Genomic DNA, 72,089 nt, shown 5'->3' on the forward strand with positions numbered 1-72,089 from the left:
AGGAACGGAGTGGAGTGGAGTGGAGTAGAGAGGAGTGGACTATAGTGGATACGAGTGGAATGGAATGTAATGGAATGGAAGGGAATGGGATGGAATGGAATCTAATGGAATGCAGAGGGAGTGGAGTGGAGAGGGATGGAATGGAATGGAATGGAAAGGAGTGGGGTGGAATGGAGTGGAGTGGGGTGGAGTGGAGTGGAGTGGGGTGGAGTGGAGTGCAGTGGAGTGAAATGGAGTGTAATGGAATGGTATTTAATGTTATGGCATGGAGTGGAGTAGAGTGGAATGGAGTTTAATGGATTGGGATTGAATGAAATGGAATGGCGTGGAGTGGAGTGGAGTGCAGTGGAGTGGAATGGAGTGGAATGGAATGGAATAAAATGGAATGGAATGGAATAAAATGGAATGGAATGGACTGGAATTGAATGGTGAAATGAAATGTGAGCTGAAATTGTGCCCCTGAATTCCAACCTGTGTTACAGTGTGAGATCCTGTTGAAATAAAGGAATGGAACAGAATGGAGTGGAATGGTATGGAATGGAAAGGAATGGAGTGAATTGTAGTGGAGCGGAGAGGAGTGGAGTGGAGTGGAATGGAGTGTAATGGAATGGGATGGGATGGAATGTAATGGAGTAGAGTGGAGTGGAGTAGAAAGGAATGGGGTGGATTGCATTGGAGTGGAGTGTATAGTAGTGGAGTGGAATAGAATGTAGCAGAGTAGAGTGGAGAGGTGTGGAATGGAGTGGGAATGAATAGAATTGAAAGGAATGGATTGGAATGGAATGGTGAAATGAAATATGAGTGGAGATTGTGGCACTGCGATCCAGGCTGGGTGACAGTGTTAGAACATGTTGAAAGAAAGGAATGGAATAGAATGGTGTGGAATGGAATGGAAAGGGATGGAATGGAATGGATTGGAGTAGAGTGGAGTGGTGTGGAGTGAAGTGGAGTGGAGCGGGGTGGAATGGAGTGGAATAGAGTGGAATGGAATGGGATGTAATAGAATGGAATGGAGTGGAGTGGAGTGGAGTGGAATGGAGTGGAATGGAGTGGAGTGGAGTGGAGTGGAATGGAATGGAGTGGAATAGAGAAAGTACTTTGTGATGTGTGCTTTCATCTCCCAGAGTAGATCCTTTCTTTTGATGGAGTAGTTTTGAAATACTCTTTTTGTAGCATCTGCAAGTGGACATTTGGAGCACTTTGAGGCCTATTGTGGATGATGAAATATGTTCACATAAAAACTAGACAGAAGCATTCAGAGAAACTTCTTTGTGATATGTGCATTTATCTCACAGAGTTGAACATTTCTTTTCGTTGAGCACTTTTGAAACATTCTTTTTTTAGAATCTGCAAGTGGACATTTGGAGCACTTTGTGGCCTATGGTAGAAAAATAATTATCTTCACATAAAATCTAGACAGAAGCAATCTGAGAAACTTCTTTGTGATGTGTGTATTCATCTCACAGAGTTAAACCTTTCTTTTGATTGAGCAGTTTTGAAACACTCTGTTTGTAGAATCTGCAAGTGCACATTTGCAGAGCTTTGAAGCCTATGGTGGAAAAGGAAATATCTTCACATAAAAACTAGACTAAGCCATTCTGAGAAACTTCTTTGTGATGTGTGCATTCATCTCCCGGAATTGAAACTTTCTTTTGATGGAGCAGCTTTGAAGTACTCTTTTTGTCGAATCTGCAAGTGGACATTTGGAACGCTTTGAGGCCTATGGTGGAAAATGTAATATCTTCACCTAAAAACTAGACAGAGGAATTATGGGAAACTTCTTTGTGATGTGTGAATTTATCTAACAAAGTTGAACTTTCCTTTGATTGAGCAGTTTTGAAACACTCTTTTTTTAGAATCTGCAAGTGGACATTTGGAACGCTTTGTGGCCTACGGTAGAAAAGGAAATATCTTCTCATAAAATCTAGACAGAAGCAATCTGAGAAACCTCTTTGTGATGTGTGCATTCATCTCACAGAATTAAACCTTTATGTTGATTGAGCAGTTCTGAAACTCTCTTTTTGTAGAATCTGCAAATGGACATTTTGAGTGCTATGAGGTCTATGATGGGAAAGGAAATATTTTCACATAAAAACTAGACAGAAGAATTCTGAGAAAATTCTTTGTGATATGTGCATTCATCTCACAGAGTTCAACCTTTCTTTTGATTGAGCAGTTTGGAAACACTCTTTTTGTAGAATCTGCAAGTGGACATTTGGAGTGCTTTGAGGCCTATGGTGGAAAAGGAAATACCTTCACATAAAATCTAGATAGAAGCAATCTGAGAAACTTCTTTGTGATGTGTGCATTCATGTCACCGTTGTACCATTCTTTTGAATGAGCAGTTTTGAAACTCTCTTTTTTGTGGAATCTGCTATTGGACATTTGGAGTGCTTTGAGGCCTAAGCTGGAAAAGGAAATATCTTCACATAAAAACTGTACAGAAGAAGTCTGAAAAATTTCTTTGTGGTGTGTGCGTTCATCTGTCTGAGGGACTAACATTCAGACACTTGTAGAAATGTGATGGAATCCTATGTGAGGGACAAACTTCCAGAACCCAGCTTCAGTGTTCTGGAATCCTTTGTGATGGACGAACATTCAGACCCTGGTAGCAGTGTTCTGTGATCCTAACTGAGTGACAAACTCTTAGTTCCCATCAGCAGTGTCATAGAATCATTTGTGAGGGACAAACATAAAGACCCTCGAAGCAGTGTTCTGGAATCCTAGGTGAGGGACAAGCACTGAGAACCCAGTAGCAGAGTTCTGGAATCCTATGTGAGGGACAAACACTAAAAACCCAGTAGCAGTGTTCTGGAATCCTATGTGAGAGACAAACCCTCGGATCCAAGCCACAGTGTTCTAAAATCCTTTGTGAGGGACACTCAGAACCCAGCAGCAGTTTTCTAGAATCCTTTGAGAGAGACAAATATTAAGAACCTGGTAGCAGTGTTCTGGAATCATATGAGAAGGACAAACACTCTGAACCCAGTAGCAGTGTTTTGGAAAACCATCTGAGGGACAAACACTCAGAACCCTGCAGCACTGCTCTGGAATCCTCTGTGAGAGACATACACTCACAACCCAGCAGCACTGTTCTAGAATCCTTTGTGGAGGACAAATATTCATACCCTCATAGCAGTGTTCTGGAATCCTATGTGAGTGACAAACCCACAGAACCCAGGAGCAGTGTTCTGGAATCCTATGTGAGGGACAAACACTCAGAACCCAGCAGCAGTATTCTGGAATCCTCTGTGAGGGACAAACACTCAGAACCCAGCAGCAGTGTTCTAGAATCCTTTGTGAGGGGCAAAGACTCAGAACCCAGCAGCAGAGTTCTAGAATATTTTGTGAGGGACAAACATTAACAACCTCATAGCATTGTTCTGGAATCGCATGTGAGGGACAAACACGCTGAACACAACAGCAGTGTTTTGGAATCACATGTGAGGTACAAACACTCAGGACCCAGCAGCAGTGTTCTGGAATCCTTTGTGAGGGAGAAACGTTAAGAATCACGTAGCACCGTTCTGGAATCGTAGGTGAGGGACAAACACTCTGAACCCAGCAGCAGTGTTTTGGAATCGCACGTGAGGGACAAACACTAAGAAACCAGCAGCAGTGTTTTAGAATCCTTTGTGACAGACAAACATTCACAATGTCGTAGCAGTGTTCTGGTATCCCATGTGAGTGACAAACACTAAGAACCCAGCATCAGTGCACAAGAATCCTATGTGAGGGACAAACACTCAGACCCAGCAACAGGGTTGTGGAATCCTATGTGAGGGACAAACACTGAAAGCACAGCAGCAGTATTCTGGAATCCTATGTTAGGGACAAACATTCAGAACCCAGCAGCATTGTTCTGGAATCCTATGTGAGGAACAAATACTCAGAACCCAGTAGCAGTGATCCAAAATCCTATGTGAGAGACAAACACTCAGAACCCGGAAGCTGTGTTCCAGAATCCTATATGAGGGACAATCAGAACCCAGTAGCAGTGATCCAAAATCCTATGTGAGGGGCAAACACTCAGTACCCAGCAGGAGTGTTCTAGAATACTTTGTGAGGGACAAACATTAAGAACCTCATAGCAGTGTTCTGGAATCATATGTGAGGGACAAACACTCTGAACTCAGCAGCAGTGTTTTGGAATCCCATGTGAGGGACAAACACTAAGAAACTAGCAGCAGTGTTCTAGAATCCTTTGTGACAGAGAAACATTTACAACGTCTTAGCAGTATTCTGGTATCCTATGTGACAAACACTAAGAACCCAGCATCAGTGTATTAGAATCCTACGTGAGGGGCAAACACTCACACCCAGAAACAGGGTTCTGGAATTGTATGTGAAGAACAAACACTCAAAACCCAGCAGCAGTGTTCTGGAATCCTTTGGGAGTGACAGACACTCAGAACCCAGACAGTTTATTATGGAATCCTATCTGAGGACAAACATTCAGACACTCATAGAAGTGTTCTAGAATCCTATGTGAGGGAAAAACACACAGAAACAATCAGCGGTGCTCTGGAATCCTTCGTGAGGGACAAACCAACATCACCCAGCAGCAGAGTTGTGGAATCCTATGTGAGGGACAATCAGTTAGAACCCAGCAGCAGTGCTCTGGAATCCTTTGTGAGGGATAAACTTTCAGAACCTTGTAGCAGTGTACTTGAATCCTAAGTGAGGGACAAACACTCAGCACCCAGCAGCAGTGTTCTGCAATCGTTTGAGAGGGACAAACATTCAGAAACTCTTAGAAGTGTTCTGGAATCCTCTGAGAGGGACAAACACTCAGAATCCAGCAGCAGGGTTCTGCAATCCTTTGTAATGGAGAAACATTCAGACTCTCGTAGCCTTGTTCTGAAATCCTATGTTAGGGACAAATACTCAGAATCCAGCCACGGTGTTCTGGAATTGTCTCTGAGGGACAAACACTCAGACACCCATAGAAGTGTTCTGTAATGCTTTGTGAGGGACAAACACTCAGAACCCAGCAGCAGGGTTCTGGAATCCTTTGTGAGGTACAAATATTTAGAACCTCGTAGCAGTGTTCCCGAATCCTATGTGAGGGACAAACTCTATGAACCCAGCAGCAGTGGTCTGGAAACCCATCTGAGGGACAAACACTCAGAACCGAGCAGCAGTGTTCTGGAATCCTATGTGAGAAACAAACACTCACAACCCAGCAGCACTCTTCTAGAATCCTTTGTGAGGGACAAACATTCAGACCCTCTTAGCAGTGTTCTGGAATCCTAGGTGAGTGACAAACACTCAGAACCCAGGAGTAGTGTCCAAGAATCCTTTGTGAAGGACAAACATTCAGATCCTAGAAGCAGTGCTTTGGAATCCTATGTGAGGGACAAAAACTCAGAACCTAGCAGCAGTGTTCTGGAATCCTCTGTGAAGGAAAAACCCTCAGAATCCAGCAACAGTGTTCTGGAAACCTATCTGAGGGACAAACACTCAGAACCCAGCAGCAGTATTCTGGAATTCTCTGTGAGGGACAAATACTCAGAACCCAGCAGTAATGTTCTGGAATCCTATGTGAGGGACAAACACTCAGAACCCAGCAGCAGTATTCTAGAATCCTTTGTGAGGGACAAAGACTCACAACCCAGCAGCTGTGTTCTATAATATTTTGTGAGGGACAAACTTTAAGAACCTCGTAGCATTGTTCTGGAATCATATGTGAGGGATAAACTCGCTGAACACAGCAGCGGAGTTTTGGAATCACATGTGAGGTACAAACACTCAGAACCCAGCAGCAGTGTTCTGGAATCCTATGTGAGGGACAAGCACTCAGAACCCAGAAACAGTGTTGTAGAATCCTTTCTGACGGACAAACTTTCAGACCGTCATAGCAGTGTTCTCATATCCTATGCGAGGGACAAACACTCAGAAACCAGCAACGAGGTTCTGGAAGCCTATGTGAGGGACAAACTCTCAGAACCCAGCAGCAGTGTTCTGGAATCCTTTGTAAGGGCCAAACATTAAGAAACTCATAGCAGTGTTCTGGAATGCTATGTGGGGGACAAACACTCAGAACCCTGCAGCAGTGTTCTGGAATCCTTTGTAATGGAGAAACACTCAGACCCTCGTAGCAGTGATCTGAAATCCTGTGTGAGTGGCAAACACTCAGAATCCAGCAGCAGTGATCTGTAATCCTCTGTGAGGGAAAAACACCCAGACCCAGGAGTAGTGTTTTGGAATTTTATGTGAGGGACAAACTCTCAGAACCCAGCCACTGTGTTCTGGAAACCTATGTGAGGGACAAACATTCAGATACTCATAGAAGTGTTGTGTAATCTTTTGTGAGGGACAGACAGTCAGAACCTAGCTGCAGTCTTCTGGAATCCCTTGTGAGGGACAAACTCTATGAACCCAGCCACAGTGGTCAGGAATCCCATGTGAGGGAAAAACACTCAGGATCCAGCAGCAGTGTTCTGGAATCCTCTGTGAGGGACAAACACTCCGACCCAGGAGTAGTGTTCTGGAATCCTATGTGAGGAACAAACACTCAGAACCCATCTTCTGTGTTCTGGAATCCTACGTGAGGGACAAACATCATCACTTGTAGAAGTCTCTTGGAATCGTATGTGAGGGACAAACACTCAGAATCTAGCCACTGTGTTCTGGAATCCTATCTGAGAGACAAACATTCAGGCACTCCTAGAAGTGTTCTATTATCCTTTGTGAGGGACAAACACTCAGAACCCAGCAGTAGTGTTCTGGAATCCTTTGGTAGGGAGAAACATTCAGAACCTCGCAGCATTGTTATGGAATCCTATGTGAGGGACAAACACTCAGAACCCAGCAGCAGTGTTCTGGAATCCTTTGTAATGCAGAAACATACAGACCCATGAAGAAGTGTTCTTAAAGCCTATGTGGGGGACAAACTCTCAGAATCCAACAATTAGCTGATCACAATTAAAATTAAAAATGTTTATTATTGCTGATAAACAATCATGACTCTCCTGTTCTGAAATGTGCAAGTAATTCTTGTAATTTTAATACAAATTTGCATATTATTACTAATTGATTTAATCTCATTGGATTTGGTTCATGGATCCAATTTATTAAAATATTGATAATGGGATAATGATTTGTCTCCCCATTTCATTTACACTAAAAGCCACAATTCTTACAGCGGTCTGCAAGCCCATCATGATCTGCACCATGTTAACCACCAAAATTCTTTCATATCTTCACCCTTGATCTTCCCAGTGGTCCTGGCCACCTCACTGTCCTCTGGACATGACAACATGCTGCTGTCTTATGACCAAGACTCTAGTTAATTCCTTGGCTTGGAAAGATAGCCCTCCATATATCCATTGATCAGCTCATTCAGCTTCCTCAAGTCTTTACTGAAACCTCACATTCTCAATGAGATCTATTCAGTATTTCAAACTGCCTCCCAGTTGCAACACTCCAAAACCCCTTACTCTTCTGTGTATTTTTGAAAGGGTTTATTGAGATATAATTTACATAGTGTAGAGTGCACACATTAATGTGTACAAGTCAATGGCTTTTAGTATATGCACAGATAAGTGGAGCCATCATCACAATGAATTTTAGAGCATTTTCATCACTTCAAAAGGAAACCCCACCTTCTTTAGCTGTTAACCTCCTATGCACCCATCCCCTACTCAATCCTAAGCAACACAAATCTGTTTTCTGTCTCTGTAGATTTTCCTATTCTATTTTCATCTAAATAGAATCATACAATGGGTGGCCTTTTGTGCCTGGCTTCTTTCAGTTGGCATAATGCTATCAAGGTTCATGTACGTATTGGTACTTTATTTCTTTTTATAACTGTAAAACATTCAATTTCATGGATATAACATTTTGTTTATCCAATAATATTTTTATTGACATTTGAGTTGTGTTCAGCCTTTGGCTATTTTAAATACTGCTGCTGAAAATGCTTGTGTACAATTTGTGTTTGAACACCTCTTTCCAATAATCTGGGTGTATACCTAGGAATACATTTCTAGGTCATTTGACAATTCTATGTTTAATATATTTAGAAACCATCAAACTATTTTCCAAAGTGGCCAGTTCTAGCCATAGAGTATCTAACTGTGGTTTTGATTTGTAGTTGCCTGATGAGTGATGCTGTTGAGTATCTTTTTATGGACTTATTGACCCTTTGTGTATCTTCTTGGGAAAGATATCTATTCCTATCATTTATCATTTTTAAGTTGGGATATTTGTTACTGAGTTAAAACAATTTGTCTACATTCAAGATACATATATATGCAGACATATAGATATGTGTTTTTCAAATATCTTCTCACAATTTTTGAGCTGCCTTTTGGCTTGCTTGGTTGTGCTTTGAAACACCAATGTCTTTAATTTTTAAGAAATTTTAAATATCTAATTTTTATTTTGTTGCTCATGTTTTTGGTGTTACAGCTATTTCTTTGCTAGATCCAAAATCCTGAAGATTTTCCCATATGCTTTGTTTTAGCTCTTGCATGTATGTCTTTAATTCATTTGAGTTAATATTTTTGTATGCTTTGGGGTAAGGGTTCGATTTCATTACTTTGCAAGTGACGATCCACGTGCACATTGTTGACCCAGTTTGTTCAAAGACTGTCTTTTCCTCATTGAATTGCACATGGCACCACAGTAAGAATCCATTGACTATAGATACATAGTTTTATATATAGACTCTCAATTCTCTTCCATCAATCTAGATATTTTTCCTTCATCAGTATTGTGTTGTCTTGATTATTGATGCTTTGCAGTAAGGTTTGGAGAACGGGGGTGTGAATTATCCTAATATGTTTTGTTTTTTCAAGATTATTTTGGCTATTTCGAGTCCTTTACAGTTCCATGTGTATTTTAGAATCAGCTTGTTAGTTTCTAGACAGAAGTCTGTTGGGATACTTGCAGGGATTTCATCGAATCTGTAGTTCAAATTGTAAAGTACTACAATATTAAATCTTCCAATTCGTGGCTGTAAGATGTTTGCTAATTATTTAGATCTTCTTTAAACAATAATTTTTAATTTTCAGAGTAAAATATTTTATCACATTTTCCAAGTTAATGATTATTTCTTTTTTTGATGCTATTGTAAATTGAAGTGTTTTCTTAATTTAATTTTGGGGTTTTCATTGTAGATGTGTGCAATTGATTTTTGTATATTTATCTTGTATGTTGTAATATTGCTGAAAAAATTTACTAGTTTTATCATTCAGTGGATTCCTTAAAATTTTCCGTATACAAGAATGTTATTTGCAATTAAAGTTTTATTTCTTCCTGTTCAATATGGGTGACTCTTTATTTCTTTACTTGCCAATTTGCTCTGCATAAAATCTTTAGTACAATGCTGACTAGAAGAGGTAAAAGTAAATATCCTATTCTTATCTCTGACCACAGCGGGAGAGTATCATTTCTTTCACCATTAAGTTGAATGTTTGCTGTTGGCTCTTCACAGGTGCCATGTATCTGGTGTAGAAAGTTCTCTATTCCTGGTTCATTGAGTTTTTATTTTTATTTTTAATCATTAAAGCATTTGGATTTTGTTAAATGTCTCTTCTGAATCTATCGAGATGATCATGCAATTCTTGTTTCTTATTCTATGGATAAGATGTATTATCTTAATGCATTTTGGGCTGTTAAACCAACCTGGGATTACTAGTATAAATTTCACTTTGTCATAGTGTATAATTCTTTTATATGTTGCTAGATTTGATTTGTTAGTGTTTTTTAAGGAATTTTGCTTTTATACTTATAGTAGTTTTATTTTTCTATGCTCTTTGGACTAATTTTTGTATCAAGGAAACACTGGCCCCACAGAATAAATTGGGAAGTGAATATTTCTCTTTCTGAAAAAAGCTAGTCCAGAATTAATATCAATTATTCAATACTAAAAATTTTATTAATATTATAAATTATTAATTCCTCTAATTTTTATTTTCTTCCTTCTCCTTGCTTTAGGTTTAGTTTGCTATTTTTTCCAGTGCCTTAATGTGGAAGGTCATCTTATCTCACCCTTTCATTTGTCTTTTCACTTTCTAAATAGTGTCTTTTTAGCATCAGGTGAGCTCCCCATGTTGGTAGTACTCCATGTTTATTGCTGTACAACAATGACAGGTAATATGTCCTGAAGACAATGGAAACTTAACATTCAAAATCCTCCTAGATTCCACCTTATATGATATGTCTCTTCCTTTGAATGGCCCTAATTTCTACCCTTTCTCTATTATAAACTATGAGTACAATAGCATTCAATGAGTTCTGTGAGTCTTCTAGTAAATTCTTGAAACTGAGGGTGTTCTGGGGAAACCCCTGAACTAGCAGTTGGTGTCAGAAGTGGGAATAGTCTTATATGGCCTCTTCCTTTGAACTTTGCAGCTGGACCAAAACTCTGCACAATTTGGGCCAGAAGTCTCGTGTTGACTTTGCAGCCTAAAGTACCTTGTAGTTTGTCTAACCCTCAATAAATTTGCTTTCATCAAATATTGTATTTGTTACCCCGAAATTACCATCAAGTTTTTTTTCTCCAAATAACATTGGGAGAAAGAGCCAGCTGAATCTGTAACTCAGCAGAAACAAGTGATCCATATAGCATATAAGTGGCCATTTCATTTTGCCTCCTTCCACCAAATCTTAGCAACCTCAACCATTGCCATGAGCCACTGTAGGCCTACCGGCTACAAACAAACAAGTACCTTTTAAAAACACTTCACACTCCCATTTGATAAATTTCCTAGCAAAGAGATGTCTACTTTAACTCTATGCAAGTGGCTCATATTCACGAAGTCTGGAGATATTATTCATGTAGTGTGAGAAAATCATCCCAGCGATGCCAGCACATTCTCCTTCCCATGATCTGCTTAGTTTGCAAATATATTCAGGCCATGGGTGAGAGATTTGTACTTCACAGTACAACAATTTTATGGAGGGCATTGAAACTTAGATTGAGCATTTTAGTACAGTCACCCATCACTGAATGATAGGGATACGTTCTAAGAGATGCATCCATAGGCAATTTCATCATTTTGCAAACATCGGAGAGTATATTACAAACACCTAGATTGTACAGCCTACCACAACTAGGTGATATGGTATATCCTCTCTCTCTTAGGCTACAAACCTGTGTACTACATTACTGTACTGAATACTGCAGGCAATAAGAACACAGCGGTAAGAGTTTATGTATCTCAACATACTTAAACAGAGAAAAGTATGTAAAAATATGTATTATAATCCCAAGGGACCACTTTTGTATATGTAATCCATCTTTGACTGAAATGTTTTTATGCATGACATGACTCTGACAAAAATAAAATAATAAATTGTAAAAAATGTACACATGTATCAAACATATTAATATTATAAAAATAAAAATATTTATTCAGTGTAAGAATTTGTAATGATCACAAAATGTTCACAGCTTATATTTTAGTAGAGTTTCAAATGCCTATTTAATTACTTTTTATTTCTTTGTGTATTTTAGACATGTATATAATAAATATATTTCAAGTTCAACTATATATCAATCCTACTGGCTCTTAAAAATATTAGTTAAAATCAATCAGCAAATTAATGTATATAAATACACACATGTGTATCAGTGAGTGTGTGCGTGTGTGTGTAAATGTAATTGTACGTGTGTGTAAATGTAATTGGATGCATCCTAATATTTACCCTTACCTACAAGATTTCCAAGATTCATTTATTATCTTTAGATGATGTGCATTTAAAGATTCACCAAATAAAACTGTGATCGTGGAAAATATCAAGATGTTATTAAATTCATCTTGTGCACATAATGGTTTCTTTCAATTTATGTATCTTGTGAAACTTGCCGTAACGCTCACGCACAAAATAATTGTCTAAATAAAGAAAAATTTTCTCAGTCGTTAATTCTTAATAATTATTTCTCCCCAATAATTAATGGGAATTAATGCTTAATTTTTAATTACAGAATAACGTCCCTCAGAGTTCTGAATCTTTTGCATGTGGTATACATTTCACTAACTAGAACAACTTCGGAAATATTGGCATTAATTAATGTCCCTCAGCAATTATTGATTTCAAAGAAATTAAATACCATTCATATTCTGAATCACAAGGGTACTTTGGCATCTAATTTAATCAAGCTCTTTGTATCATCATTTACACTGTAATTACTCAACAAACATTTCTCTATGTGAGAAAGATTGAGCAGGTCATTGTGCTTCTTTAAGATGCAACTTTTGCTTAATCTAGAGATAGGTAATGCTCCCTATAAGGGACAAAGAGAAAAATGAATGAGCAATACTGATGTGACAGGCATGGAAAAAGACAGTACGTTTATAAAACGAATAGGGCCACAGATGACGATAATGGGGATCAAATCTTGAGATACTGACTCAGTTTATAACCGCACTGTATAATAGAGCAAATCATTTGTTAAATTTTTTACAAATGGAATTTAATTTAATTAAGATGAATACAGTGTTTTAAACAAGGCAGGTCATCTTAAATTAAAATAGTGGAATAAAGTGATAAAACCAATGTAAAAATCATAAACATTTTATAAAGAAATTTTGTCATGTAATTTAATATTTTTGTTTATTTAAAATCACCCAAATCAAAATAATTATATCTTAATTAAAAAATAATCATCAGAAGTTAACTAATTTTTACTTTCTAATACTAGGTGTAAAAATTTTTCTTAACTATATTTTTAATCATATACGCTTATATATAAAATAGACATAGGATATATAGTTACATGTTTACAATATTATATTGTAATTGTTTCAATGGATGTGGATTTTCAATAGAATTAATAAATACTTTCAAAAATTTTCAATTTCAATGATATATATATTTGATTTTTCTTTGACAAAGCATACATACATTGATAGGTAATAATATGAAAATCTTCTAAAGACATTACAGGAACATGAAAATGTAATTAAATACTCACTAATTTGTAATGTTTTATGTAAGTGGAACACACTTAACTGAAAATTGCTTTTATATAATACTCAAGCGAGACTAAAAACATATTAATTAGCGGAGTAAGTCTTCAAATTGATAATCTGAACTATGTAAGAGGAGAAACTTCAGGCACTAAAATATTTGAAATGCTACAAAATATTTATATAAACTATTATTTAACAATTTCTGTTTGTAGAGTGCTATACAGTCATCAATATAAAGGGCATCTCAAGTCTTTCTGTAGCTTTGACCACATTTACCTCCTAATTTTAATTATTAATATCTTGGAGCAGTGCATACAACTAGATTCCGATATTCCTTTTTAATAAGAAAAATATGTCCTTTGAGACAGCATTAAAGGAAGAGCACCTTGTATAAATTCAGTGCCAAGAGACAAGATAGTCTTGATTCTGAAATCTTGTTCTTTTATACAGAAATGTAATTAATAATAAGAAGAAAAGCAGGACATAGATGTGGAGTCTATTTTAATCAAAAATTGTCTATAGATTTTGATGATAAAATTTAAAAATCTAGTTAGTAACAAAAAACTATGTTGTGGGAACACATTTGGTCAATAAAACACCCCTAACCAAATGCTGACAAGAAAAAAAGTTAGGTACAACCTTTCTTCTCTGCAGATGGCCTGAGATGGGTTAATTTGAAAGAATGCTTCCAAACCTGAGGTTACCCCTGATAACAGCATAGTCCACTGCTGTCTCCTACATTCAGTTTCTCAGTTTGTGCTCTTTTAATTTTGGTGGGAGGGAAGCCAGTCCTTTAAACCGATCTTCAGCATGATGGCAGAGCCAAGGAGTGTGGACAGGTGGCACGGTGTCTGACTTTGTTCCAGCAGCCACTTGGGCTTTCTCTGGGTCTCCTCTGCCCTAGGGATAGCACCACTATTGAAAACATGTCTTTGTGACATTCTCTATGCCAGGAGCTCCCAGCGCATTTTTCTTGAAACTGATGAAATGAATAAAAATCAACCAAGAGGTGTGCTGTTTGTTTCTGTTTCCTCCTTTCTGCAGCCCTTCTTGATCATCTAATCTTTTTAAATACATTGTCGATCACCAAAAGGAGCATAAGGGGTATATTGATTTGTAGCAGATGTATTAATAGCCCAGCCCCTATTCCTTACCTGTAGCTGCTGGGAAGAAAACCATTCTTAACTCTACAAGGTCTCATCTCCAGAATTTGCACCTGTTTCTAGCTGAGGACTTTCTCTAGCAGCACGGGAGCTTGTTACTGGGCATGAAGTGGGAAGAAAAGGTGAGGGTAACTAAGAAGAATCTCCTTGGATTCAGTGATGTCATTCTGAGGCATGTTCCACAAAACTTCCCATAGAATTAAGCGCAGATATCTAACACAGGAACTTGCCTCTTAACACATGTGCTGTTGGCTTTTCTATCTTTCCTGTTTTATTTTGTTCTCTCTTCCTTGTCTCACTTTCGCTGTGTCCTCACTCCTGCTTTAAGAATACCCAAACACATTCATTTATTTTATTAAACGCTCAGAACACAGTTGATAGTTGAACTCGTAATCTGTGATAATCAGCTTGGATGCTATACTGACAGTAAGATGGTGAACTCACAATGTCTAATTAAGATAAAATTTTAAAAAATATATTGATTCATGTCTAAAGATTTAAAAAACCTTAGCGGCAATGTCACAATTTCTTCTTTTTAGTTCACATGGTTTCTTAAATGCCTACAATTATTTTAAAGGAAGCCTTGTGTCTAGGAAATATTGAGACATATGGAATAAATTACTAACCCATTTCTCCTTGAAATCTGTTAGATGCTTCATGATTTTTCACATATATTTCTGAATTGAAAAGCTAGTTGTGAATTATTTTTATAAGCCTATCCTTATGTAATACTTTGTTTTTAACAGTGAATTGAAAGTTTAAAGATTAAATTATTCTATCCAGAGAATGAAAAGCAATTATTTCACAAGGAGAACATGTATATGTTGACACGACATTTTAAAATCTAGATTTTAAAATAGGTCCCATATATTTTTGAGTCAATTAGAATATGTTTGTATCAGTCTGTCTACAGTTTTACACCTGTCAAAATGTACTTGAACTACAACAAGTACCTTGAACAATTTTGAAATTTATTATTCCTCTGAAACTGATTAAAAGAATTATGGTAGAGTGAAATTCTCAATGGCATAATTTGGGAGAGGAACAATTCCTTGCAGATCAACCTCTGCCAAGACAGTTTCTAATGACATTGAGACTTTTTGATTTACAAAATTTGTTATATAAAAAACACTAAGATGATGACATATATAATACACAGACTTTAATTAAAATTGTAATAAAATTAAATGTCTAAATAAATTAGAAGGGTACATGGTACATCTAATTGTATGTTTATATATTTTATTTGTGCCTTTTATTCCTAGGGTTGCTTTTGCTTTAGTTTGTAAAACGTTGTTATTTTTATGATAATGTAGTATATACTAAATAAAGAAAAATCAGGAAAAAGAAAATGAAGAAGAAAACATTAGCTATTGTCAACCAAATAAGAATTGTGCAATCTCTAAGCACATGAACCATGTATTATTTGTACAGCATGTACAATGTTTATGCTTCACAGGGTGAGGTAGAGACTGCAAAACATTTAACCTGGGACAAATAAGAAACTAAGGAAATTTCCACAATATATTAATATTATAGAAAATGTTGAACTTAACAGTTAAGATAAAAGTAGTGAAAAATGATAGTATTTAAGGAGGTCTAGAAAATTTAATCTATATCTGTAATGTGTGAGAAGTATTAGAATAATGCTTGTATTTCTGGATTGGCATCGATTTCTATTGAGACTGGAAACATAATAGAAGTGAGGGAAAAGGAATTTAAATTATGGATACTTGAGTTTTGTACCTAGGAGTTCGAGAAATATATTTTGTTACTATCAAAGCAGTTGGCACAAGAGTGTACAAAATTCCCTAATTGTGTCTATGTGGAGAAGACATAGACAAACAGAGAACAGCAAAACAGAAATAGCAAAAAAGCACAAATAAATTTTACCTGTATTTTTACATAAAAGCCAATTAGAGTAGGAAAACATGAAACTTGTGTTTTATCAAAATTGTTCTCTTTCTTATAATATAGTTGATTATATTACTGGAAAAAAATTGAAACATTGGTATTTTCACAAAAAAAAAAGTAAAATATAAGGTCAAAACCATGGGAATGCAGGGAGCAGACAAGATATACCTAAACACCGAAACTAATTTTGCCCTACGGACATGTACCAAAATGAATGAGTGCGGATTCCTACAGTTATACATTACATAGGACAGTAAAGAAACACACAGTTTTTCCCAAGATAGGGCATCACACAGGAGCTCCTCCCTAAAGCTAGGACCAAAATTTATATCCTCCGTATAAAGAAGAATCAGAGGTAAACTGGTGCCATTTCACATTCTCTTGAAATGGCAAATAAAAATGACTTGAGATTGGACAGATTTAAAGAAACTCAATCATTGATGATTTACAGCAACTAATTTAAAAATTGTTTAAATGTGCAGTCCAAACATACCTCCAAACACCTTTAGGCCAAGAATTAACATAATGTGGTCCCAGAATGGTGGTGCCTTTAGTAGACTCACAAAAAAATTCAAATTCTCTTTGGCAAATTTTCTTCTTACTAATCCTCAAAAGTGCACAAAAATAATTTTCAAAGAAAAATGAATATTTGTCATTCAAAGGCATCTAAGTACAGAAGGAAATGATATTCCACCATTTGAAAGGAAAGCAGAAAAAGAGTACAAACAGATCCACAAAGGTTCATTAGTGGAAATATCACTGTTAGATTATAAAGCATATTTGCTTTAAAAAAATTTAAAAAAGAATATTTTTAGGAGACTAAAAAATTGATGTAGCAAATTTGAAAAGTTGTTTGTATAAAAATATATTATTTTAAATTAAAAACTCAAAAATGAACTCATCAGATTAGACATGGCCATGGTGAGAGTTAATAAATATTTCAGAATGCATTACAGATCATTTAAAAATATGCAAAATGTGGACAGAATCATTAAGAGACATGGAAGATACAGTGAGAAAGTGTAGCATGTGTTTAGTGAGTGTTCTCATAGAAGAAGGGAACTGGGAAGGGACAATATGTGATGGCATTTTGGCTGAAAGTTCTCTAGACTTTTGTAAGACACTAATCCGCATATTCAAAAATTCAATGCATGCTAAGCAAGTTACAGTGGAGATAAACCTACACCTACGTATCTCCTGGAGAAACAGTAAACAATCAGGAAGGGAAAAATATTTCAATTAGCCCTAGAAAAATCAAATTACCTTTAATTAATCATATTGAAATCTGAAAGAATGAAAGGTAAAATAATATTATTTCTTAAGAATAATAATGCCATTCTGAAATTCTCAACCAAGAAAAATATTCATCAACCTATGGCTAAATAACATATTTAGAGACAAAAAACAAAACGCCACCAGCAGAATTCCACTAAAGAAACTAAAAAGAAATTCTGAAAACATGCTTCAGAAAGGTTGAAGTTCTGAAATGAAAGAATGAACAAAGAGCAAAATATATTGTAAACATACAGGTAGATCTGAATAAAAAATTAGGTGTTGAAACAAAAAAGATATTTAAAATTAGATAAGCACTGCAATATGTATGTTAGGGAGCAAATTATTAGGGCTGAAGTATTCAAAGACCCCTTAATTGTCTGACAAGAGCAGAAAGGTGAGCATGACTTTGCAACTTTTTTTTTTTTTTTTTTTTTTTGAGAAGGAATCTCACTCACCCTTTCGCCCATGCTGGAGTGCAGTGGCGCCATCTCGGCTCACTGCAACCTCTACCTCCCAGGTTCAAGCAATTCTTCTGCCTCAGCCTCCTGAGTAGCGGGGATTACAGCCGTGTGCCACCATGCCTGGCTTATTTTTATCCTGTTAATATATATCTTAATAATATATATCTTCTGGCTTCTTTGCATGTCAGAGTTTTTTTTGGAGGGGGTATTTTGATGTTATGCTGTTGAATATCTAGATTTTACTGGCTACCTTTGAACAATGTTGTGGCATGCAGTTCAGTAACTTCAGGATGAGTACTTTTCTGTTGTTGTCTTAAGTCTTCTCTTTAAACTTTGTTGAGTTAGTCTAGAGCCACCTGTAATTTGGAGCTAAATTAGCAGTGTCACTGGGGCATGAACATCCAGTGGTCTTTACTGAATATCCTGGGTGTACAGAGGGGATTCCCTTCTCTGGCTGGTCAGAGCTAACATGTCTTCCTGTCATGTGATGCCAGGGAAGTGTTCTTCTTCCAACGCCCTGGTAGAGTCCTTTGCTGAGCTCCTTAGAATTTCATCCTATGTACATTTGGCTTAGGGACTTGGGAGAAAACTTATGCTGATTCTTGGTTCCTTTTTCTGTAAACGTTCTCTTCTACTACACATTCCAGCTGCTTAACCTTTTTTGATTTTTATCTGGTTCCTTAATGCAATGACAATGTCTGCTCTCTCTGGGATTCCTCTCTACTGCTGTCACGGAGAACCTGGGAATAAAGCAGGACTCATTCTTGCTCCTTCTCTTCTCTTGCGGAGCATAGTCCTGTGCTGCCTGATGTTCAGTACTTCAAAAAAATGTTTCATATATTTTGTTCAGTTTACTATTCTTTAACTCTAAAAGAGTAACTCCAGTCCCAGTTACAGCATCATGTTCTGTAACCCTACTCCTTGTTGCTTCATTCTGCCATTGTCTGGTATGATCGCCCCTTTCCCTTCTGTAATCAGGCCAAGAGCATAATATAATACTAATTATAACTGCACAGCTTGCTTCTGTTGTGTAAAAAAGTCACTGAGACTTAACTGTGTCCAACTTTTTAAATGTGAATATAAATACAGCTAAAGCTATATTTTGGTTAATATTTGCATTACATGCTTTTCCATTATTTACTTTCAACATATGTGAAATATAAATATAAATTATAAAAACTTTAAGAGAGTCCATTTAAAAAATCTGGTCTGATTATGTTTTAGCTGGTTTATTACAACGTGCATTCTTGACTTCAGGGTCTAATATAATTGGTACATTTGTCTATTTGCAAAAAAAATACTTGACGATATTTTAAAATTAATTTATCCAACTCACAACTTATATGCTTCTGCTGTTGTATGGAAGATACATTTTAAACTTTATGAGATAGCATTCTGTTACATAGTCGATATCCAAATAAATTTCTCTCCGTGTTTATTTCTTTCATTAAAAAAAATCGTTCTTCTAACTGCAAACTTTCATCAGGGATCATGGCTCTTCTACCTGAAGAGTAATCTTTAGTATTTCCTTTCCTGTGGGTCTGCTTGGGAGAAATTCTTTATTGTATCTTGGCTTGTGATGGATGTGTCCACCAAGTAGACAGTTCTAGGTGAGCACTTATTTTATTTCAGGACTTGAAAGATATAAATACCTCACTTGTTGGCTTTCATTGATTCATTTGAGAAGGTTGTTATCAGTCAACTCTTTCTCCTTGTAGTGAGCTCAATTATTTTATCAAGTGCTCTTTACATTTTTCTTTTACTTTTCAGAAATTGTCCCATTATGTTTCTAGGTGTGTCCTCTGTGTGTGTTTTCATTGGTTTGCAAAGCCTCCTGAATCTGTGGTTTAATATTATTGGCAATTTTGATAAAACCTCTAACAATGCCACTTAAAATGCTGTTCAGACCAGCTGTTTTCTCCTTCTTAGATTTCAACGTGTTCGATTATTACTGTATCCTTTATATTTTTTAAATGACCTTTCTCCACTTTTTTTAGTTGGCTAATCTGTATTAGTGTATATTTTGTTTTTTTAATTTATTTTATTATTATACTTTAAGTTTTAGGATACATGTGCACAATGTGCAGGTTTGTAACATAAGTATTCATGTGCCATGTTGGTGTGCTGCACCCATTAACTCGCCATTTAGCATTAGGTGTATCTCCTAATGCTATCCCTCCCCTCTCCCCCCCATCCCACAACAGTCCCCAAAGTGTGATGTTCCCTTTCCTGTGTCCATGTGTCCTCATTGTTCAATTCCCACCTATGAGTGAGAACATGGGGTGTTTGGTTTTTTTGTCCTTGCGATAGTTTACTGAGAATTATGGTTTCCAGTTTCATCCGTGTCCCTACAAAGGACGTGAATTCATCATTTTTTATGGCTGCATCATATTCCATGGTGTATATGTGCCACATTTTCTTAATCCAGTCTATCGTTGTTGGACATTTGGGTTGGTTCCAAGTCTTTGCTATTGTGAATAGTGCCACAATAAACATACGTGTGCATGTGTCTTTATAGCAGATGATTTATAGTCCTTTGGGTATATACCCAGTAATGGGATGGCTGGGTCAAATGGTATTTCCAGTTCTAGATCCCTGAGGAATCACCACACTGACTTCCACAATGGTTGAACTAGTTTACAGTCCCACCAACAGTGTAAAAGTGTTCCAATTTCTCCACATCCTCTCCAGAGCCTGTTGTTTCCTGACTTTTTAATGATCTCCGTTGTAACTGGTGTGAGATGGTATCTCATTGTGGTTTTGATTTGCATTTCTCTGATGGCCAGTGATGATGAGCATTTTTTCATGTGTTTTCTGGCTGCATAAATGTCTTCTTTTGAGAAGTGTCTGTTCACGTCGTTCGCCCACTTTTTGATAGGGTTGTTTGTTTTTTTCTTGTAAATTTGTTTGAGTTCATTGTAGATTCTGGATATTAGCCCTTTGTCAGATGAGTAGTTTGTGAAAATTTTCTCCCATTTTGTTGGTTGCCTGTTCACTCTGATGGTAGTTTATTTTGCTGTGCAGAAGCTCTTTAGTTTAATTAGATCCCATTTGTCAATTGTGGCTTTTGTTGCCATTGCTTTTGCTATTTTAAACATGAACTCCTTGACCCCACCTATGTCCTGAATGGTATTGCCTAGGTTATCCTCAAGGGTTTTTATGGTTTTAGGTCTAACATTTAAGTCTTTAATCCATCTTGAATTAATTTTTGTATAAGGTGTAAGGAAGGGATCCAGTTTCAGCTTTCTACATATGGCTAGCCTGTTTTCCCAGCACTATTTATTAAATAGGGAATCCTTTCCCCATTACTTGTTTTTGTCAGGTTTGTCAAAGATCAGATAGTTGTAGTTATGCGGCATTATTTCTGAGGGCTCTGTTCTGTTCCATTGATCTATGTCTCTGTTGTGGTACCAGTACCATGCTGTTTTGGTTACTGTAGTCTTGTAGTATAGTTTGAAGTCAGGTAGCGTGATGCCTCCAGCTTTGTTCTTTTTGCTTAGGATTGACTTGGCAAGGCGGGCTCCTTTTTGGTTCCATATGAACTTTAAAGTAGTTTTTTCCAATTCTGTGAAGAAAGTCATTGGTAGCTTGATGGGGATGGCATTGAATCTATAAATTACCTCGGGCAGTATGGCCATTTTCACAATATTGATTTTTCCAACCCATGAGCATGGAATGTTCTTCCATTTGTTTGTATCCTCTTTTATTTCATTGAGCAGTGGTTTGTAGTTCTCCTTGAAGATGTCCTTCACGTCCCTTGTAAGTTGGATTCCTATGTATTTTATTCTCTTTGAGGCAACTGTGAATGGGAGTTCACTCATGATTTGGCACTCTGTTTGTCTGTTATTGCTGTACAAGAATGCCTGTGATTTTTGTACATTGATTTTGTATCCTGAGACTTTGCTGAAGTTGCTTATCAGCTTAAGGAGATTTTGGTCTGGGACAATGGGGTTTTCTAGATATACAATCATGTCATCTGCAAACAGGCACAATTTGACTTCCTCTTTTCCTAATTGAATACCCTTTCTTTCCTTCTCCTGCCTGATTGCCCGGGCCAGAACTTCCAACACTATGTTGAATAGGAGCGGTGAAAGAGGGCATCCCTGTCTTGTGCCAGTTTTCAAAGGGAATGTTTCCAGTTTTTGCCCATTCAGTATGATATTGGCTGTGGGTTTGCCATAGATAACTCTTATTATTTTGAGACACATCCCATCAATACCTAATTTGTTGAGAGTTTTTAGCATGAACGTTGTTGAATTTTGTCAAAGACCTTTTCTGCATCTATTGAGATAATCATGTGGTTTTTTTCTTTGGTTCTGTTTATATGCTGGATTACATTTATTGATTTGTGTATGTTGTATCAGCCTTGCATCCCAGGGATGAAACCCACTTGATCGTGGTGGATAAGCTTTTTGATGTGCTGCTGGATTCAGTTTGCTAGTATTTTATTGAGGATTTTCGCATCAATGTTCATCAAGGATATTGGTCTAAAATTCTCTTTTTTGGTTGTGTCTCTGCCAGGCTTTGGTATCAGGATGATGCTGGCCTCATAAAATGAGTTAGGGAGGATTCCCTCTTTTTCTATTGATTGGAACGTTTCAGAAGGAATGGTACCAGTTCCTCCTTGTACCTCTGGTAGAATTCGTCTGTGAATCCATCTGGTCCTGGACTCTTTGGTTCATAAGCCATTGATTATTCCCACAACTTCAGAGTCTGTTATTGGTCTATTCAGAGATTCAACTTCTTCTTGGTGTAGTCTTGGGAGGGTTTATATGTCGAGGAATTTATCCATTTCTTCTAGGTTTTTTAGTTTATTTGCATAGAGGTGTTTGTAGTGTTCTCTGATGGTAGATTGTATTTCTGTGAGATCACTGGTGATATCCCCTTTATCACTTTTTATTACGTCTATTTGATTCTTCTCTCTTTTCTTCATTAGTCTTGCTAGCGGTCTATCAATTTTGTTGATCTTTTCCAAAAACCAGCTCCTGGATTCATGAATTTTTTGAAGGGATTTTTGTGTCTCTATTTCCTTCATTTCTGCTCTGAATTTAGTTATTTCTTGCCTTCTGCTAGCTTTTGAATGTGTTTGCTCTTGCTTCTCTAGTTCTTTTAATTGTGATGTTAGGGTGTCAATTTTGGATCTTTCCTGCTTTATCTTGTGGGCATTTATTGCTATAAATTTCCCTCTACACACTGCTTTGAATGTGTCCCAGAGATTCTGGTATGTTGTGTCTTTGTTTTCATTGGTTTCAAAGAACGTCTTTATTTCTGCCTTCATTTCGTTATGTACCCAGTAGTCATTCAGGAGCAGGTTGTTCAGTTTCCATGTAATTGAGTGGTTTTGAGTGAGTTTCTTAATCCTGAGTTCTAATTTGATTGCACTGTGTTCTGAGAGACCGTTTGTTATAATTTCTGTTTTTCTCCATTGGCTGAGGAGTGCTTTACTTCCAAATATGTGGTCAATTTTGGAATAGGTGTGGTGCTGGAAAGAATGTATATTCTGTTGATTTGGGGTGGAGAGTTCTCTGTATGTCTATTAGGTCTGCTGGTGCAGAGCCGCGTTCAATTCCTGGATATCCTTGTTAACGTTCTGTCTCCATGACCTGCCTAATTTTGACAGTGGGGTGTTAAAGTCTACCATTATTATTGTGTGGGAGTCTAAGTCTCTTTGTAGGTCTCTAAAGACTTGCTTTATGAATCTAGGTGCTCCTGTATTGGGTGCATATATATTTAAGATAGTTAGCTCTTCTTGTTCAACTGATCCCGTTACTATTATGTAATGGCCTTCTTTGTCTCTTTTCATCTTTGTTGGTTTAAAGTCTATTTTATCAGAGACTAGGATTGCAACCCCTGCCTTTTTTTGTTTTCCATTTGCTTGGTAGATCTTCCTCCATCCCTTTATTTGGAGCCTATGTGTTTCTCTGCACGTGAGATGGGTTTCCGGAATACAGCACACTGATGGGTCTTCATTCTTTATCCAATTTGCCAGTCTGTGTCTTTTAATTGGAGCATTTAACCCATTTACATTTAAGGTTAATATTATTATGTGTGAATTTTGATCCTGTCATTATGATGTTAGCTGGTTATTTTGCTTGTTAGTTGATGCGGTTTTTTCCTAGCCTCGACGGTCTTTACAATTTGGCATGTTTTTGCAGTGGTTGGTACTGGTTGTTCCTTTCCATGTTGAGTGCTTCCTTCAGGAGCTCTTTTAGGGCAGGCCTGGTGGTGATAAAATCTCTCAGCCTTTGCTTGTCTGTAAAGTATTTTATTTCTCCTTCACTTATGAAGTTTAGTTTGGCTGGATATGAAATTCTAGATTGAAAATTCTTTTCTTTAAGAACGTCGAATATTGGCCCCCACTCTCTTCTGGCTTGTAGAGTTTCTGCCGAGAGATCAGCTGTTAGTCTGATGGGTTTCCCTTTGTGGGTAACCCGACCTTTCTCTCTGACTGCCTTTAACATTTTTTCCTTCATTTCAACTTTGGTGAATCTGACAATTACGTGTCTTGCAGTTACTCTTCTGGAGGAGTATCTTTGTGGTGTTCTCTGTATTTCCTGAATCTGAATGTTGGCCTGCCTTGCTAGATTGGGGAAGTTCTCCTGGATAATATCCTGCAGAGTGTTTTCCAACTTGGTTCCATTCTCCCCGTCACTGTCAGGTACACCAATTAGATGTAGTTTTGGTCTTTTCACATAGTCCCATATTTCTTGGAGGCTTTGTTGATTCCTTTTTGTTCTTTTTTCTGTAAACTTCTCTTCTCGCTTCCTTTCATTCATTTGATCTTCCATCACTGATACCCTTTCTTCTAGTTGATCAAATCGGCTACTGAGGCTTGTGCCTTCTTCACGTAGATCTCGTGCTGTGGTTTTCAGCTCCATCAGGTCCTTTAGGGATTTCTCTGCATTGGTTATTCTAGTTAGCCATTCATTTAATATTTTTTCAAGGTTTTTAAATTCTTTGCCATTGATTCAAACTTCCTCCTTTAACTCAGAGAAGTTTGATCGTCTGAAGCCTTCTTCTCTCAACTCGTCAAAGTCATCCTCTGTCCAGCTTTGTTCCTTTGCTGGTGAGGAGATGCGTTCCTTTGGAGGAGGAGAGGCACTCTGATTTGTCGAATTTTGAGTTTTTCTGTTCTGTTTTTTCCCCATCTTTGTGGTTTTATCTACCTTTGGTCTTTGATGATGGTGACGTACAGATGGGGTTTTGGTGTTGATCTCCTTTCTGTTTGTTAGTTATCCTTGTAACAGTCAGGACCCTCAGCTGCAGGTCTGTTGAGGTTTGTCGGAGGTCCATTCCAGACCCTGTTTGCCTGGGTATCAGCAGTGGAATCTGCAGAACAGCGAATATTGATGAAAAGCCAATGATGCTGCCTGATCGTTCCTCTGGAAGCTTTTTCTCAGAGGAGTACCTGGCCATGTGAGGTGTCAGTCTGCCCCCACTGGGGGTGCCTTCCAGTTAGTCTTCTTGGGGGTCAGGGACCCACTTGAGGAGGCAGTCTCTCCATTCTCTGATCTCAAGCTGTGTGCTGGGAGAACTACTACACTTCAAAGCTGTCAGATGGGGACATTTAAGCCTGCAGAGGTTTCTGCTGCCTTTTGTTTGGCTATGCCCTGCCCCCAGAGCTGGAGTCTACAGAAGCAGGCAGGCCTCCTTGAGCTGCGGTGGGCTCCACTCAGTTTGAGCTTCCTGGCCACTTTGTTTACCTACTCAAGCCTCAGCAATGGCAGGCGCCCCTCCCCGAGCCTCACTGCCACCTTGCAGTTTGATCTCAGACTGCTGTGTTAGCAGTGAGGGAGGCTCCATGGGCATAGGACCCTCCGAGCCAGGCGCGGGATATAATCTTCTGGTGTGCCATTGCTAAGACTGTCGGAAAAGCACAGTATTAGGCTGGAAGTGATCTGATTTTCCAGGTGCCATCTGTCCTTGGCTAGGAAAGGGAATTTCCTGACCCCTTGCACTTCCTGGGTGAGGCGATGCCTCACCCTGCTTAGGCTCAGGCTCGGTGCACTACACCGACTGTCATGCGCCCACTGTCCAACAATCCCTAGTGAGATGAACCCAGTACCTCAGTTGGAAATGCAGAAATCATTCATCTTCTACCTCACTCATGCCAGGAGCTGTAGATTGGAGGTGTTCCTATTCGGCCATCTTGGCTCCATTGCAGTGAACAATTTCTTATAAATGCTTTTGCATGGGAGGGGTGTTAGGGGATAGGGGCTAGGCAGAGTGGGAAGGTCTGCAAAGGGTCTTTCTGGAGGCTGAGACCTGGGAACCCAACCTCACCCCTTCCTGTCTTTAGCCCTTTCTCTGTGATGGCCATGCAGGCACCTTGTGCTCCACCTGCCTAGGGGGTGGGCCAAAACTGGGCTGTCAGAGATTCTGCCTGCAGTCCTCAGGGTGGCCCTATGACTGGCTATTCAGACACCTGCCCATGGACCACTGTGTGCCTGCCCTGTGCAGGGCATGGGACATGTGCCCAGGCATCACCCACGGCCTCCTCTAGTGACGCTCAGTGGATTTCTACAGGGTCTGGTGTGAGAAGGGCTCAGAAAATACTTTAGGGCTGACTGCGGCAGGGCCCAGGATGGACACTGCTCCAATGCCCCATTTGGGAGAGGACTCTCCTAAATTATGGAGATCCAGTCTCTCCAGACGGTTGTGATCCAGGCACAGGTACTGTGGCTGCACCATGCCATGATCACGTGGCAGGCCAATGACTGTGAGCCCCTTCTTCCAGTGCTTTGGTCCTAGGGTTGCCCCCATGGTAACTACAGTGTCTGACTTCCCATTTGAGGACCTAATCCTTGCTGGTCAGGGGGCACCGGGACTCTGAGGCATGTGTCCTCCACTGTCATGTGGGCCTGGTCTCTGTGGCATTTGGGTTTTGGGGACTTTGGAGAGTGCGATGCAGACGAGTTCATGACCAGTCTTTTGGCTTGGGAGCCAGAAAGTGTGGGTGCTCAATACAGACAATCTCAGGAGAATGTGGCCTTCCTGCCTCCTAGCATCCTTTTCCCTTCTTGAGATGGGCCCCGCTGCCCTCTGAGCAGGTTCTTCACTCATTCCCCGGCCCCTCCAGCAGGGGCAGCGGGCCCTGCCCCCACTTCCTGGGCAGAGACCTTGACTACGCCAATGCAACTGCCTGCTTCAGGTCCCTGGCTGGCCAACAAGATCTGCCAGACCTTTTGCTGTTCCTTAGGGGCCTGGAGGCTGGGTAGGGTGGGGTTGAGGCCAGCCACTTTCTTGCTGCCTTTGGAGCTGAGATGGAACCCAAGATAGCTAAGTAGGAAGGGAAGAGCTGGTGGGTGCTCACGGCTTCATGGAGCCCTGTGGTATCCACATCTGCCCTAGCTCCTTCCTGCCTATGTACACTGGTACAGCTCGGCTTAAGCCGGTTTGGGTTGTAGTTTCTGTCATTTGCAATTCCAACAATTGTAGCAGACGTACCCTCTGAGCCTCAGCTTCCACCCTTTATGCCTTGGGGGGAGGCTTTTCCTTGATTGGCAGCACCAATGGACAAGCCAAACCTCACCCAGGCCAACCCTCCCTGGAGTGGAAAATTCCTGCTGACACCAGCCTCCCTAGGGCGGTCCCCCAAGAAGGAGGCCAGCAAGTGCCTGAGTCCTGGGCTGTGCCTGAGCCCTGTTGATTCAAGTATTGAGTGGCTCTGTCTGGGGGCAGCCCTGGTCTTGCTGAAAGGCAGTGTGTCCATGGCTAAGAGGTTCGGGGAGGCAGCCAGGGCTGAATCCTAGACAGATTGAACATGAGTCAGTAGCCCACTCACCACACAGCAGTGGCTCACTTAAACTTGGATGACAATAGCAGCTACCTGTCGGGGCTCAGGAAGACACTGCCCAGATGTGGCCCTTCTCCTTCCCTGGCTAGAAGGTGTTGGGGATCTCTGTCCACTGAGGTCCTTGATTTTCACAAATGTGAGGTGAAGTTCCCAGCACAGGGGAACAGAACCCCTTCAGGGCCCACGTGGTGCCTGGGCCTTACTCACATCCTCCTGGGAGCGGCCTGCGGCTGAGGGCTTTGAGAGCCAGTGGAGAAGAGTAATTAATACCCCAGGCCTAGGGAGAGGCAAAGCCTAAACAGGGTGCACTGGATGGCAAAATTCCATTCTGTTTTGTGGCTTCAAGACTAGAATGGTCAGCCTGGCTGATGTTGTAGCCCATTCATCCTCTCCCTCAGCTCTGGCCCCACTGTCCACGGCCACAGGCTTCAGCTTATGCAGTTCCTCCTGGGAAGTTCCCTATCAGGATCTCATCCTTTAGGCACCTGGAAATCAAGGCCACCCACACAGCCCCAGGGCCCCGGGCTCACTGGGGCCCAAGAGATTCAGAGCTATGGGGTATGGGACACATGTTCACAGGCAGCGAGACAGAAAAGGGGCCCGACGTGGCTGTGGATCTCCCGGGAGCTGAGACGTGTTGGGACACATGCACGCTGGGTGGGAACTGGAGTCTTGGGCTGCTGGGCCTCCCGACCCCAGGGTGTGAGCTCAGCACACACTTCATGGCTCTTGTCCACACAGGAGCACTGGCTCAGATTCCTCCCAATGGAGCAGCTGGAAAATCTCTCTCAGCAGGGTCCAAGGCAGGACCCCCAAAGAGGCTGCCTCCAGAAACTGCTGAGAAATGAGGTCCAAGGACTCTGAGCCCTGACCGGCACTGTCAGAGGAAAGTCAAGGCCGGGCTAAGACCCCCGTCCCTTCCCCACAGGGTGGGCGTGAGACCCCGTCTCTCCTTGCCTCCGTTTCCTCACCTGTAGAGTGTCTGTGGGAGTAAATGACTTTATCTACGTGGGCTGAGCAGTTTGGAGGCACTGAGCTCTTGCGATGCAGATGTTCTTGTTGAAGGAAGGGCTTTTACAAAGGCCACTGCTGCAGGGCCCTCAGCGTCCCCATACACCATCCTTCCAGAAAGATCAACTCTGGCCATATCTCAGCACCAGACACCCCAAAGGGCCTGCCCAGTAGGACCTAGAGTCACACCCCCACCCTGCATGACAAGGGACCCTCTTTGAGAAGACCTTGCTCAGTGTAGCTGAGGGGTCAGGATGCAGCGACTGGGGGAAGATGATGGCTGGGGCACCTCTGTTCAAGAAGGTGTCCTTAGTCCATCTGCAGCAAGGTTATATCACTGTCATGAGTGGACCCTGTGCAGAGCTGGCATGCCCAGTCCTCACAGGAGCTTCCCCTAGCTATAGCGCCCGTTGGCCAGGTTTCCTTAAGCATGCACTCACCTCGACCAACTGGGGGGACCTCATGGGTGCTGGGATTAGGAGCCCACCTTGCATGTGACCCCCAGCCCTTGCCAAAGGATAAGGCTGCTCTGGTGCAGAGGGAGGAGGGACAAGGAAGCGCCTGCAGGCTGGCCACAAATAAAGCTCTTGGCAGGACACCCCCAACCAAGGTAGCAATTCATCAGGCAATTGATGGCCCAGGTGTGGATATTTTTAGTCTGTGACCTGCCATCCACTCTTGTCTGGGTGTTAATGTCCAAATGTTTTACAAGTATATTACCAGAAAGAATTATTCCCAAGAGGCAGCCATTTGTGGGAAGGTGTTAGAAAAATGTTGCTTTTCATCCCTTCATCCTTACCATGAACAGAGGGCCAGGCAAACTGGCTTCTGAAGCTTTGGTAGGGTGTAGGCTGAGGAGGAACCTGGTGGGCCCCCCAAACCTCCCTGCTGCAGGAGCTGCTTCCTTGCATGGAGGGCCCAGAGTAAGCAGCACGGACGCTAGAGCTTTTGGAACTCCTGCCGTAGTGGGTGCCAGACAGAAGGGCTCCGCTCCATCTCTTGGAGGGTCATCCAGCAGCAGCCAGGTCCGGGGTTGCTGCCCTTCCTCAAAATGTGCTGGAACCCCCCTTTAGGAATTGGCTAAAGGAGAGCTGTCTGTCCTGTCCCTGCTAGAGAAGGGCTGGCGATGCAGGGGATGACCAGATCGGGCCCCCAGAATCATGGAGGCAGGAGTCAGCAGGACGAGAGGGGTTCCCTTAGCCTGTGCTTCTTCTAGATGGATGGTCCAGGCCAACCTGTATTCCAGCGAGCCCAGGGCACGCACTGCCTGGAGGACTAGGGTAGCAGCCTGGGGATGGAGCATTCTGCCCTCCACCCGAGGCACATGAGGAGTCTCTGAGGAGAGCTAGATGGGCCAGTGGGTCACCTCAACAACCCTCACCCAGCCAGGAGAGCCAAGGCATGTCACCTGGAATGACTGGCTCTCCAAGGGCCAGCTGGCCACCCTATCCTCGAGGTGGTCAACAAAGCTTTGACCCTGGCCAGAAAGGAAGATGCTGGCAGGGCCCTGGGCTGAGGACAGCAAGGACATATCACACTGACCTGGGCAGGACACACACACAGAGACTCCTGGAGAGGCACAGGGCCTGTCACCAAGATGAACAATCTCTGGGGATTGTGTCCCTGGGGACTGGCTGTGTGGGTGGACTGTGTGAGCTGCCCCAATATGCCACCCAGAAAGTGGAAATGGCCTTGGAAAGCGGTAGCAGGGAAGCCCCTCCTCGGTGGCTTATTCTCCACCTGCCTCCCTCTGCTCCTGGCAGCCCTGCCCCATCTCGATTTTCAACTCCACATGTGTCTGCCTGGAGGGTGGCATGGCTAGCTTTAGTATTTCCCTCTGCAGCTCAGTGATGGGCTCCAGCAGCCCTCACCATGCCTCAGAACCTGAGACCCTTAGGGAAGGACAGGACATGCTGCAAACACAAACCCAGTGTGAGAGGGTCCTCGGGCCACAGAGGTCACAGGTAGGGGTCTACAGACTCCAGTTCCGGTTTCCTGACCAGGATTCAACCATCAGCATGCTCTTTAACCTTATTAAATCTTGTTGTTCCCATCTGTGACATGGGGAAGGCACCCACCTCAGAGGTTTTGTGTAGCAACAAATGAGTATGATTAAAGTGCCTTTCCTGGTGCTACACATAAAGCCAGGCGTGAGTCCTCGTGCAGCTGCCCCCCATGTCCAGGTCCCAGAGGGTAGCCTGGACCCTGACATTGGGCCGGGGCTCAACAATGCCTGGATGCCAGGCCCCCCTGGAGATACTGGGACCCTGGCCTGGGTCTGGACAGAAGGTGTTGCTGCGGCATTTGGAGATGACCCCATGGGTGAGGACTGGGGCCTATGTGGCCCTGTGAAGGGGTGCACCCTAAGGTGGGGCTTGGACACCCGGGCTGAGAGTGTACAGGATGGACGGGCAGGCAGGTGAGATCCAAGACCACTCTCCACCATGCTTCGAACAAACCCCTCACCCTCCATCTGCAGACTTAGCTCTGCATATTTAAGACACTAACGGGCCCTTACTTAAAAAAATGATATTTTGCTTGCACACTCAAGACTCTTCATCCGACATCAGTAGGGAATCAAAAATCTCTTATTTGGAAACAGCACGTAGGGGAAGCGATGTTGAAAATTTGTCATTGTTCCACAACCTACACATCCTCTGGGAGTTATTATTTTAAAACGCAACATGTACTGTTAGTTTAAATCATCCCAACTGTGATAACACTCTTTAAATCTTCCGTAAACCTTCGCATTTGAACCACTTGCAGATGAGAGTAAATCTATTAGGTGAGAGGAGAGTCAGCACTCAGTGGAGGTGAAATAAAATGAAGTAACAAAAACCTAGATTGTGGGCTAACACCTCCCACCCTCCCCCTCAGAATGTGGCAGCTGAACAAGGAGACATGGCAGGCCCGGCCACAGTGCCCAGTGGGGCTTCCCACCCTAGCTTTTAGGATACTGGACACTTGGGGCCAGTGTCCACCTGGGGCCTAGGGGTCAACCTAAGACCTGTATTTCCCCTGGGACCTGATGTCCACCTGAAGACTGGAGTTCACCTGTGGCCTACTGTCCACCTGGGGCCTGAGGTCACTAGGGGCCTAGGTATCCTTCTGGGGCCTGGTGCCCACTTGTCCCTGATTTCTACCTGGATCCTGGGTGTCCACCTGGAGCCATATACCATGAGCCTGGTTACCTTCCTGGGGCCTGGTGTCCATCTGGGGCCTGAGAGTCAACCTGGGGCCTAATGTACACCTGGAGTTCAGTGTTCACCTGGGGCCTGAGTTCTTGAGGAGCCTGGTCTTTACCTGGGCCTGGGGCCTGTATCTGTGTGTGTGTGTGTGTGTGTGTGTGTGTGTGTGTGTGTGTGTGTGTGCATGTGCGTAATCTCACTTTCTATATAGTTTTGAAAAATAACTCTGGGTTTTTTTTTGTTATCATTGTTCTTATGCAGTTAAGTTTCAAGTAAATGGACACATTGATTTGTTTCTGTCTTCTCATGTTTTCTTATCATCGTGCTTCATTTGCTTTATTATTTCTGTTCATCACCATTTGAAGGGTCAATCACAGGATACCAAAAATGACTTTCTAAGGAACAGTGGTAAAGAAAAATTGACCAGAAAATACGAAAATCTGTAACATAAATATAATTAAAAGTATAACTTTGAAATTTTAATTTAAACAAATAGGATAGGGAAAATAGGTGGAAAATTAATTTTAATTAGTTCTTTAGTTAACTAGTACCGAAATATTGAAAGACAAATGTAAAAAAGCTGAAAAAGTATAAATAACATGGTCAATAAGCTTTATCTAAAAGTATACAAATGTACATTCAACAAAAAAATATCAATTTAGTCATGTTTTCAAATGTAGGTCATGAATTAGACAACCAAGGAGTAATCAATGCATTCTAAATAATCAACATCATATTGTATTCCTCAAAGCCAGCACCAATTGGAGGTATATTTCTAACTTTAAGTATGTTTTTTAGAAAAAGCTGAAAATCTAATAAAACAACAAAATCATCCACCTGAAAACCTAGAAAAAGCATAAAGTAAACAAAAAGCATAACAAATTTAAGAAATATAAACTACTTAAATAACATGACAAAAATTAAAATAAGAAAATAATTTTTGATCTTAGCAGCAACACTAATTAAGAACATAAGGTACATGTGAATGAAACACAGAATTTTGAATAAGATATTACTAGAGATGTAACAGAGATAAAAAAATTTGGTCTTAAAATAGCAGGAAAAAATGTTTATCCCTGTTCTTTTCACAAATTCTTCCAAACTATCAAAGATACACAGAAAGAAACAAACAAGAACACATAGAAAATAGAAAAGCACAACAAACCAGACCTGTTCATTTCACACTCTCCTATTAGTTTGGTGTAAAAGTTATTCCGGTTTTTGCCATTAAAAGTAACGTCAAAAACTGCAATTACTTTTGCACCAACCTAATAATAGTTTGCTTATGATTTGCCTTTTTCTGCATATGGGACTGCGGAGAGAACACACCAGCCATGACAATCCAAGTATTCAATTTCCATATGTGCCTTATGACTGGCATGGGTTTGTGGGTGGTGGATGTACAGAGTGTTGGCACAATTTGCTATGTAGCGGATGCACTTAGATATCCAGATAGAGTTACCAGGCAGTAGCCCATCACCTCTCTGAGTCTAGAGGTCTGAGAACAGGGTGGGTGGGAGAATATAGCGAGAACTCTGAGGAATTAGAGATATGGGGGTTACACCCTCGACCTACGTGTAGCCAGCAAGTCCCATTCAATGTGCTAAGTTTTAGAGAAAGGCTCAGACAAGGACCAGAGCATGTGCAGGAGATTCCACAAGCTTCCCAGGGTTCTGCTTGGGCCAGGGCCTTGCCCAGCACAGTCTTGAAGGACAGAACTGGGGTCCTGCAGTCCACCTCTGTGGGCACCTGGAACTAGGACAGTCCCACTTACCCTAGTGTAGACAGGGGCTACAGGAAAATAAGCCTCCGTTTTCTCCTGTATATAATGGAGGTGCTTAGAGCATGAAACCACAGGGTTCCGCATGCTCAGAAAGTGTCTGTTGACCTTGATTTTTTATGAGTGATCCCATTTGTGCTAAGACACTTGGAAAAAGCTATTCACTCCTGGGGGTCCCTCAGGGCAGAGAGAGGCTTGGAGGTTTGGGTAAATGATTTGGGATAGGACAGAATGTGCCCAGGCACTGGAATCTGTGTCAAAAGTCCCAGAACAAGATCAAACCTCATTTGGAAGTTGGGGGAAATTGCTGCCCTGGCTGAGGTGAGGATGCCTCGAGAGTGAACTGCACACCCCAGGAGCTGGAGGCAAAGAGGAGACAAGAGAGGCTGCTGAGGTCCTTCTTACTGCCCTTGGAGCCTGCAGATCCTGCTCCTTTGCCTCCTGGGACCCTGGAGAGCCAGCAACTTGAGGACTCCTAAATGCAGTTTCCTGTTTTGTTCTGTGATGCTCCTGTCTGAGGCTGCGGTGCTGATGCTGGCTGGGTGGGTGGAGGACAGCCTCCTGTGTTCCTGGCACCCACGAGCTTTGCTCATGCATCTGGAGCCAGGGGAGTCATGCTGAGGTCTGCATTTCCTGTTCTTGTGAATAATCTCCACATTATGAGGTGGCCAGAAGCAGGAAAGGGCATTTGACATCCTCCCATTTATTCACTCAGCGACTCTGCCCTTAGCATTAGTCCTGGGTGCCAGGTGCCCTGGTGGGCCCAGCGTATGGTATTGAAAATGATCTCGTGGTCCCTGACCCCTAGGGGCCAACAGTCTGAAGATAGGTAGACATCAAGCCCCAAGTTGATACCTAGGTGCCTGGTGAACATCAGGCCGCAGATGGACACCCTGGCCAGAGTTAGACATCAGGTCCCAATGGAAACTCGGCCCAAGGTGGATACCTTGCCACAGCTGAATAGCTAGTCCCAGGTGGACATCAGCCTCCAGGTTGACATCAGTCCCCAAGAGGATATCTAGGCCCCAGGTGGATACCCACTGCATACTTGTAAATTGTCAAGATTGCTTTTTTAAAGCAACACAGAGTTATCATAGAACATGATAACTTTTAGTAGATTTTGAATATTCCTAAACTCCATGAGAAATCATAATAAATATTTTTAAAATCAGGGTGTATATGAAATGATTATTTTTAAATTTATCTTTCATGTTTAAGGATTTGGAATGAAATGTTACAAAAGCTATCTGTGTTATTTGTAGAAAATGTAGACAATGAAAAAATCAGAGGGCAAAAATATCTATTTTTTTGGCTATGGGATAATCACTGCTATATCACATTCCTTCTAACCTTATTGCCATAGATTTTTTACAATTAATATTGATTTTATGCCACATAGTTCATTACATATGCAATGGAGTATTACTTGTTCATTAGTAAATCACAAAGAGTTTGACTGTATGTATATTTAAAAAGGCAAAACAGAGAGATAAATTTACATAGTTCAGGTTTTTCCACTTAGCATTTTATCAATAAACATATGTGATTGAGTGCAGATGAATGAGAGATTTGGTTCTGCATTTACTTCGGATGGCCTCATGTCCTATGTGCTTATCACTAAATATGATTCTATTGTAAACCATTTGGATTTATTTTTAAATATGTCCTTAAAGGAACAAAAACATCTACCTTTGATGTAAAGCAAATAAACAACAAGAATCTGTTCTAATGCTAGAGCAAAAGCAAACTGAGGATGATTGTAAAATTACATATATCAATACATCACTTTAGAGGCCACTTAATTTTTTTTTCCAAGGGGATATTTGACTACATTTCACTTGCATCTTATTTAATGACTTTATAATTTAAACCCCAAATTGTAAATCTAGAATTTAGAAGGTATATTTCCTCACTGGATTACATTTTTGGAAATATTATTTTATATGTGCACAAATATTACAAAGTCACTGTAGACACTCGAAAACTGTAATATCTTTAAAGGCAATATTCTACATTAAACTGGTGTAACAAAATTGTTTGGTGCATTTTTTTCCAGTACATTTTGTATATTTTACATATTTAACCTTTTTTATTCAGCAAATAATTTTTGAGTATCTACTAAGTACTAGGTTCTGCATTACTAAATGAATTTAAAGAGTGAAATAACAGACATGGTCTCAGACAATAAAAATTAACATTAGGTCACCTATTTATATATTTTAAAATGGTAATTATGAAAACTTTTTGAGATTTTAACTAGATAACATTATAATAACACACTTGATGTTGTTAATATTTGCCAGTGAGCAAAAAAGAAAATAAAAAGATGGTTTAATTTATTCAATATACACTTTAAAATTGCAGAAAATAGTCAAGTTTCTCTGCTTTGCAGTTGAATGTCTATGTGTTTTTCTCTGCAACTTGGCTTTTGTGGAGTGAAACAATTATTCTTCCAGCCCAATAAAGGCAGAAGAGTAACAATAAATCTAATATTTTAAATCCTTATAAAAGATAGTAAACATATTATTTCAGAATACTGAGATCAATAAGTTGACCTACAAAAAAAGCCAAACTGACAGTATTACTGAATAAGGAAAGGCCCAAACAGACAAAATACTTTTTATTTTGTAACCTCGGTATGACACAACTTACCCTAACTATAAAGACCCTAAATTACCAAGATGGGTGCTTATAATAAGGAGAGTAGAAAAAGTCATTTCACTTTTAGCTTTTTTATTTCTCTCAGAATAAAAAGTGTATAAGGAGTATATAAAGAAGTTGATACTATAAGTTAATACTACAATGACAGCACTTTTCAAGAAAAGACTTTTTTCTCTCTTACAAATATCGTGTTAGCAGTATTTGTTTTCTCCACGAATAATGAGGAAATAAAAGCATGAGCATGTGGGTAATTAGTGTAGTTTCTTAAAGAAATGAGTTAGGCAACAGGCTAATAATGTATACTTCACTGACTTTTGAATGCCAACAATCATATTCTTTATAAGGCACAGATATTTTTCTAAAGAACAAGTATGTGAACCTGAAAAGTAATCACCACTTGGTAGTGACAATATGGATAGTGACAATATGGTGAAGGGTGTCATCAAGAAGCAATGAAAAGATACATTTGCAGTTAAATTTGAAAACCATGATGTTTAGTACATATGGTAATAAAGAATGTTTTCTCCTGTTTCAACATTATTTTAGAATTTAAGATAGAAGCTAAAATACCTAGGGATAATGATATGACTATCAAAAATTAAAAATCAAAGGACATTTTGAGTATTATAAGTTAAGAATGAGAACATACTACCCAATGAACAGGGGATAATTCATTATGCTCCATATCTATTGAATTAAAAGACAGGCCCATTACCTGGATAATTTGGAAGTTTAATTTTATTTAAAAGTCTTGTTTCATTCATCAAGCTAAAGGATTAGCTCCCAAAAATATTCTAGGATTGCATATCCCCAACTCTGTAGGAAGTATAGAAAGAATGTTATAAGGGCCACCATCTAAACATTATTATGTAAATAATTTAGGACCATTCCATTTGCCTTTGTAGATTTAAAAATGTAAATGGCTTTCTCATATTACGAAACGTCATTTTTCAAAACCCAGAAAACATAGTATATTGCAGGAGAATAATTATTTTCTTTATTAAAGAAGAAATGCTGGATGCTAAGTCCAAAAGACATAAATTATTTTGTACTAATAACTACTAACATTTTATTCATTAAAATATAAAGGTCAAAGATTTTAAAATGATCTTTAAATGATTAATAACATGTTGATCTCTTTTTCTTCTTTCTGTAAACCTTTTTGAGTCTTAAAAATACTAAACTATACAAGCAATATTAAATAGTATATAAACTTGGATTAAAATATTGAAATTTACTAGAATGTGGACATTGGAAAGAATGAAAATAAACAGAAGCATAAAGCAGCAGATATAAAATTAAGAAAGCAACTAAGAGTGTTTAAAGTACATATTCATCTGTAGTCTAATGTCTACCATAAACAGTGAGTCTTCTCAGTAAAACACCAATTGTTCATGAAGGGAAAAAGCATGTTGTATTACAGAATATTCAACATAATTTTTTTTAGTACTAACTTGTGCCTGGAATATTATTGGTTTTTCTAGTATGAACTTATGCACTTGCTAATTTTTTTCATAAAAAATTGTGTTTACAACTCCATTCAAAAGCAGTTTTTGGTGGTTTTTTTTTTTTTTTTTCTTCGAGACAGAGTTTTGCTCTTTTCACCTAGGCTGGAGTGCAATGGTGTGAACTTGGCTCACAGCAACCTAGCAACCTTCGCCTCCCAGGTTCAGCTGATTCTCTTGCCTCAGCCTCCCGAGTGGTTAGGACTACAAGCATGCACCACCATGCCTGGCTAATTTTGTGCTTTTAGTAGAGACGTGGTTTTGCCATGTTGACCAGGCTGTTCTTGAACTCCTGACGTGAGGAATTCCGCCCACCTTGGCCTCCCAAAGTGCTGGGATTACTGGCAAGAGCCACCATACCCGGCCTCAAAAGCAGTTTTTAAAAGCAAACACAATATAACACCAAAGTTGAAAAATCTATGCTCACCCACGGATGCCAGGTTTAATAAATTATTTATAGAATACTGCATCAAAAATAAGACAATAACCCAAAATATACCATTAAAGATGTATCCACTCCTACAACTAGAGATAATTAATCTATCTGGTAGCAAATGATACTTCAATCAGTTTCAGCATGTCTGAAATCTGTAAGGACAAAAGTGATAAAACATGACCTTAATTCTTCATTAGACTCTTAACAACACTTGAAGGAAAATAATTTCTGAAGCATAAAGAGGTAAAGAGGTGCAATTTTTCAAAAAGATATTCAGTGTTCAAAATCCAAGAGTGCAATATCAGGCTGGGTGCGGTGGCTTACGCCTGTAATCCCAGCACTTTGGGAGGCCATGGTGGGTGGATCACCTGAGGTCAGCAGTTCGAGACCAGCCTGGCCAACAGGGTGAAACCCTGACTCTACTAAAAATACAAAAATTAGCCAGGCATGGTGGTGTGCACCTGTAGTCCTAGCTACTTGGGGGGCTGAGACAGGAGAATCGCTTGAACCTGGGAGGTGGAGGTTGCAGTGAACGGAGATCATGCCACCTCACTCCAGCGTAACAGAATGAGATTCCATCTCAAAAAAAAAAAAAGTGTAATATCGGTATACACAGATAATATACTGAATGAAATAGAATAATTTGAAGAGGTATCTTGATGAACAAGGAGTCATTAGAAAGGTTGTATTCATGTCTTTGAAGGAAATTTCAATGTGAGAAATTAGTACTTTGACTAAATTTAGTAAATTTAGTACTATACTAAAAGTTTATGTGAGAATTTAGTACTTTGACTAAATTTAGTAAATTTAGTACCATTTTCTACTATACTAAAAGTACTATTTAGTATTGTACTATTTAGTACTATACTAAAAAGTACTATTTAGTACTAATACTATTTAGTACTATACTAAAGGTACTATTTAGTACTATACTAAAAGTTTATTGCTAACATGTATTGAGTTATTAACGTGTGTTAGGCAGAGTACCATATAATTTACACGTGTTATCTCATTTATTGTAGGTAAAACGTAATTTCAAACTCTGGGAGTATATATGAATTAGATGGAATAAAATTCTATTTAAATGGCCGTCAGTAAATCGGTATCTAGGAACAGGGTGATACAGTGCCCAAGTTTTCTATTCTTACTAAATGTTGTGTTTCATTTTCAACGTTTTCTTGGATATTGCTCTTTTTTGGTCATTTTAATTTTTTTATTTTAGAAGACTAATAAATTGACTCTTCTTGGTACTGACTCTTGGGTTTTATAGAAGAAAAAAATAATTAAATTCTGTACATTTACCTTTACCTCATTTTTTCTCTTTTAAATTTATTTTAATTGACATATAATAGATGTACATCTTATGGGGTACAGAGTGATATTTTGATATATTTATGCAATGCGTAAAGATCAAGTCAGAGTCATTATCATATCCATTACCTAAATCATGTATTATTTCTTTGCAGTGAGAATATTCAAAATCTTTCATTTTAGTTATTTGAAAACACACAATAAATTCCCGTTAACTACAGTCACCCAACAGTGCTGTAGAGAACTAGAACTTCTTCCTTCTCTCCAGCTGTAATTTTGTACGTATTAACCACATTTTTCTTATACTCTTCTTTCTCCTACTCTTTCCAGGATATGGTAACCAGAACTCTACCGTTATCTACTTCTACGAGATTAAAAATTTTAACTTCCATACACAAGTGAGAACATGTAGTTATGTGGTGTTTATGTTTCTATGCCAGGCTTATTTCACCTAACATAATGCCCTCCACTTGCATTCTTGTTGCCACAAATAACAGGATTTTGTTCTTTATTATGACTAAATAATATTCCATTATATGTGTATGTCACATTTCTTTATCCATTCATCTGTTGATGGACACTTATGTTGATTCCATATCCTGGCTATTGTGGATAGTGCTGTAATAAACATGGGGGTGCAGGTAACTCTTTGATATACTGATTTTCTTTCCTTTGGATATATACTGAAAACCATATGATTAAATTAATAAACACAATAAAAGCGTTTGGCAAAATTAAATATTCTTACATGACAAAAAACCTCTCAACAATTTAGTATAGAAAATATATGCCTTAACACGGAAGGAAATAAAGGACAAATCTACAGCTAAGATCATACTGAATGTGGAAAAGGTGAAAGATTTTACTGTGAACAAGGAAAATATTTTACTGGAACAAGAAAAGGATGCCTATTTTCACCAATCATATTTCACATAGTGAAAGTCTTAGCCAGGACAATTAGGTTAGAGAAAGAAATAAAGGACATCTGAATTGGAAAGGAGACAGTCAAATTGTCCCTGTTTAAAGACAACGTGCTCTTATACATGGAAAAAAAATAAGACTCTACCAAAAGCTTCTTAGGGTGATAAATGAAATGAATAAAGTTGCAGGATATAAATCAACATACAAAAATCAGTAGCATTTCTATATATTGATAGCAAACTAGCTGAAACAAAAAATTAAGAAAGCAATTCCTTTTACAATAGTTACAAAAATGTACTTGGAAATAAATTTAACCAAGGAAGTAAAAGATTTCTACAACAAAAATGACAAATATTAATGAAAGAAATTAAAGAAAACACAAAAAGGGAAAGACATCCACGTTTATAGATTGAAATAATATTCTTAAAATGACCCACTATCCTATGTGATTTACAAATTTAGTACAATCACTAGCTTGTATTTTTAAAAGCACCTTTGCTGCATATTCTTAAGATACTCAATGACAATGCCTGGATTTAAGTTTGAGGTGTTATTATATCTATTTTATATTGGGCACAATATAATGTTATCAGAGATAACAGTTTTGATTGGTCCTAGGTCATACAGTAATATATACATTGCGATTTATAGACAAGCTATCTTTTAATACTCAGGCATTTAGAAAGTTCATTTAGACAAAGTTATAAAAACTTGCCTTCCATTCTGCCTATATCACCTAAAAATCCTAATTTAAGAGGTAATAACATTTTTTATTTGATATACAATTTATCAACACAATAAAAATCCAACAATTATCATGTGCAGAGTGTGAAAATCTCATCAGATTAAGGAACACAAAGTCATCCTTGTCATATTTCGGAAGTAAAACTGTTTTGGAAACTGTTATTTTTAGAAACAGTTAAAAACATTTTTTCATTAGTTTTTCATGTAAAATTGTGACAACCAGCATGAAATAACTGTCATCACAGAAGCATGGTATATTCGATTCCAAAATATATTCTGTGTAAGTTTTAATATATTTATGTATTATTTATACTTAGATTGTAACCCATAATGTACAGATATTATTTTTCCTTCAACTCTTAAGAATATTCTTAAATAATAAAATTAAAATTAATGAATTACAATTTTTTTTGGTTGGGAAAATGAATAGACACACGCGTGACAGTGCATCAGTTCACCTCATCATTTCGTCTCATTTCATCATTTCACCTTATCATTTTATCTCATCATTTCATCTCATCCCATCTCATCTCATCATTTCATCATATCATCTCATCATTCATCTCATCATTTCATCAAATCTCATCTCATTTCCATTTCATTATTTCATTTCATTTCATTTCACTATTTCATTTCATTTCATCTAATTTCATTTCATTATTTCATTGTGTCATTTCATATCATCTCATTTCATCTCATATTTTTCATCTCATCATTTTTCATCTCATCATTTCATCTCAATTCATTTCATCTCATCATTTCATCTCCTCATCTCATCATTTCATCCTTTCATTTCGACATTTCATCTCATCATTTCATCTCATCTCATTATTTCATTTCATCTCATTTCATTATTTCACCTAATTTCATTATTTCATCTCATCTAATCTCACTTCATCTCATCTCATTTCATCTCATCATTTCATCTCATCATTTAATCTCATTTCATTTCATCTCATCATTTCATCTCACCACATCTCTTCATTTCATCATTTCATTTCAACATTTCATCATTTCATCTCATCATTTCATCTCATCTCATCTTTCAGTTTTATTTCAATATCATTTCATTTCATCATTTCTTTTCATTTCATCTCATTTCATTATTTCATTTCATTTCATCTCATTTCATCTCATTTTTCATCTCATCATCTCATCATTTCATCATTTCATTTCATCATTTCATCTCATTTCTTCTCATCATTTCATCTCATTTCATCTCATCATTTATCTCATTTCATCTCATCTCATTTCATTTCATTATTTCATTTCATTTTATTATTTCATTTCATTTCACCTCATTTCATCTCATTTCATTTCATCTCATCTCATCTCATCTTATCTCATCTCATTTCTTCTCATCTCATCATTTCACCATTTCATCTCATTTCATTTTTCATCTCATCATTTTTCATCTCATCATCTCATCTCATCATTTCATCATTTCATCTCATTTCTTCTCATTTCATCTCATCTTTTATCTCATTTCATCTCATCTCATTTCAATTTCATTTCATTATTTCATTTCATTTCATTATTTCTTTCATTTCACCTCATTTCATCTCATTTCATGTCATCTTATCTCATTTCAGCTCATCATTTCTTCTCATCTCGTCTCATCATTTCACCATTTCATCTCATTTCATCTCATCTCACTCATCTCATCATTTCATCTCATTTCATCTCATCATTTCATCTCATCCTTTCATCTCATCATTTCATCTCATTTCCTCTCATCATTTCATCTCATCTCACCTCAGCATTTCATCCTTTCATCTCACCATTTCTTCTTATTACATCTCATCATTTTATCTCATCATTTCATCTTATCTCATCTCATCTCATCTCAATTCAATTTCCTTCCATTATTCCATCTCACTTCATTTCATCTCATTCATTTCATCTCATTTCATTTACTCATCATTTCCTCTCATCATTACATCTCATCTCATTTCATCTCATCATTGCATCTCATCATTTCATCTCATCTCATTTCATCATTTCATCTCATCATTTCATCTCATCTCATCATTTCCATTTCACTATTTCATTTCATCATTTAATTTCATCATCTCATTTAATTTCACCTCATTTCATTTTTTCATTTCATTATGTCATTTCATTTCATCTCATTACATTTCATCTAATTTCATTTCATCTCATTTCATATCATCATTTCATTTCATTTCATCTCATCATCTCTTTTCTCTCATCATTTCATCTCATCTCTCATCAACTCATTTCATCTTGTCTCATTTCATCATTTCATCTCATCTCATATCTTCTCATCTCAATTTCATTTCATTTTTTCATTTCATTATTTCATCTCATCACATCACATCTCATCATTTCATCATTTTATTTCATTATTTCATCTTATTTCATCTCATCATTTCATCTCATTTCAATTTTATTTCAATTTCATTTCTTCATTTCATTTCATCTCATTATTTCATCTCACTATTTCATTATATCATTTCATTTCATTTCATCATTTCATCTCATCATTTTATCTCATCATCTCATCTCATCATTTCATCTCATCATTCATCTCATTTCATATCATCATTTTATCTCACCATTTCATTTCATCTCATCTCATTTCATTCATCTCATTTCATCTCGTCTCATTTCATCATTACATCTCATCATTTCATCATCATTTTATGTCATCATTTCATGTCATCATTTCATCACATCTCATCTCATCTCATCTCATTTCATCCCATCATTTCAGCATTTCATCTCATTTCATCTCATCATTTCAACTCATTTCATCTCATCATTTCCATTTCATTATTCCATTTCGTCATTTCATTTCATTATTTCATTTCGTTATATCATTTCATCTCATTACATTTCATCTCATCTCATTTCATCTCATCTCATCATTTCATCATTCATCTCATTTCATCTGATTTCATGTCATCATATCATGTCATCATTTCATCTCATAATTTCATCACATCTCATCTCATCATTTAATCTCATTATTTAATCTCATTTCATCTCATCATTTCATCTATCTCATCATTCATCTCATCATTTCATCTCATCTCATTATTTCCATTTCATTTCCATTTCATTATTTCATCATTTCATTATTTCATCTCATTTCATTATTTCATTTCATTACGTCATTTCTTTCGTCTCATTACATTTCATCTCATCTCATTTCATCTCATCATTTCATCTCATTTCATCTCATCTCATCTCATTTCATCATTTCATCTCATCATTTCATCTTATCTCATCTCATTTCAATTTCATTTCAATTTCATCATTACATTTCATAATTTCCTTTCATTATTCATTTCATCTCATTTAATTCATTTCATTATTTCCTTTCATTTCATCTCATTTTCATCTCATCATTTTTCATCTCCTTTCATCTCATCATTTCATCTTATCTCATCTCATTTCATCATTTCATCTCATCATTCATCTCATCATTTTAACTCATTATTTCATCTCATTTCAATTTCATTTCATTATTTCATATCATTTCATTATTTCATTCCATTTCATTTCATCATTTCATCTCATAATTTCATCATTTCATCCATCATCTCATCATTTCATCTCATCATTTCATTTCATCTATCATCTCATCATTTCATCTCATCTCATCTCCTTTCAATTTCTTTTCAATTTTGTCATTTCGTCTCATCATTTCACCTCACCTTTCATCTCAAAACTTCACCTCATCTCATCTCATCATTTCGTCATTTCATCTCGTCATTTCATCTCATCTCAAGTCATCTGATCATTTCATCTAACTGAAATGATGTAATGGAATCATGAAATGAAATGGATAGGATGCCCTCAGTGATGTTAAATTTAAAAATTGTTTGTTTTCATGTATTCATATTTATATTTATATGTATTTATATTTATATTTACTTATATTTCTTTTTACTTATTTTTATTTTATTTTTACTTATTTCTTTATTTATAGACAAGGTCCTGTTCTGTGGCTAGGCTGGAATATAGTGGTGCATTCACAGTTCACTGCAGCCTGAGCAAACCTCCCACCTAAGCCTCCCAGGTAGCTGGGACCCCAGGTGCGCACCACCACACCTGGTTAATATTTTATTATTTGTAGAGATGGAGGCTTGCTATGCTGCCCAGGCTGGTCTCAAACTCCTGGGCTCAAGCAATCCTCCTGCCTTGGCATCCCAAAATGCTGGGATTACAGACATGAGCCACAGTGCCCAACCTATTTATTTATTTATTTATTTATTTATTTATTTATTTATTTAATAAAAACAAGGTCTCACTATGTTGCCCAGGCTGGTCTTCAACTCCTGGCCTCAAATGATTCTCCAAACTTGGCCTCCAAAATGCTGGGATTACAGGTATGAGCCACCATGCCTGGCCTAAAAATAGTATTATATTTTTGTTTATATAATTTTCAATTAGGTAATATGAATATTCTGTACAGGAAATATGCCCTTAATTACATAGGCATAAACATTTGTTACACTGAGAAGAATCTAATAGAGCTAAAAATAAAAGTTAATTAGGAAAGGTCATTAGATACTCATACATTCTTACGTTTACACATTCTTTCATATATTCATATATTCTTTTAACAGTATCAATGGTTTGGAGTTATGCATACAAAACCATGACCTATATGTAATACAATGAATAACAAGCTAATAACTAATAACTAATACAACTAATAATTACAATTCAAGGCATATTATATACAAAGCTTTAACTTCTCATCATCAGATTTTGTTTTTTTCTTTCTGTTTTGGCAGATACTGTGAATACAACATTCAACTCACAGACACTATGGAGCCCTTCCTAAGCATAAAGTACTGTGAAAGGCCAGGGCTAGGACAGAACTGAGACAGGGCAAGGGATAGGACAGAACTGGGGCAGGGTCATGGCCAGAGAAAAACCAGGGGCAGGGTCACAGCCAGGGACACGACAGGACCAAGGCCAGGGCCAGAAGCAGGGCAGAACCAGGGCCAGGGCCATGGCAGGATCAGGGCCAGCAGAAGGCCAGGGCAGGGCTAAGGTAGCACAGGGCCAAGACAGGGCAGGGTCAGTGTAGAGCAAGGAACGGGCAGGGTATGGCAGGGCAGGGACAGGAGGTAGGGCCAGAGCAGGTCCAGGACATGGACAGGGCAGGCAGAAACATGCAGGACCAGAAAGGGGACAGGGCAAGGGCAAGGCCAGAGAAGGACCATGGAAAAACATGGCCAGGGAGGGTCCAGGGCAGGGGCAAGTCCATGGCAGAACCAGAGCCAGGGCAGGCCAAAGGCAGGGTCAGGGCAGGGCAAGGCCAGGGTAGGGCAGGGCCAGTGTAGGGTGAGGGTAGGGCCAGGGCGAGTTCAGGGCCAGGACAGGACTAAGATAGCACAGGGCCAAGGCAGGGCCAGGGCAGGGCCTGGGGATTGTCAGGGCAGGGCCAGGGTCAAGGCTGGGCCAGGGACAGGGCCAGAGCAAGGGCAGGGCCAGGGAGAAGGCAGAAACAGAAAGGATCCAGAGCAAGGGCAGGGCCAGGGCAGAACCAGGACCAGGACAAGGCAAAGCCAAGGCCAGGGCAGGGCAAGGCCAGTGCAGGGCAAGACCAGGGAAGGGCAAGGCCAGGGTAGAAAAGACCAGGGTAGGGCCAGGCCAGGGCAGGAGAAGGCCATGGTAGGGCCAAGGCCAAGGCAGGGCAGGGCTAGGGTAGCACAGGGCATGGCCAAAAACAGGGCAGGGTCATAGCAGTGGCAAGACTAGCACCAGGGCCAGGGCAAGCGCTGGACCAGAGCATGGTGGGGACAATACAGGGCCAGGACAGAGGATGGCAAGGCAGGTCCAGGGCCATTTCAGGGACTCGGTAGGCCTGGGGTCAGGCCAGGGCAGGGGAAGGGCAAGGCCAGGGCTGGGGCCAAGGCAGTGCCAAGGCAGGGAGGAACAGTGCAGGGACAATGCAGGGTAAGGGCAAGGCCAGGGCATGGAAGGGCAGGGCACGACCAAGGAAGGGCCAGGAGAGGGCCAGGGCAAGGTCAGGGCCAAAACAAGGGTACGGCTGGGGCCAGGAATATGGTAAGACCAGGGCTGGGCCCAGGCTGGGACACGCAGGGCAGACCACGGCCTGTGCAAGGCAGGGCCAGAGCCAGGCCATAGAGAGAGTAGGGAAAATGCCAAGGCAAGGCTAGGGTAGTGCCAGGGCTGAGGCAAGGTCGGGAAGGTCCAGGGCTGAGTCAAGGCTACAACCAATACAGGGCAAAGGCCGGGGCAGATCTAGAGCACAAGCAGGGCAGGCTAGGGCACGGCAATGGAAAGACCAGGCCATGGCAGGGCCAGCCCAGGATAGAACAGGGCACAGGCAGGGCAGGGCCAGGGCCACGGCTGGGGCAGGACAAGGACCAGGACCAGGGTCCAGGCCAGGGCAAGGGTATGGCCAGGGCAGAGGTAGGGCCAGAGCCAGGGTCTGGGCAGGGCCAAGCCAGGTCCATTGCAGGGCCAGGGTTCAGACCAGGGCCCGAGCAGGGCTCGGGCAGGGCCAGGGCCAGGACCAGGAAAGGGCAATGTCAGGACAAGGGCCATGGCAGGACCAGCAATGGGGCTAGGGCCAGGACAGGGACAGGGACAAGGTCAGGGCTAGGGCCAGAATAGCATGCCAGGGTAGAGCCAGGCCAAATTAGGGCCAGGACAGGGTCAGGACCAGGGCTGGGCCAGGGTATGGCCTTAAGTAGCGAAGGGCCAGGGCCAGGGTCCATGCCACTGCCAGCGCTGGTCCAGGGCCATGGCCAGGTCTAGGACAAGGCTGGGGCAGGGCCAAGGTCTGGGTCAGGGTCAGCACAAGACCAGGACAGAGACACGGGAGGGACAGGGCCATGGCAAGACCAGGGTCAGGAGCAGGGCTCAATGCTGGGCCAAGGCCACAGATAGGACCAGGTCTGTGCTAGGGCCAGTGTGAGGGCCAAGGCGGGGTCAGGGCAGGGCCAAAGGGAGGGTGGAGCAGGCCCGGGGTAGCACAGGGTTAAGTCAGGGCATGACCAACCAGGGCAGGTCTATGGCTGGGGCCAGGGGCAGGGCCAAGGCAGTGGCAGCTCCAGGGCAGGGCCAGGGTTAGGACCATGGACATGTCCAAGGCCAGTGCCAGGGCAAGGGCAAGGGCGGGGCAGGGTCAGGGTCATCTAAGAACCAGGGACAAAGCCAGGCCCAGAGCAGGGCCAGGACAGGTACCTGGCAGGGCTAGGGTCTGGGACAGGGCCACGGCAGGGCCAGGGCCAGGGACACAACCAGGTCTGTGCTATGGCCAGGTTCAACACAGTGCCCAGGTGAGGATAAGCTGAAGGCCAAGATAGGGCCAGGGCAGGGTCAAAGCCAGGCTAGGGCCAAGGCAGGGCCATTGCAGGCAAGGCAGGGCCAGGAAAGCATAGGGCCAAGACAGGGCAGGGCCAGGCCAGTGCCAAGACCTGGGCAGGGCCAGGGAACAGCCAGGGCAGGGCCAGGGCCAGGGCCATGGCCATGACCTGGGCAGGACCAGGATCGGGGCAGGGGCACAACAAGGGCAAGGAAGGACAGTGCAGGTTCTTGGCACAGCCAGGGTCCAGGACAGTGTCAGGGCAGGGCCAAGGCAGGGTCTGGGCCATGGTAAGACCAGCAACAGGGCTGGGGCTAGGCCAGTGACAGGACCAGAGTCAGGGCAAGGGCCAGAGCAGTGCAAGGCCAGGGTAGGGTCAGGGCCAGGGGAGAACCAGGGCAAGGTCTCAAGCAGGGAAGGACCAGGGCCAGGACAGGTCCAGGGCAGGGCCATGACAGGGCCAGTGGCTGCGTTAGGGCAAGGGCAGGGCCAGAGCAAGGTAAGGGTCAGGGCCAAGGCCAGGGTAGGGACAGGGCAAGAAATATGGCAGGACCAGGGGCAATGCCAAGGCCAGAGCTGGGCCAGGGCTGAGCCTGGGCTGAGTCAGGGTAGGGCAGGGCAGGGCATGGTATGGCCAGTGCAGGACAGGACAAGAGTTGGTCCACAGAGACAGCAGGGCTGATACCAAGAAAGAGCCAGGCTAGTGCCAAGGCTGAGGCAGTGTCAGAGCATGTCCAGGGCAGGGCCGGGGCCAGGGCCAGAACCGAGCCAGGGCACAGCCAGGGCAGGGAAATGGCATAGCCAGGTCAGTACTGGGACAGGGCAGAGCAGGGCAAGGCGATGGTAGGGGCAGGGGAGGGACAGGCCAAGGCAGAGCCATGACACGCCAGGGCCAGGACACCTCCAAGTCCACTTCAGGGCCAGGGCTATGGCAGGACAAAGACCAGGGCCAGGGTCAGGGCCAGGACTGTGCTAGGGCCAGGTCCAGAGCAGGACCTAGCGAAGACTAGGGTGAGGGCCAAGGTAAGGCCAGGGCAAGGCCAAAGGCAGAGTAGGGCCAGGGCACGGTGATGACACACCCAGAGCACAGCAGGGCAGGGTGATGGCAAGATGAGGGGCAGACCACTGCCAGCTCAGGGCCAGGGAAGGGCCAGGGCAGAGCCAGGAAAGGGTCTGGGTCAGGGCCAGGACCAAGGCAGAGCAGGGCCAGGGCCATGTCAGAGTCAGGGCAGGTCCTTCACAGGACCAGGTTCCAGGCCAGGGCCAGGGCAGCAGCAGGGGCAGGGCCTGGATAAGGGCAGGGCCAGGGATATGGCAGGACCAGGGCTAGGGCCAGGACCAGGCCATAGTGAGGGCAGGGCAAAAGCTAGGGCAGGGTCAGGGCAGGTCCAGGGAGCGGCCAGCACCAAGCAGGGCCAAGGCACAACCAGCGCAGGGTAAGGCAGGGCAATGGCACCACTGGGCCATGACAGGGCAAGGTCAGTGCCAGGGAGGGCAGAACAGGCAGTCCCATGGTGGGGCCAGGGCAGGGATGGGCTAAAGCAGGGCCAGGACATGTCCAAGGCCAGGTCAAGGCTAGAACAGGAGCAGGACCATGACCATTGGCAGGGCCAGTGCCATGACAGGACCAGGGTCAGGACAAGGGGCAGGGCCAGAACCAGGGCCAGAGCCAAGGCCAGGCCAGCGCAGGTTCAGGGCAGGGCCAGTGCCAGGGCAAGACCAGGGCAGGACAGGGTAGCACAGGGCCAAGACAGGGTCAGGATGGGACCAGAGCAGGACAGGGCCGAGACAGTCTAGGTAACAGTAGGGCAGGTACAGGGCAAGGCAGGGCAGTACAGGGCCAGATCCATGGCAGGGGCAGGGCAAAGCCAGGCCCATTGCCAATGCACCGGCCCTCCCTACAGGGCTCCTACCACCTGGCCACTGCTGCAGCCCATCCATCGCTGTAAGCCTGACCCCCAACCCTGGCTGCAGCCACCTGCCCTTCTAGCGCAGCTGCTCTCCTACCGCTCCAGTGCACTGCGGTCTCCATCGCTGCCACCCACCCAACGAGGCGAGCTGTGGTGTCGCAGACTCTAGGTGTCTCCTCCTCCTCCTGGCACGGAGCAGCTGGGCGGGCAAAGCCAGAAAAGCCTAGAGGAAGATGTGAGGTGTGGAAGGGTTAGAGCCTCAACTTGTCATGCCAGCCACTGGGTGGCAGGGGCCAGTTTCAGCAAAGGCACTCGCACCCACCCTCCTAAGTCCAGCCTCTCCTTTTGGCCCAAGCTGGCTAGGAACTGGGGTCTGGGGTGGGTGTGGAGACACCACAGCACCCAGCTCCCCACTCCACAGGAACCACTGGGCCCATCGTGGCTGCACTCATCGGGGAGCAGGAGAAGCAGAAAAATTCAGACCCAGCCAGCCCTCCGCACCCAGGTGCCAATTCCTGTTCCAGACGCCTCCACGCACAGGGCCCTGTCCCCGTGGTGTCCCCAGGGGTGCCTGGCAGCCTCTGAGGCACAGACTCAGAGTGCACAGGCCCAGGAACCACGGTGGGTGTGGGGGCTCTGCCATGCTCAGGATTCCCACGCAAACGCTGTGCGCCTGCTGCACTCCAGTATGACCAAGAGTAGGTCGGCCTCTGGAGTGTGGAGTCAGGGAGAGGAGAACCACTCCTTCCTTGGATGCCAACTCTGCTGACCCCGCCAGCAGTGCAGCCCCTGATAGCAACGAACTCACCCCCTCTCCACGGCTAGTCCTGCCCTCAATAGCGCCCCCCACCTCCATCCCCCAATGCTGCCAGTAGCATATACCCGATAGTGCCCTAACCTGTCCTCCTCCGTGGGCATTGCAGCCCCAGAAAGCGCCCATAACCCACCCTCCCTGCCATGGGCAGTGCAGCCCTGTACAGTGCTACCAACCAGTACCCCTAATGCAGGCAATGACACCCTGGATAGCGCCCCCAACCCACCCCACACTGCAAAAGGTGCAGCCCTGGATAGCCCCTGTCCTACCACTCTGGTCGTGCTGCAGTCTCTGTCACCGCCACCACCAACCACAGTGAGGCAAGCCAGTGGGCCGCAGGCTCTAGCACCCAACAGCCAGGCACGGAGCAGCTCTCGCTGATGGCCGGCTCCTACCACTCTCACCATGCTGCTGTCTCCGTGGCCGTCTTCTTTGACTACAAAGGAATGAAACTAGGTATCAATAAGAAGAGTAACTTTGGAAAGAATACAATCACAGGGAAGTTAAACACTACTCTCCTGAATAAATGACTAGCAGGTCAATGAAGATACTAAGACAGAAATTCAAAAATTTCATGAAACAAAGGGTAATGAAAACACAGTATACCAAAATTGTTATGCAGAAAGCAGGACAAAGGCAGAGATTTATAGCTATAAGAGTCTACCATCCAAACAAAAGAAAAACTTCAAATAAACAATACATCTTAAAGAACTAGTAAAGTAAGAACAAACTAAACCAAAAATAAGAAAATAAATAAGATCGTAACAGAAATAAAATTGAAATAAAAAACACACAAGATTAAACGAAAAGTTGGTTTTCTGGAAAGTTAAACAAAATTGACAAACTTCTAACCAGGCTAACTAAGAAAAAAAGAGACAAGATTCAAATAAATAAAATCAACAGATAAAAAAAAGGAGACATTACAACTGATACTTCAGAAATTCAAAGGATCATAACTGGCTATTACATGCCAATAAATTGGAAAGCCTAGTAGAAATTGGCAAATTCCTAGATGCATACAACCTACTTACGTTGAACAATGAAAACATCCAAGACCAGAACAGGTTGGTAACAAGTAATGAGATCGAAGCCATCAGAAAAAGTCTCCCGGTAAAGAAACGCCCAGGAACTGATGTCTTCACTGCTGATGGCTTCACACCAAACAATTTAAACACCTAGTATGAATCCTACTCAAACTATTTTGAAAAACAGGAGGGAATACTTCCAAACTTATTCTATGAGACCATTATTACTGTGATACCAAATTCAGACAAAGGCATCAAAAAGGAAACTACAGGCCAGTATCTCTAATATTGATGCAAAATTCCTCAACAAAATACCAGTGAATCAAATTCATTAATATATTAAAAAGATAATTCATCATGATCAAGTGGGATGTATCCCTGGGATGCTGGGGTCACTCAACATACAATGTGATACATCACATCAACCAAATAAATGACAAAAGCAGTATGACTGAAACCAAAAAAGCATTTGATGAAATTCAACATCCCTTCGTGCTATAAATCCTCAAAAAAACGGGTACAGAACAAACACACCGCAACATAATAAAAACTACAGGAAAGACACCCACAGCTAGAATCAGATGGAATGGGGAAAAATGGAAAGCTTTTCCTCTAAGATCTCGAACACGATAAGGATGCCCACTGTCACCACTGTTGTTTAACATAGTACTGGAAATCCCAGCTAAAGCAATCAGTGCATCACCTGATATGGCCCCCAACCCACCCTGCCCCCTGCCAGCAGCAGTGTAGCCCCCGCAATAGCGCACCCAAGACACCCAAACCGCCCTGCCTCCCCACACCATGGGCATTGCAGCACCCCAAGCGCCCTCAACCCGAAACTGTCACCCCCCTGCCCCCGCAGCCGCGCAGCGCAGCCCCGGAGAGCACACTTAGCCCACCTCACTGTTGCCAGCAATACAGTCTGGGATAGTGCCCCCAACCGGCTCCCCGCCGAGGGCATTTCCATCAAGATGGAAATGTAAAAAATTTCTTCGAACTGGATGACACAACCTATCAAGACCTCTGGGATACAGCAAAGGCAGTGCTAAGAGGAAAGTTTGCAGCCCTAAACACCTATGCCAAAAAGTCTGAAAGAGCACAAACAGACAATCTAAGTTTGACGATAAGGCCATAGTTACCAAAACAGCATGGTACTGGTTTAAAAATAGGCACATAGACCAATGGAACAGAAAAGAGAACCCAGAAATTAACCCAAATACTCACAGCCAACTGATCCTCGACAAAGTAAACAAAAACATAAAGTGGAGAAAGGACACCCTTTTCAACACATGATGTTGGGATAATTGGCAAGCCACATGTAGAGGAATAAAACTGGATTCTCATCTCTCACCTTATAGAAAAATCTACTCAAGATGGATTAAGAACTTAAACCTAATTCCTGAACTATAAAAATTCTAGAAGATAACACTGGATAAGCCCTTCTAGACACTGGCATAGGCAAGGATTTCATGACCGAGAACCCAAATACAAATGCAATAAAAACAAAGATAAATAGCTGGGACTTAAATAAACTAAAGAGCTTTTGCACGGCAAAGAGAACAGTCAGCAGAGTAAATAGACAACCCACTGAGTGGGACCCCTGACCCTGACCCTGACACCCTAACCCTTACCCCTAACCCTAACCTAACCCCCAACCCTCACCCTCACCCTAACGCAACCCTAACCCTAACCCCTAACCTCTCTTAACCCCTAACTCTAAACATTGACTCCTAACCCCTACCTCTGACCCCAACCCCTATCTCCAACCCCAAACACTAAACTTAACCCCTAACCCTAACCCTAACAACAACCTTAACCCTAGGTTCGCTACTACGTTTGTATTGACTATGTCAACGTTGATTATTATGATCGCTGTCTTAGGACTGCACGGCAGAGAGGGGATTGTGGATCTTATATTAATATTTTTGTATTGAGGCAGTGCATTAGCATTACAGATGCTTGTTACATGAGCAATGGGGGTGTCATATTTTGGGTGTCACTTCTGCATTACGAATGCTGCATTTGTCTTCCGAGGCTCCGGTGTGGATCTCGCATTGCGCCCACCTCACAATGGCTGGGGAGAATCTCGGCGGGCAGGATTCATAGGGGCTTTTGGTTTCCCGTTTTCCACACTGAACCCTTCTAACTGGTCTCTGACCCTGATTATTCAGGGCTGCAAACAGGAAGGATTTTACTCACCGTCGATGCGGCCCCGAGTTGTCCCAAAGCGAGGCAGTGTCCACAAGGTCTGGGCTGAGGAGAACGCTGCTCTGCCTTCGGGGTGTCTCCTGGGTCTGTGCTGAGCAGAACGCAGCTACGCCCTCGTGGTGCCGCTGGCCCGCCCGGGTCTGTGCTGAGCAGAACACTGCTCTGCCTTCGCTGTACCTCCGAAGTCTGTGCAGAGGAGAACTCAGCTCTGCCCTCGCGATGCTCTCTGGGTCTGTGCTGAGGAGAGCGCAGCTCCCTCCTCGCAAAGGCACAGCGCTGGCGCAGGCGCAGAGCGGGTGGCGCAGAGCGCCGGCGCAGGCGCGGGGGGGGGGGGGCGCGGGGCGCAGAGCGCCGGCGCAGGTGCAGGCGCAGGGGTGGGGCGGGGGGGGTGTGGCGCACAGCGCGGGCGCAGGCGCAGAGGGGCGCACAGCGAGCATCGCGAGGGCGGAGCTTAGTTCTCCTCTGCACACACTTATGAGGTACAGCGAGAGCTGACCAGTGTTCTCCTCAGCAGAGACCCGGGCGGGCCGGCGGCACCGCGAGGGCGGAGGTGCGTTCTGCTCGGCACAGACCCGGGGGACACCGCGAAGGCAGAGCAGCGTTCTCCTCAGCACAGACCTTGGGGACACTGCCTCGCTTTGGGACAACTCGGGGCCGCATCGACAGTGAGTAAAATCTTTCCTGTTTGCAGCCCTGAATAATCAGGGTCAGAGACCAGTTAGAAGAGTTCAGTGTGGAAAACGGGAAACCAGAAGCCTCTCTGAATCCTGCCCACGAGGTTCTCCCCAGCCATTTTGAGGCTGCCGCAATGCGAGATCCACACCGCAGCCTCGGAAGAGCAATGCAGCATTCGTAATGCAGACGTGACACCCAAAATACGACACCCCCATTGCTCATGTAACAAGCACCTGTAATGCTAATGCACCGCCTCAATACAAAATTATTAATATAAGATTTGCAATCCCCTCTCTGCCGTGCAGTCCTAAGACAGCGATCATAATAACGTTAACATAGTTAATAGAAACGTAGTATCGAACCTAGGGTTAAGGTTGTTGTTAGGGTTAGGGGTTAGGGGTTAAGTTTAGTGTTTGGGGTTGGAGATAGGGGTTGGGGTCAGAGTTAGGGGTTAGGAGTCAACATTTAGAGTTAGGGGTTAAGAGAGGTTAGGAGTTAGGGGTTAGGGTTGCGTTAGGGTGAGGGTGAGGGTTGGGTTAGTGGTTAGGGTTAGGGGTTAGGGGTAAGGGTTAGGGTGTCAGGGTCAGGGTCAGGGGTCCCACTCAGTGGGTTGTCTATTTACTCTGCTGACTGTTCTCTTTGCCGTGCAAAAGCTCTTTAGTTTATTTAAGTCCCAGCTATTTATCTTTGTTTTTATTGCATTTGTATTTGGGTTCTCGGTCATGAAATCCTTGCCTATGCCAGTGTCTAGAAGGGCTTATCCAGTGTTATCTTCTAGAATTTTTATAGTTCAGGAATTAGGTTTAAGTTCTTAATCCATCTTGAGTAGATTTTTCTATAAGGTGAGAGATGAGAATCCAGTTTTATTCCTCTACATGTGGCTTGCCAATTATCCCAACATCATGTGTTGAAAAGGGTGTCCTTTCTCCACTTTATGTTTTTGTTTACTTTGTCGAGGATCAGTTGGCTGTGAGTATTTGGGTTAATTTCTGGGTTCTCTTTTCTGTTCCATTGGTCTATGTGCCTATTTTTAAACCAGTACCATGCTGTTTTGGTAACTATGGCCTTATCGTCAAACTTAGATTGTCTGTTTGTGCTCTTTCAGACTTTTTGGCATAGGTGTTTAGGGCTGCAAACTTTCCTCTTAGCACTGCCTTTGCTGTATCCCAGAGGTCTTGATAGGTTGTGTCATCCAGTTCGAAGAAATTTTTTACATTTCCATCTTGATGGAAATGCCCTCGGCGGGGAGCCGGTTGGGGGCACTATCCCAGACTGTATTGCTGGCAACAGTGAGGTGGGCTAAGTGTGCTCTCCGGGGCTGCGCTGCGCGGCTGCGGGGGGCAGGGGGGTGACAGTTTCGGGTTGAGGGCGCTTGGGGTGCTGCAATGCCCATGGTGTGGGGAGGCAGGGCGGTTTGGGTGTCTTGGGTGCGCTATTGCGGGGGGCTACACTGCTGCTGGCAGGGGGCAGGGTGGGTTGGGGGCCATATCAGGTGATGCACTGATTGCTTTAGCTGGGATTTCCAGTACTATGTTAAACAACAGTGGTGACAGTGGGCATCCTTATCGTGTTCGAGATCTTAGAGGAAAAGCTTTCCATTTTTCCCCATTCCATCTGATTCTAGCTGTGGGTGTCTTTCCTGTAGTTTTTATTATGTTGCGGTGTGTTTGTTCTGTACCCGTTTTTTTGAGGATTTATAGCACGAAGGGATGTTGAATTTCATCAAATGCTTTTTTGGTTTCAGTCATACTGCTTTTGTCATTTATTTGGTTGATGTGATGTATCACATTGTATGTTGAGTGACCCCAGCATCCCAGGGATACATCCCACTTGATCATGATGAATTATCTTTTTAATATATTAATGAATTTGATTCACTGGTATTTTGTTGAGGAATTTTGCATCAATATTAGAGATACTGGCCTGTAGTTTCCTTTTTGATGCCTTTGTCTGAATTTGGTATCACAGTAATAATGGTCTCATAGAATAAGTTTGGAAGTATTCCCTCCTGTTTTTCAAAATAGTTTGAGTAGGATTCATACTAGGTGTTTAAATTGTTTGGTGTGAAGCCATCAGCAGTGAAGACATCAGTTCCTGGGCGTTTCTTTACCGGGAGACTTTTTCTGATGGCTTCGATCTCATTACTTGTTACCAACCTGTTCTGGTCTTGGATGTTTTCATTGTTCAACGTAAGTAGGTTGTATGCATCTAGGAATTTGCCAATTTCTACTAGGCTTTCCAATTTATTGGCATGTAATAGCCAGTTATGATCCTTTGAATTTCTGAAGTATCAGTTGTAATGTCTCCTTTTTTTTATCTGTTGATTTTATTTATTTGAATCTTGTCTCTTTTTTCTTAGTTAGCCTGGTTAGAAGTTTGTCAATTTTGTTTAACTTTCCAGAAAACCAACTTTTCGTTTAATCTTGTGTGTTTTTTATTTCAATTTTATTTCTGTTACGATCTTATTTATTTTCTTATTTTTGGTTTAGTTTGTTCTTACTTTACTAGTTCTTTAAGATGTATTGTTTATTTGAAGTTTTTCTTTTGTTTGGATGGTAGACTCTTATAGCTATAAATCTCTGCCTTTGTCCTGCTTTCTGCATAACAATTTTGGTATACTGTGTTTTCATTACCCTTTGTTTCATGAAATTTTTGAATTTCTGTCTTAGTATCTTCATTGACCTGCTAGTCATTTATTCAGGAGAGTAGTGTTTAACTTCCCTGTGATTGTATTCTTTCCAAAGTTACTCTTCTTATTGATACCTAGTTTCATTCCTTTGTAGTCAAAGAAGACGGCCACGGAGACAGCAGCATGGTGAGAGTGGTAGGAGCCGGCCATCAGCGAGAGCTGCTCCGTGCCTGGCTGTTGGGTGCTAGAGCCTGCGGCCCACTGGCTTGCCTCACTGTGGTTGGTGGTGGCGGTGACAGAGACTGCAGCACGACCAGAGTGGTAGGACAGGGCTATCCAGGGCTGCACCTTTTGCAGTGTGGGGTGGGTTGGGGGCGCTATCCAGGGTGTCATTGCCTGCATTAGGGGTACTGGTTGGTAGCACTGTACAGGGCTGCACTGCCCATGGCAGGGAGGGTGGGTTATGGGCGCTTTCTGGGGCTGCAATGCCCACGGAGGAGGACAGGTTAGGGCACTATCGGGTATATGCTACTGGCAGCATTGGGGGATGGAGGTGGGGGGCGCTATTGAGGGCAGGACTAGCCGTGGAGAGGGGGTGAGTTCGTTGCTATCAGGGGCTGCACTGCTGGCGGGGGTCAGCAGAGTTGGCATCCAAGGAAGGAGTGGTTCTCCTCTCCCTGACTCCACACTCCAGAGGCCGACCTACTCTTGGTCATACTGGAGTGCAGCAGGCGCACAGCGTTTGCGTGGGAATCCTGAGCATGGCAGAGCCCCCACACCCACCGTGGTTCCTGGGCCTGTGCACTCTGAGTCTGTGCCTCAGAGGCTGCCAGGCACCCCTGGGGACACCACGGGGGACAGGGCCCTGTGCGTGGAGGCGTCTGGAACAGGAATTGGCACCTGGGTGCGGAGGGCTGGCTGGGTCTGAATTTTTCTGCTTCTCCTGCTCCCCGATGAGTGCAGCCACGATGGGCCCAGTGGTTCCTGTGGAGTGGGGAGCTGGGTGCTGTGGTGTCTCCACACCCACCCCAGACCCCAGTTCCTAGCCAGCTTGGGCCAAAAGGAGAGGCTGGACTTAGGAGGGTGGGTGCGAGTGCCTTTGCTGAAACTGGCCCCTGCCACCCAGTGGCTGGCATGACAAGTTGAGGCTCTAACCCTTCCACACCTCACATCTTCCTCTAGGCTTTTCTGGCTTTGCCCGCCCAGCTGCTCCGTGCCAGGAGGAGGAGGAGACACCTAGAGTCTGCGACACCACAGCTCGCCTCGTTGTGGGTGGGTGGCAGCGATGGAGACCGCAGTGCACTGGAGCGGTAGGAGAGCAGCTGCGCTAGAAGGGCAGGTGGCTGCAGCCAGGGTTGGGGGTCAGGCTTACAGCGATGGATGGGCTGCAGCAGTGGCCAGGTGGTAGGAGCCCTGTAGGGAGGGCCGGTGCATTGGCAATGGGCCTGGCTTTGCCCTGCCCCTGCCATGGATCTGGCCCTGTACTGCCCTGCCTTGCCCTGTACCTGCCCTACTGTTACCTAGACTGTCTCGGCCCTGTCCTGCTCTGGTCCCATCCTGACCCTGTCTTGGCCCTGTGCTACCCTGTCCCTGCCCTGGTCTTGCCCTGGCACTGGCCCTGCCCTGAACCTGCGCTGGCCTGGCCTTGGCTCTGGCCCTGGTTCTGGCCCTGCCCCTTGTCCTGACCCTGGTCCTGTCATGGCACTGGCCCTGCCAATGGTCATGGTCCTGCTCCTGTTCTAGCCTTGACCTGGCCTTGGACATGTCCTGGCCCTGCTTTAGCCCATCCCTGCCCTGGCCCCACCATGGGACTGCCTGTTCTGCCCTCCCCTGGCACTGACCTTGCCCTGTCATGGCCCAGTGGTGCCATTGCCCTGCCTTACCCTGCGCTGGTTGTGCCTTGGCCCTGCTTGGTGCTGGCCGCTCCCTGGACCTGCCCTGACCCTGCCCTAGCTTTTGCCCTGCCCTCACTATGGCCTGGTCCTGGCCCTAGCCCTGGTCCTGCCATATCCCTGGCCCTGCCCTTATCCAGGCCCTGCCCCTGCTGCTGCCCTGGCCCTGGCCTGGAACCTGGTCCTGTGAAGGACCTGCCCTGACTCTGACATGGCCCTGGCCCTGCTCTGCCTTGGTCCTGGCCCTGACCCAGACCCTTTCCTGGCTCTGCCCTGGCCCTTCCCTGGCCCTGAGCTGGCAGTGGTCTGCCCCTCATCTTGCCATCACCCTGCCCTGCTGTGCTCTGGGTGTGTCATCACCGTGCCCTGGCCCTACTCTGCCTTTGGCCTTGCCCTGGCCTTACCTTGGCCCTCACCCTAGTCTTCGCTAGGTCCTGCTCTGGACCTGGCCCTAGCACAGTCCTGGCCCTGACCCTGGCCCTGGTCTTTGTCCTGCCATAGCCCTGGCCCTGAAGTGGACTTGGAGGTGTCCTGGCCCTGGCGTGTCATGGCTCTGCCTTGGCCTGTCCCTCCCCTGCCCCTACCATCGCCTTGCCCTGCTCTGCCCTGTCCCAGTACTGACCTGGCTATGCCATTTCCCTGCCCTGGCTGTGCCCTGGCTCGGTTCTGGCCCTGGCCCCGGCCCTGCCCTGGACATGCTCTGACACTGCCTCAGCCTTGGCACTAGCCTGGCTCTTTCTTGGTATCAGCCCTGCTGTCTCTGTGGACCAACTCTTGTCCTGTCCTGCACTGGCCATACCATGCCCTGCCCTGCCCTCCCCTGACTCAGCCCAGGCTCAGCCCTGGCCCAGCTCTGGCCTTGGCATTGCCCCTGGTCCTGCCATATTTCTTGCCCTGTCCCTACCCTGGCCTTGGCCCTGACCCTTACCTTGCTCTGGCCCTGCCCTTGCCCTAACGCAGCCACTGGCCCTGTCATGGCCCTGCCCTGGACCTGTCCTGGCCCTGGTCCTTCCCTGCTTGAGACCTTGCCCTGGTTCTCCCCTGGCCCTGACCCTACCCTGGCCTTGCACTGCTCTGGCCCTTGCCCTGACTCTGGTCCTGTCACTGGCCTAGCCCCAGCCCTGTTGCTGGTCTTACCATGGCCCAGACCCTGCCTTGGCCCTGCCCTGACACTGTCCTGGACCCTGGCTGTGCCAAGAACCTGCACTGTCCTTCCTTGCCCTTGTTGTGCCCCTGCCCCGATCCTGGTCCTGCCCAGGTCATGGCCATGGCCCTGGCCCTGGCCCTGCCCTGGCTGTTCCCTGGCCCTGCCCAGGTCTTGGCACTGGCCTGGCCCTGCCCTGTCTTGGCCCTATGCTTTCCTGGCCCTGCCTTGCCTGCAATGGCCCTGCCTTGGCCCTAGCCTGGCTTTGACCCTGCCCTGGCCCTATCTTGGCCTTCAGCTTATCCTCACCTGGGCACTGTGTTGAACCTGGCCATAGCACAGACCTGGTTGTGTCCCTGGCCCTGGCCCTGCCGTGGCCCTGTCCCAGACCCTAGCCCTGCCAGGTACCTGTCCTGGCCCTGCTCTGGGCCTGGCTTTGTCCCTGGTTCTTAGATGACCCTGACCCTGCCCCGCCCTTGCCCTTGCCCTGGCACTGGCCTTGGACATGTCCATGGTCCTAACCCTGGCCCTGCCCTGGAGCTGCCACTGCCTTGGCCCTGCCCTGGCCCCAGCCATAGACCTGCCCTGGTTGGTCATGCCCTGACTTAACCCTGTGCTACCCCGGGCCTGCTCCACCCTCCCTTTGGCCCTGCCCTGACCCCGCCTTGGCCCTCACACTGGCCCTAGCACAGACCTGGTCCTATCTGTGGCCTTGGCCCAGCATTGAGCCCTGCTCCTGACCCTGGTCTTGCCATGGCCCTGTCCCTCCCGTGTCTCTGTCCTGGTCTTGTGCTGACCCTGACCCAGACCTTGGCCCTGCCCCAGCCTTGTCCTAGACCTGGCCATGGCCCTGGACCAGCGCTGGCAGTGGCATGGACCCTGGCCCTGGCCCTTCGCTACTTAAGGCCATACCCTGGCCCAGCCCTGGTCCTGACCCTGTCCTGGCCCTAATTTGGCCTGGCTCTACCCTGGCATGCTATTCTGGCCCTAGCCCTGACCTTGTCCCTGTCCCTGTCCTGGCCCTAGCCCCATTGCTGGTCCTGCCATGGCCCTTGTCCTGACATTGCCCTTTCCTGGTCCTGGCCCTGGCCCTGCCCGAGCCCTGCTCGGGCCCTGGTCTGAACCCTGGCCCTGCAATGGACCTGGCTTGGCCCTGCCCAGACCCTGGCTCTGGCCCTACCTCTGCCCTGGCCATACCCTTGCCCTGGCCTGGACCCTGGTCCTGGTCCTTGTCCTGCCCCAGCCGTGGCCCTGGCCCTGCCCTGCCTGTGCCCTGTTCTATCCTGGGCTGGCCCTGCCATGGCCTGGTCTTTCCATTGCCGTGCCCTAGCCTGCCCTGCTTGTGCTCTAGATCTGCCCCGGCCTTTGCCCTGTATTGGTTGTAGCCTTGACTCAGCCCTGGACCTTCCCGGACCTTGCCTCAGCCCTGGCACTACCCTAGCCTTGCCTTGGCATTTTCCCTACTCTCTCTATGGCCTGGCTCTGGCCCTGCCTTGCACAGGCCGTGGTCTGCCCTGCGTGTCCCAGCCTGGGCCCAGCCCTGGTCTTACCATATTCCTGGCCCCAGCCGTACCCTTGTTTTGGCCCTGACCTTGCCCTGGCCCTCTCCTGGCCCTTCCTTGGTCGTGCCCTGCCCTTCCATGCCCTGGCCTTGCCCTTACCCTGCATTGTCCCTGCACTGTTCCTCCCCTGCCTTGGCACTGCCTTGGCCCCAGCCCTGGCCTTGCCCTTCCCCTGCCCTGGCCTGACCCCAGGCCTACCGAGTCCCTGAAATGGCCCTGGACCTGCCTTGCCATCCTCTGTCCTGGCCCTGTATTGTCCCCACCATGCTCTGGTCCAGCGCTTGCCCTGGCCCTGGTGCTAGTCTTGCCACTGCTATGACCCTGCCCTGTTTTTGGCCATGCCCTGTGCTACCCTAGCCCTGCCCTGCCTTGGCCTGGGCCCTGGCCCTACCATGGCCTTCTCCTGCCCTGGCCTGGCCCTACCCTGGTCTTTTCTACCCTGGCCTTGCCCTTCCCTGGTCTTGCCCTGCACTGGCCTTGCCCTGCCCTGGCCTTGGCTTTGCCTTGTCCTGGTCCTGGTTCTGCCCTGGCCCTGCCCTTGCTCTGGATCCTTTCTGTTTCTGCCTTCTCCCTGGCCCTGCCCTTGCTCTGGCCCTGTCCCTGGCCCAGCCTTGACCCTGGCCCTGGCCCTGACAATCCCCAGGCCCTGCCCTGGCCCTGCCTTGGCCCTGTGCTATCTTAGTCCTGTCCTGGCCCTGAACTCGCCCTGGCCCTACCCTCACCCTACACTGGCCCTGCCCTACCCTGGCCTTGCCCTGCCCTGACCCTGCCTTTGGCCTGCCCTGGCTCTGGTTCTGCCATGGACTTGCCCCTGCCCTGGACCCTCCCTGGCCATGTTTTTTCCATGGTCCTTCTCTGGCCTTGCCCTTGCCCTGTCCCCTTTCTGGTCCTGTCCCTGCCCTGCCATACCCTGCCCCGTTCCTTGCTCTACACTGACCCTGCCCTGTCTTGGCCCTGTGCTACCTTAGCCCTGCCCTGGCCTTCTGCTGGCCCTGATCCTGCCATGGCCCTGGCCCTGGTTCTGCCCTGCTTCTGGCCCTGGCCTTGGTCCTGTCGTGTCCCTGGCTGTGACCCTGCCCCTGGTTTTTCTCTGGCCATGACCCTGCCCCAGTTCTGTCCTATCCCTTGCCCTGTCTCAGTTCTGTCCTAGCCCTGGCCTTTCACAGTACTTTATGCTTAGGAAGGGCTCCATAGTGTCTGTGAGTTGAATGTTGTATTCACAGTATCTGCCAAAACAGAAAGAAAAAAAACAAAATCTGATGATGAGAAGTTAAAGCTTTGTATATAATATGCCTTGAATTGTAATTATTAGTTGTATTAGTTATTAGTTATTAGCTTGTTATTCATTGTATTACATATAGGTCATGGTTTTGTATGCATAACTCCAAACCATTGATACTGTTAAAAGAATATATGAATATATGAATGTGTAAACGTAAGAATGTATGAGTATCTAATGACCTTTCCTAATTAACTTTTATTTTTAGCTCTATTAGATTCTTCTCAGTGTAACAAATGTTTATGCCTATGTAATTAAGGGCATATTTCCTGTACAGAATATTCATATTACCTAATTGAAAATTATATAACACAAAAATATAATACTATTTTTAGGCCAGGCATGGTGGCTCATACCTGTAATCCCAGCATTTTGAGAGGCCAAGTTTGGAGAATCATTTGAGGCCAGGAGTTGAAGACCAGCCTGGGCAACATAGTGAGACCTTGTTTTTATTAAATAAATAAATAAATAAATAAATAAATAAATAAATAATAAATAGGTTGGGCACTGTGGCTCATGTCTGTAATCCCAGCATTTTGGGATGCCAAGGCAGGAGGATTGCTTGAGCCCAGGAGTTTGAGACCAGCCTGGGCAGCATAGCAAGCCTCCATCTCTACAAATAATAAAATATTAACCAGGTGTGGTGGTGCGCACCTGGGGTCCCAGCTACCTGGGAGGCTTAGGTGGGAGGTTTGCTCGAGGCTGCAGTGAACTGTGAATGCACCACTATATTCCAGCCTAGGCCACAGAACAGGACCTTGTCTATAAATAAAGAAATAAGTAAAAATAGAAATAAAAATAAGTAAAAAGAAATATAAGTAAATATAAATATAAATACATATAAATATAAAAATGAATACATGAAAACAAACAATTTTTAAATTTAACATCACTGAGGGCATCCTATCCATTTCATTTCATGATTCCATTACATCATTTCAGTTAGATGAAATGATCAGATGACTTGAGATGAGATGAAATGACGAGATGAAATGACGAAATGATGAGATGAGATGAGGTGAAGTTTTGAGATGAAACGGTGAGGTGAAATGATGAGACGAAATGACAAAATTGAAAAGAAATTGAAAGGAGATGAGATGAGATGAAATGATGAGATGATAGATGAAATGAAATCATGAGATGAAATGATGAGATGATGGATGAAATGATGAAATTATGAGATGAAATGATGAAATGAAATGGAATGAAATAATGAAATGATATGAAATAATGAAATGAAATTGAAATGAGATGAAATAATGAGTTAAAATGATGAGATGAATGATGAGATGAAATGATGAAATGAGATGAGATAAGATGAAATGATGAGATGAAAGGAGATGAAAAATGATGAGATGAAACATGAGATGAAATGAAAGGAAATAATGAAATGAATTAAATGAGATGAAATGAGATAATGAAAGGAAATTATGAAATGTAATGATGAAATTGAAATGAAATGAGATGAGATAAGATGAAATGATGAGATGAAATGATGAGATGAAATGATGAAATGAGATGAGATGAAATGAGATGAAATGATGAGATGAAATGAGATGAGATGAAATGTAATGAGACGAAAGGAAATGACGTAATGAAATGAAATAATGAAATGAGATGAAATAATGAAATGATGAAATAATGAAATGGAAATGAAATGGAAATAATGAGATGAGATGAAATGATGAGATGAAATGATGAGATAAGATGAAATGATGAGATTAAATTATATTAAATAATGAGATTAAATGATGAGATGAGATGTGATGAAATTATGAGATGAAATGATGACATGATATGATGACATGAAATCAGATGAAATGAGATGAGATGATGAAATGATGAGATGAGATGAAATGAGATGAGATGAAATGTAATGAGATGAAATGATATAACGAAATGAAATAATGAAATGAAATGACGAAATGGAATAATGAAATGGAAATGATGAGATGAAATGAGTTGAAATGATGAGATGAAATGAGATGAAATGATGAAATGATGGGATGAAATGAGATGAGATGAGATGAGATGTGATGAAATGATGACATGAAATGATGACATAAAATGATGATGAAATGATGAGATGTAATGATGAAATGAGACGAGATGAAATGAGATGAACTGAAATGAGATGAGATGAAATGAAATGGTGAGATAAAATGATGATATGAAATGAGATGAATGATGAGATGAAATGATGAGATGAGATGATGAGATAAAATGATGAGATGAAATGATGAAATGAAATGAAATGATATAATGAAATAGTGAGATGAAATAATGAGATGAAATGAAATGAGACGAAATGAAATTGAAATAAAATTGAAATGAGATGAAATGATGAGATGAAATAAGATGAAATAATGAAATAAAATGATGAAATGATGAGATGTGATGTGATGAGATGAAATAATGAAATGAAAAAATGAAATGAAATTGAGATGAGAAGATATGAGATGAGATGAAATGATGAAATGAGACAAGATGAAATGAGTTGATGAGAGGATGAGATGAAATGATGAGAAGAAAAGAGATGATGAGATGAAATGAAATGAAATGATGATATGAAATGAGATGAAATGAAATTAGATGAAATGTAATGAGATGAAATGAAATGACATAATGAAATGAAAAAATGAAATGAGGTGAAATTAAATGAGATGATGAAATTAAATGATGAAATGAAATAGTGAAATGGAAATGATGAGATGAGATGAAATGATGAGATGAAATGATGAAATGAGATGAGACGAAATGATGAGATGCAATGATGAGATGAAATGAGATGAGATGTAATGATGAGAGGAAATGATGAGCTATAATGAAATGAGATGAAATGAATGAGATGAAATGAAGTGAGATGGAATAATGGAAGGAAATTGAATTGAGATGAGATGAGATGAGATAAGATGAAATGATGAGATAAAATGATGAGATGTAATAAGAAGAAATGGTGAGATGAAAGGATGAAATGCTGAGGTGAGATGAGATGAAATGATGAGAGGAAATGAGATGAAATGATGAGATGAAAGGATGAGATGAAATGATGAGATGAAATGAGATGAAATGATGAGATGAGGTGAGATGAGATGAAATGAGATGAAATGGTGAAATGATGAGACGAGATGAGAAGAAATGATGAGCTGAAATGAGATAAGATGACATGAAATGAGATGAAATGAGGTGAAATGAAAAGAAATAATGAAATGAAATGAAATAATGAAATGAAATTGAAATGAGATGAGATGAAATGAGATAAAACGATGAGATGAAATGAGAAGAAATGAGATGAAATGATGAAATGATGAGATGAGATGATGAGATGAAAAATGATGAGATGAAAAATGAAATGAGATGAAATGGTGAAATGATGAGATGAGAAGAAATGAGATGAATGAGATAAGATGAGATGAGATGAGATGAAATGAAATGAGATGAAATGAGGTGAAATGAAATGAAATAATAAAATGAAATGAAATAATGAAATTGAAATGAGATGAGATGAAATGAGATAAAATGATGAGATGAAATGAGATGAAATGATGAGAAGAAATGAGATGAAATGATGAAATGAAATGATGAAATGATGAGATGATGAGATGAAAAATGAGATGAAATGAGATGAAATGAAATGAAATAATGAAATGAGATGAAATGAAAAGAAATGATGAAATGAAATGATATTGAAATAAAACTGAAAGATGAGATGAGATGAAATGATGAGATGAAATGAAATGTCGAAATGAAATGATGAAATGAAGAGATGTGGTGAGATGAAATGATGAGATGAAATGAAATGAAATGAGATTAAATGATGAGATGAAAAATGATGAGATGAAATGAGATGAGATGAAGTGAGATGAGATGAGATGAAATAAGGAAATTAGGTGAAATAATGAAATGAGATGAAATGAAATAATGAAATGAGATGAGATGAAATGATGAGATGAAATGTCAAAATGAAAGGATGAAATGATGAGATGAGGAGATGAAATGATGAGATGAAATGAATTGAGATGAAATGAGATGAAAAATGATATGAAAAATGATGAGATGAAAAATATGAGATGAAATGAGATGATATGAAATGACACAATGAAATAATGAAATGAAATTAGATGAAATGAAATAGTGAAACGAAATGAAATGAAATAATGAGATGGAAATGAGATGAGATTTGATGAAATGATGAGATGAATGATGAGATCATATGATGAAATGATGAGATGAGATGGGATGAGATGAAATGATGAGATAAAATGATGAGATGAAATGATGAAATGAGATGAAATGATGAGATGAAATGATGAGGTGAAGTGATGCACTGTCACGTGTGTGTCTATTCATTTTCCCAACCAAAAAAAATTATAATTCATTAATTTTAATTTTATTATTTAAGAAAATTCTTAAGAGTTGAAGGAAAAGTAATATCTGTACATTATGGGTTACAATCTAAGTATAAATAATACATAAATATATTAAAACTTACACAGAATATATTTTGGAATCGAATATACCATGCTTCTGTGATGACAGTTATTTCATGCTGGTTGTCACAATTTTACATGAAAAACGAATGAAAAAATGTTTTTAACTGTTTCTAAAAATAACAGTTTCCAAAACAGTTTTACTTCCGAAATATGAAAAGGATGACTTTGTGTTCCTTAATCTGATGAGATTTTCACACTCTGCACCTGATAATTGTTAGATTTTTATTGTGTTGATAAATTGTATATCAAATAAAAAATGTTATTACCTCTTAAATTAGGATTTTTAGGTGATATAGGCAGAATGGAAGGCAAGTTTTTATAACTTTGTCTAAATGAACTTTCTAAATGCCTGAGTATTAAAAGATAGCTTGTCTATAAATCGCAATGTATATATTACTGTATGACCTAGGACCAATCAAAACTGTTATCTCTGATAACGTTATGTTGTGCCCAATATAAAATAGATATAATAACACCTCAAACTTAAATCCAGGCATTGTCATTGAGTATCTTAAGAATATGCAGCAAAGGTGCTTTTAAAAATACAAGCTAGTGATTGTACTAAATTTGTAAATCACATAGGATAGTGGGTCATTTTAAGAATATTATTTCAATCTATAAACGTGGATGTCTTTTTTGTGTTTTCTTTAATTTCTTTCATTAATATTTGTCATTTTTGTTGTAGAAATCTTTTACTTCCTTGGTTAAATTTATTTCCAAGTACATTTTTGTAACTATTGTAAAAGGAATTGCTTTCTTAATTTTTTGTTTCAGCTAGTTTGCTATCAATATATAGAAGTGCTACTGATTTTTGTATGTTGATTTATGAAATGAATAAAGTTGCAGGATATTTATCACCCTAAGAAGCTTTTGGTAGAGTCTTATTTTTTTCCATGTATAAGAGCACATTGTCTTTAAACAGGGACAATTTGACTGTCTCCTTTCCAATTCAGATGTCCTTTATTTCTTTCTCTAACCAATTGTCCTGGCTAAGACTTTCACTATGTGAAATATGATTGGTGAAAATAGGCATCCTTTTCTTGTTCCAGTAAAATCTTTTTCTTGTTCACAGTAAAATCTTTCACCTTTTCCACATTCAGTATGATCTTAGCTGTAGATTTGTCCTTTATTTCCTTCCGTGTTAAGGCATATATTTTCTATACTAAATTGTTGAGAGGTTTTTTGTCATGTAAGAATATTTAATTTTGCCAAACGCTTTTATTGTGTTTATTAATTTAATCATATGGTTTTCAGCATATATCCAAAGGAAAGGAAATCAGTATATCAAAGAGTTGACTGCACCCCCATGTTTATTACAGCACTATTCACAATAGCCAGGATATGGAATCAACATAAGTGTCCATCAACAGATGAATGGATAAAGAAATGTGACATACATATATAATGGAATATTATTTAGTCATAATAAAGAACAAAATCCTGTTATTTGTGGCAACAAGAATGCAAGTGGAGGGCATTATGTTAGGTGAAATAAGCCTGGCATAGAAACATAAACACCACATAACTACATGTTCTCACTTATGTATGGAAGTTAAAATTTTTAATCTTGTAGAAGTAGATAACGGTAGAGTTCTGCTTACCATATCCTGGAAAGAGTAGGAGAAAGAAGAGTATAAGAAAAATGTGGTTAATACGTACAAAATTACAGCTGGAGAGAAGGAAGAAGTTCTAGTTCTCTACAGCACTGTTGGGTGACTGTAGTTAACGGGAATTTATTGTGTGTTTTCAAATAACTAAAATGAAAGATTTTGAATATTCTCACTGCAAAGAAATAATACATGATTTAGGTAATGGATATGATAATGACTCTGACTTGATCTTTACGCATTGCATAAATATATCAAAATATCACTCTGTACCCCATAAGATGTACATCTATTATATGTCAATTAAAATAAATTTAAAAGAGAAAAAATGAGGTAAAGGTAAATGTACAGAATTTAATTAGTTTTTCTTCTATAAAACCCAAGAGTCAGTACCAAGAAGAGTCAATTTATTAGTTTTCTAAAATAAAAAAAATAAAAATGACCAAAAAGGAGCAATATCCAAGAAAACATTGAAAATGAAACACAACATTTAGTAAGAATAGAAAACTTGGGCACTGTATCACCCTGTTCCTAGATACCGATTTACTGACGGCCATTTAAATAGAATTTTATTCCATCTAATTCATATATACTCCCAGAGTTCGAAATTACGTTTTACCTACAATAAATGAGATAACACGTGTAAATTATATGGTACTCTGCCTAACACACGTTAATAACTCAATACATGTTAGCAATAAACTTTTAGTATAGTACTAAATAGTACCTTTAGTATAGTACTAAATAGTACCTTTAGTATAGTACTAAATAGTATAGTACTAAATAGTACAATACTAAATAGTACTTTTAGTATAGTAGAAAATGGTACTAAATTTACTAAATTTAGTCAAAGTACTAAATTCTCACGTAAACTTTTAGTATAGTACTAAATTTACTAAATTTAGTCAAAGTGCTAATTTCTCACATTGCAGTTTCCTTCAAAGACATGAATACAACCTTTCTAATGACTCCTTGTTCATCAAGATACCTCTTCAGATTATTCTATTTGTTTCATTCAGTATACTGTCTGTGTATACCGATATTACACTTTTTTTTTTTTTTTTTTTTTTGAGATGGAATCCCATTCTGTTAACGCTCGAGTGAGGTGGCATGATCTCCGTTCACTGCAACCTCCACCTCCCAGGTTCAAGCGATTCTCCTGTCTCAGTCCCCCAAGTAGCTAGGACTACAGGTGCACACCACCATGCCTGGCTAATTTTTGTATTTTTAGTAGAGTCAGGGTTTCACCCTGTTGGCCAGGCTGGTCTCGAACTGCTGACCTCAGGTGATCCACCCACCATGGCCTCCCAAAGTGCTGGGATTACAGGCGTAAGCCACCGCACCCAGCCTGATATTGCACTCTTGGATTTTGAACACTGAATATCTTTTTGAAAAATTGCACCTCTTTACCTTTTTATGCTTCAGAAATTATTTTCCTTCAAGTGTTGTAAGAGTCTAATGAAGAATGAAGGTCATGTTTTATCACTTTTGTCCTTACAGATTTCAGACATGCTGAAACTGATTGAAGTATCATTTGCTACCAGATAGATTAATTATCTCTAGTTGTAGGAGTGGATACATCTTTAATGGTATATTTTGGGTTATTGTCTTATTTTTGATGCAGTATTCTATAAATAATTTATTAAACCTGGCATCCATGGGTGAGCATAGAGTTTTCAACTTTGGTGTTATATTGTGTTTGCTTTTAAAAACTGCTTTTGAGGCCGGGTATGGTGGCTCTTGCCAGTAATCCCAGCACTTTGGGAGGCCAAGGTGGGCGGAATTCCTCAGGTCAGGAGTTCAAGAACAGCCTGGTCAACATGGCAAAACCACGTCTCTACTAAAAGCACAAAATTAGCCAGGCATGGTGGTGCATGCCTGTAGTCCTAACCACTCGGGAGGCTGAGGCAAGAGAATCAGCTGAACCTGGGAGGCGAAGGTTGCTAGGTTGCTGTGAGCCAAGTTCACACCATTGCACTCCAGCCTAGGTGAAAAGAGCAAAACTCTGTCTCGAAGAAAAAAAAAAAAAAAAAAACCACCAAAAACTGCTTTTGAATGGAGTTGTAAACACAATTTTTTATGAAAAACCTTAGCAAGTGCGTAAGTTCATACTAGAAAAACCAATAATATTCCAGGCACAAGTTAGTACTAAAAAAAATTATGTTGAATATTCTGTAATACAACATGCTTTTTCCCTTCATGAACAATTGGGTTTTACTGAGAAAGACTCACTGTTTATGGTAGACATAGACTACAGATGAATATGTAACTTAAACACTCTTAGTTGCTTTCTTAATTTTATATCTGGCTGCTTATGCTTCTGTTTATTTTCATTCTTTCCAATGTCCACATTCTAGTAAATTTGAGTATTTTAATCCAAGTTTATATACTATTTAATATTGCTTGTATAGTTTAGTATTTTTAAGACTCAAAAAGGTTTA

The sequence above is a fragment of the Nomascus leucogenys genome, unplaced genomic scaffold (assembly GCF_006542625.1).
Source record: "Nomascus leucogenys isolate Asia unplaced genomic scaffold, Asia_NLE_v1 Super-Scaffold_485, whole genome shotgun sequence".
Lineage (NCBI taxonomy): Eukaryota > Metazoa > Chordata > Mammalia > Primates > Hylobatidae > Nomascus > Nomascus leucogenys.